At 42.5% G+C, this 72089-nt stretch overlaps 1 protein-coding gene and 1 pseudogene across 1 annotated transcript; one reads left to right on the top strand and one right to left on the bottom strand.

Moving 5' to 3' along the window:
- The first annotated feature begins 35895 nt into the window (after positions 1-35895).
- LOC139957882 (U2 spliceosomal RNA) lies at positions 35896-36136 on the top strand (annotated as a pseudogene).
- A 9170-nt stretch (positions 36137-45306) lies between these two features.
- LOC139985038 (uncharacterized) lies at positions 45307-47397 on the bottom strand. The gene has a single exon (XM_071999216.1). The coding sequence runs from the start codon at positions 46898-46900 to the stop codon at positions 45464-45466; it is 1437 nt and encodes a 478-aa protein (XP_071855317.1). The 5' UTR covers positions 46901-47397; the 3' UTR covers positions 45307-45463.
- Between the last annotated feature and the right edge of the window lie 24692 nt (positions 47398-72089).

Genomic DNA, 72089 nt, shown 5'->3' with positions numbered 1-72089 from the left:
GATTTGGGATATGTTTAGCTGTGCTTCTGTTGTTAACCCAACTGGTTCTCATATTTTGTAACATTTTCTCATTTCAAGCTACCGGATATTATCAGACGGCTGTTCCAGTTCTACCAGTATCTGATCATATATTTGAAGTTATATATCTTGCATGCTTTACTTGTGAGTAAGATATTTATGAGTCGTTTTATATTATATCTCAACAGTTCACCGTTGAAGTACAATAAAGTGGAAACCATTGCTCCGACCCTTAGCCGCTTCTTTTTTATTTTCATCGGTTTACACTAACTGGTCGATTACAATATTACCGGTTCTACACACTGGCCAGTACATATACCATTTAAAGAAGGTACAAATAATAAGAATAAGAATAATAATAAGTGTAGAAATGGTAAAGCAACGTCCCTTATGAAAATGTCATGTTGTGGGCGTTCATATGTTGTACGCCACAAAGAATTATTTACCATGAACAATCCCTAATTGTGGCTTCAGGCTCGCTAAAGTAAGTTAAATGATTAAACAATAATTATGAATGACATGGCGAAGCCATCTAAGCATCATGTTAATATAAACAGTTGAAAATACAGTTAATAAGTAGTATGAACGAAACGATTTTCCAACGCTCTCAAGTAACGTGCACGTGTAAACAACAGTACGATAAGAAGGCCTAACTTACGCCGAGTGATCGATAACACATGCATATAAAACAAAACTGACCAATTACTCAGAAAATAATGTGATGTACGTTGACAGTTGACACTTAATGTTTGTAACTTACCATTAATAGTATTTGCCAAGTCATGGTTATTTAGGGCGCGATTAAAGAATATCAAAATAACATAAAGAAAATGTGCTTTTTACGTGCAAAGAAACGGACACGGACCAAAGGTCAACAAAACCAAAAACAATCCCAGTCTGTTTAACAACCACCAAAAACCCAACTGAAAACCCACAAACAGAAATCTCTCACTAACCCACAAATGTATAAAATATAGCGTTTAACGTGACGTGAAAAGGACACGGACCAGAAGGCTAACAGAACCAAAACAATAAAGCTCCACAAACCAGCCCCAAAAAGCCAACACCAAACCACAAACAGAAATCCCCCAACACATTTTATTGTAAGGACCACACAAACCCCCCACCCCACACATAACAACTAACTCCAAAATTCATCCGGGGTACGCCGTCCCGATAGCAGACGGCAGGCTTGCGCATTACCTGCGAAATTTTCCCAATACGGGTCTTTAAGAAAATACTAGGTTAATACTACATTTACAGTGCCGTTTGGCCTTGACGTTTTGGATCCCGCATGGCGGGTGACGTAAAAAACACTGTAGAAATTCACCACGTGTGCTTTTTACGTGACCCGATATATATATCGCCATGCGGGATACAAAACGTCCCGGCCAAACGGCACTACCGAACCATCCCATTCTGACAAACGAAACTGAGGTCAAGCGAGCCCAAAAAGTACATGCGCCCACCGACCGACCTGCTGAAAGAAAACGCCCAACCACCAACTCAAACAATCCAAAAACCACTGACAGATTGGACGAGGAGCTATGTGAGGCTATTATGCCTATATTCGTAACTTGTTATGAGGGCATTCTTTGTATGGCCGTGTGAATGATATAGTAATATGAGTACAATATAGTATAGTCAAGCTGTAGTAATATCATAGGTAATGGGTTACTTTTATAGTGAAACCACAAAAATGTTTATGTTTATTATAAACTTGTTAGTTTTGCTATTCTATAAACCAGGGATAATTTTTATTTGGCGGGAAATGGCAGCCATCTTGGATTTATTCTGGCTCAAATGCATTTCAAAAATATGCAGGGATCATATGTATACTAAAAGAATGGATTTCAGTTAAAAAAAAATGGAGGTCTCATTCTCACATAAAAGGAAGAAGGTCATCAGTACTGCCTTACAAGAAGAAGCCATTCTTTTGGAGGTCAGGGAAGCCCCCCCCCCCCCATCTTATAAACCTTTGCCAATTATTAGATCTATTTAAGAGGGGGAAAATTGCCCCCATTTTATTAAAAATCCTTTCAAAATAATACAAAGCAAACTCTGATATTCAAAAGTCATAGCCTACATAATTGAAAATAAATACTGAGTTTTTACAAAGGATTGCAAGCAGCTGTTGGTATTTCTGAAAAATGTGAATTTAAAATGCATAGTATGACTTGAAATGCAAAATGCTACTATAATTTTTTTAACTTGTTCTTGTAGAAACAAAAACATTTAAAAAAGATTGTTCACTGATCACTGATCCAGCTGTTCCATGCCTTGCATAAATGATGCATTTAGTGGAAGCTAATTAGTAGAATTAAATCAAATCTAAATCAAAACTTGAGGTCTTGTAGGAGCCAAAAAGTTTAAGACATTGGCAAAATTGCATTTCAAGAATTTATGGTCCAGCATGATTTGAAAAGCTGAAGAAATATGTATATTATTGCATAAAATGAAATCTGCAGACCCTGTGACTTTTTTTTCGAAACATTGTCAATGACTTACAGATTTTGTAACGAAATTTATGTAAGTTATCCCAAGTATGACTACTGCAGTTATTTATGTCGGTTGTGGTTCATCTTTGTTTCCGTTCTTCTTTCTTCTCTTGGTTTCTCCTCCTCAAACAGCTACATTCACTTTTCCTCTTCCTCTTTTTGTGTTTTTTCTTCTTCTCTTGCTGCTCTCCAGAAATTGCTCTTTGCATACCCGTTTCCCCTCTTTTTGGTTCCTTGCTTTAGCAAAAGAAACCAATGCAGTCAGGTTGGCGTGTGTGTGTGAGAATGTGTGTGCGTCTGTGACACTTGCTTGGGTACACTGTAACTCAACAAGGGAAAGTTGGACTGAACTCAAACTTGGTATATAGATCCGCCATAGTGAGAAGGTGTGCCCTATTGTTTTTAGTGCCTGTGCAGGTCACCAAAGGTTAGTTGGGGGCCAAAAACCCTAAATATTAAGACTGCAATAACTCCCAGTGCCAATGTGTGACAAGGTTGATATTTTGGGACAAGTTGTGAACTGGTTAGGGGAACATTTTTAAACTTAACATTCATGTGATCCAAGGTCATCAAAGGTCAATTAATGTTAAAAAACAACATTTTTTTGTCCATACTTTGAAAACAAAATGTCCGTTAAGGTTGGGAGTTGCTCCAATGTTCAATGTAATCCAATTGCCGACCCGCATCTGGGTGACCTTAATTTGACCTCTGGTGACCTTTACGTGTTTTGGGAATGTTTACAGTTTTGACGCTTTTTTCAGATGTCAAAGGTACCTCTCGATCATAAATGTCAATAGGTTGACCCCGTGTGACCTTTGTGTGCGAAGTTATATGGGGTCAAAGTTTTTCGGTCGGAGTTAGGATGGCTTTAAAGATTTATCGTTTTGTTTTTAGGAATCAGGAGATCAAACTACATCTAAAACCAAGGTGAAAAGTCAGATAAGAAAAAATATGCTTATTTTAAGAGAAAACGGGCAAAAAAGAAAATGTTTGGTTTTGATGCTACATTTGGATAGCAAACGTACCTTCCGATCAAAAATGTCAATGGGTTGACCCCCGTATGACCTTCGTGTGCGAAGTTATACAAGGTCAAAGTCAATTTTCAGACATTAAATGCAATAACTCCCAGTTCCAAGGTGTGACACGGTTGATATTTTCGGACAAGTTGCAAATGGTATAGGGGAATATTTTCAAACTTAACGGTCATGTGATCCGAGGGCGACAAAGGTCAATTAATGTTAAAAAACTAGTATTTTGGCGGGACAAAATGGGCAAAGAAAAAATGTTTGAATTTTTATAGTTTCATGCTATATTGACTTCTCACCAATCAAAAATTTCAATGAGTTGACCCAAGGTGACCTTTGTGGGTTCAGTTATACAAGGTCAAGGTTAAAATTTGTGGACAACTTGCAAATGGTATAGGGAAATATTTTCAAACTGAACGGTCATGTGATCCAAGGTCACCAAAGGTCAATTTATGATGAAAAACAACTATTTTTGCGATAACTTGAGAACGAATTGTCCGTTAGGGTTGGGAGTTGCTTCAATGTAATCCTATTGTCGACCCGCATCTGGGTGACCTTTGACCTAAATTTGACCTCTGGTGACCCTTACGTGTTTTTGGGATATTTACAGTTTGGATGCTATTTTCAGATGTTAAAGGTATTGGGGTATATTTTCAAACTTAACGGTCATATGATCCGAGGTCACCAAAGGTCCATTAATGTTAAAAAAATAGTATTTTGGGGGGTAGAAAATGGGGAATTTTTTTTTTTTGGAATTTTTATAGTTTCATGCTATATTCACGTCTCACCGATCAAAAATTTCAATGAGCTGACCCAAGGTGACCTTTGTGGGTTCAGTTATATGAGTGCCAAGGTGTGACAGGGTGGATATTTTGGGATAAGTTGCGATTGGTATAGGGGAATATTTCTAAACTGAACGGTCATGTGATCCGAGGTCACTAAAGGTCAATGTTAAAAAAGTTTTTTTGGGGGAAAATGGGCAAAGAAAAAGTGTTTGAATTTTTATAGTTTTGATGCTCTATTTAGGTCTCAAACATAACGGTCATATGATCTGAGGTCACCAATGTTATCTATCATATTAGGCCATCAGCTGAAACTCAAAAAGAGGCTGTAAAATCAGTTTCGTTCCAGCAACACCGGGTCATTTTTCGGTAGTTCAATGCATCACAGACATTATATCAAAAGTTCTCCAAAAAATTTCCTGCAGTATTTTCGTAACGCACCCTCGAAATTGGGTATGTTATAAAGACATTACGTGCTACGATGCTATGTATTAGGAACACACTAACGATAGATTGGGTACAGTGTTGCATACATACCACTCTTTTCTTATATGTTTAATTACGACTGATATATTTTTTTTTGTATAATAGTTGGGTCAGGGTTATAAGAATGGTGGAAGAGGATTCTGGTCTAAGGGTCAGTGAGGCTTGTTTTCAGGCATTACAAGTAGTGCTAAATCCCTAGTTACAGTGAGATGTGCCAATGCCCCAAGACCAGTGAGCTATTTCTTTTGTATAAATCAATATATAAGTTGGCACACTAATACGTCATGGGAGATGTGAAATAAAGTTATAGTCGGTATATATCCGTTACCTTAGTACTCTTTCTACAGTCTTCTGCAAAAGTAGGTACTTTCTCCATGTTACGGAAACGACATGTTTATAATTCGTATTCCTGCAAAAACAGTTTCCAAGGGAGTTAACGTATAAAAGAAAAGATCGACAAGGTTTCGAATGGTATTTTGAATAATAATAGATCTATATTCTACAAATAATATGAATAATAAAGGTGAATGGTACAAATAAGTGAATAATTTAACTTAAGCCCCAGATAGAAAGAAATAATGTATCTATTAAGACTGGGTCGATACACTCAATGGTGTAGTAGAGCTGGGCCTTTGCGATGATTCAGATACAGGTTCTTCATCAAAAAGCGCAGCGCGGAATTAATATTAGTGATTAAAAGTTCATCCAAGGACAGTTGTACTAGTTATAACAGGATCCACTTCAATTCACTGCATGGAAGTCAGATATGGCATGGAAAAGGGAAAGTCCATTCCGTAGTAGAGGTGAAGATAATTAGATGAAATAAAAGTCACTAAAGACTTGAATATCCTTCAGTCAAAACTTTAACAGATGCACAATACGTATTAACAATATGAATAAACAGGTAACGAAATGTTACGGCAAAACAATAAAGAACCGTGATATTGGAACAGGGTCAGGGGCGATGGACCCCCATATTCCAAAAGTCCTAGATCCACCCCTGAACACTCAATGAACCACACATTGAAGACAGTACTTTACCTTTCAAGATCTGTATGTCTTCCTTGTCAAGAATTATATCTAGTTTCTTCAAGTGGTACCTCACTTCAATGACAACACAGTCTTTTCCTCTAATATTCATAAAGTCTGGGCTCATCTTTTTTTCCGCTCTGCTGCTTGTCGAAGCAATACTTTAATAAAATGAAATAAAAAAGCAACTTGTTTTGCATTTTCTGTTGATCAAAATGTAAGTTTGAACAAATAATAACTAAGACAATTTTATTTGTATACCATGTGATCTGCTCATCTTCTATGGACAAACAAAGACACATTCAAATTTTGCAAACCAGTGTCATGCAAAAAAGAATTAAAACAGGCTTTTTTGACAGTACAGTACATTATCTCTTAATGTTGTGGTTTAAATTATACAATGGTAGATTATATCTGTTACTAATAATAAAGGAGTCAGATACTTGTTCATTTTGGTAAAGCTAGACAGGCTGACCATAAGACATTGCAAACCTAACCTTATTGCACCTTTGTTACACTTATTTTTCTAACTAATATAATATCTCTATCATTCAAATAAAGGGCCACAGTAAGAAAACTATGAAGCCTGTATAAATTAAAACTTAGGCTAGTGCCCCAGATGGAGAATTTGAAACAAATTTCCATTCCTACCACCTTATAACAAAACAAATCAGATGACCATGCCACTAATTATATTATGTTCAGGTCCAACACTGTGCCCTTTGACTTGGATTCTATCCCTCAAGAGCTACTGATCTTGCATTATGCAACTTTTCTTAACACTTGAACTATGCCACAGAAGTACAAGTAGAGTCGTGTAGTATGCTTAGGCCTACCTCCATCGAAAGTCTTTGCCTGCTGCAGCTTGTCCTGCACCCGTTTGCAACGCCGAGTAATGTATTGTTTCTTTTCCCACATATAATAAATTGAACAGGCAATAAACCAGAGCTTCTGCTTGGTATCCTCGATCTTTTCCGTCAATTCTTCGTTTCAAATCATACGGGGTCTCCTCTGGTACTGTCCGTTTTCTTGCAGCAATGTGCTTGACAACAATACGAAAAAACGCAAAATACATTTCACTACACTATCAATGAACCGCCTGTAACACTTATCGTGGAACCCCATCACACTATGCTGTTGAACACACGCTTGATCGTAGTAGGCCATGGAGTAATCAGTAGTACGGCGATATAACCGCCGCTGAGATTAAGCCAATCTTTAGCGCAGGATGTAACTTTAGTCCATCGTTTATTCGTCAGTGCCTTGACTGCTTCAAATGTTACAGATTCAATGTGCACTGAGCACTGTAGATTCCCGTATGTCTAGCGCCCGTGGGAGCCGCCATGTTTGTTGTTTACTACAAAGATTGCACACAGAACTCATGGCTCATTGGACAATTCATATGACATGGTACAGATATCTCACAAGCGCACAACTTTTGAACGTAAAACGGCAGGTTTCTTAACATACGCAATAAAAAATATAGTTCGATCTTTCGAGCGGAATTGCCAAAAAACTGCAGGAAAGTACATGGAGAACTTTTGGATCATTAATCTTAGTTAATTTATGTATTCAATGCTGTAGAGAAATTTTAGACCCGCAGTTGCTGGAACGAAACAAGCGAATTTCGACCTTCAGCTGATGGCCTATATGTGTTGACCTGCTTGTAGGTGACCTTATATTCCTTACATTTTCGACGCCATATTCAGATCTCAAAAGTGACTTCCGATCAAAACTCCGATCACAATTTGTGATCACAAAAGTGTTGGCTATAGTGTTGGTTACTTTATGGGAACATGTAGGACCACAATTACTTGGACCATTTGAGCCCAAGTTTGCTAAGATAATATTATGTGTATTGTCATATACCCCTACGCAAGGAACCACAGTGCCCTTGGGCTCTTGTTGACCTAAGGCATTCTTTTTCCTCTTTTTTTTCGATTGAACTTGAGGGTTGTGCTGTCTCTGCAGAAGTTTCTGGTAGTGATACTGATGATGTATCTGCTTGTTCTAAAGTAGCTGTTGAGGTAGTAGTTTAGTCCCTGGTTGCAATATTGATGAGATATCTGCTTGTTCTGTTGTAGATGTTGAAATTTCAGTGTTTTGCTTAAATCTTGATTGAATTTTTGCGACTATGTCTGCTTTTACAGGTTTTGGCAAGGGGGCTACATGTTGTGGGAGCTGTGGTATCTGCATTCTTCTGGGTTTCAAGTCGCCATTCACTGACCTTATCGTGTCTGCCATCATACCAGGTACATGTGGTGTCCCTTTCTTTTCATACAGCCTCTTAACCACCCATCTTTTACTACCTTTGGAGAAAGCTACGTTGTATCGCAGATCTCCGACTTCACCTGAATTCTTCGTTGAACGTTTTACCTGGGCATGCTTCCGTCCTAAATTTAAATTATGATCTAAGACAGCGAGTTGCAACCTGGCTTGCAATATGGTTATACTTAAATTGTAGCCTCTTAGGGCAGAATTTCAGTAAACTGTTGTGATAAACCTCAAGAGCGCCGGTATGACAGGAATACACAAGTTGCTCCATATGCTTGAAAAGGGATTTATCCAGGACAACATCCTGAAGAGCGAGATGTGCTGGAGAGGCAGGCTGCAACCACTTTTTCAGATGCGGTTCTTCTTCGCTAATGGATGGATGAGAGCACTTATGAAATTTCTGGCCATCTAACCATACGTGCACATTAACAATGTGTTTCAGGATCGATGTCCACATCTCCGTTAGTAGCACTGGATCTGTGTTACAATTCTGGCAACAGAAGAGATGGTTGGATATGGATTGTATCCATGGCGCGAGCTCCTCTGCATCCTTCTTGATTTTCGCAAGAAGCTTTTTCTTACCAGATTTAGCAAAGTGCCACACATCAAAGTTGTGCTTTATGTCTGGATAAGTAGTCCTCATCAGGTTTTTTATGCCGGCGTGGCGGTCTGTAGCAATGAGGTCTATACCAATCTTTTCTTCTTGAAGGTGATGAATGGATCTTTCAAATCCAAGCTTCTCCATAGCATTTGAGCTTGTTGTCTCGGACACCTGAATTAATTCTCATGAAACTATTTCATTTGTAGATGGGTTCATCATTGTATACGAACTCAATGATGAGTGCTACAGTGTGATTTAGCACTGTAGCCAGGTGAATCACACCTGCCGTCACCACTGAGCCACAGTTTCTGGTTGATATATGGTTGTGATGAACATCTCAATATCAAATGTCGATTCAAACATACAAGATTATAAGTCACCATTGACCCTACAAAGACCTCATTAAAGTCTTGAACTGATGCACCGCATTCCCTGCACTGAATTTTGCGGAGGAGCTGATGGAGATTTTGCTCAAACGCAATACACTTTTTCTGTTTCAGAAATTTTTCTGCAAGTGTAACACCTTTATCATCGTCATCCAAGGGGTCGTCGTCTGAGCTTATCTCTTCTACTGTCTCTTCAGACAAGCGATACTCGTATACGTCAGAAAACCGGTAGAGCTGCCAATTGACCATATCTTTGGTACAGAGCGTAAAGTCAGAAAGGATAAAAACAATATAACATTTACAAAAATTGATGGCTGTAACAATTATTAAATGCTTTACTGGATGTTCTCACTAAGTTTTGTTTGACTTTATTTCATTAAAACACGTTTTGCCCAACGAATACCATACTAATGTAAAACCAAATCAACCATCAAAAATATGCTCAGTTTTCGATTTTCATGCAACAAAGTTGGGGATTACCTTTATTTAGCATAGGGGCATTTCCATGAAAAAGTGGACATGGGCTCAAAATATAAATTCTAAAATGACAGCTTGTCATTATTTAAATGTTGTTGTAAACATATCCAAGTTTGTGGAATCAATATCATAACTTACTAAATATTGATTTTCTTTATAGAAATTTGCATATGAAGTGAAAGGAAGCTGTAATGCCAATTTTTTACACAAATTATTAACAAAATTGTTTTTCTTCTCCTAAGATATTAAATGGTGATACTTAACTGATTTCTTAATTGATTGCTTACATAGGGCACTAACTTCAGATATCACTACCAACTTTTTGAATATATTTCTGAAAAATCATCTATTTTTGCTTTATTGAAACCTCTATTAGCTGATGTAACGTGAATAACCGAAATTATTATTTTTTCCCCATACATCAAATATGACAATATTCCAAATCTCATAATTGGATTTTGGTTTCTACTCACCATCTCCAAATGTGAAACAAGTAAAGAAATGTTGTGCACTCCACTATGTTAAGTAGGATAGGATAGGGTGATGCAAATTGTAACGTCAGTTACCATACAATATAATCATACTTATAATGTCAGTGTAGTAGACAATTATGCTACCAAGGTATATAACTCAAAGTCAAACTTCACACACCAAATGTGGTGAATAACCGTGGCCATTTCAAGTTTTCTACGGAGTTTTCAGAAATGGACAATAATTTCATGATTTCAGAACACAGAATTGAATTGTTGGTTTCACTGTTTTATAATCATTGTTAATATTAGTATTTTACAAGGGTCTAAAAATTAGGAACCGGGTACCCGAGAGCTGTAACCCTTCGGGTATCCGGGTGCCCGGAAAAAATTACCTTGAGGTACTAAATGAATTATATATTCTCCACTGACGATGTTTTCATGATCAAACAGGTGTAAGAATAGGTATAAAATCTGTCTCAATAAATTCTATTTGCTTTTGTTCCTTTCATTAACTTGTTAATAACTTCATATAATTAACATCACTACTAACATCGCACTGCCGTTGCTGCTTATGTTTGCTCTCACATATAAATATCCAATTTAGCTCTTACACAGTTTTTACTACTTATATCTATTATGCAGGCCCGGGGTTTGCATTAGCCACGCGGTTGCGTGATTCCCACAATTTGATCCCATTTGGGATAAACATTTACTTAAAAACCACTTGCGATTATTATTTTTTAGTTATCACGTCTATAATCGATGAGTAACATCTCGTAAATCTCAGTCTTTCCTTTATGAAATTAAGGAATGAAAAAGTCAATGGGGTAATGTAGCCTAACCATGTATTTATTTGCTGAAATTGTGACTCAGTTATAAGATATCTATGGAATACTTATATTATTGCTTTTATTTTCGACCACATGGAAGCCTAACACCACACTAAATCAATGGGAAAATCTTGCCTGACCATCGGTATGCAAAGAAAAAGTCACACTTTGCATAGGATTCGGGTAATTAATTAGGAACCAGGTAGTATTGCGTCGGGTGGGTACCCGGATACCACGTGCAAATACTAGTTAATATGCGTGTTAAAGAGGCCATGACACGAAAAATCCAACTCATCGAGAGTAACTTCCTCTGAATCTATGAGAAAATCTATGTTCAAAACTATCCTCAACACCTTGAAAACTTCAAGGACTAATTAGTAATTAACGTTTTAATATTCGCATCCGAAAATAGATATCTGAGAATGCGATTTCACAACATGACAATCATGACGTCATGTTAGGAACACACGTGCAAAGCTCAGGCATGTATCGGATGCGCGACGATCATACCGTTCCATATACAGTACACGCACATTTACACTGAGAGAACAACCACTGTATTACGCTATATCGTTAGAAATTTCAAGTTTGTTTTACAACTGTTGTAAACTATCCGAGAGAAATGCCGGTCCGTTGTGTTGTTGGGGCTGCATAAATATCATTACCCATGCAATTAGCCTTCATCCATGGCTGAAGGACGAAAAAAAACACGGCGATTATGACCGCCGATTTCACTGGGCCTAGCCAGTATGCAGCTCCGAATGAAGCGAACACTTCACGGAAGCATACTACGATCCCTCCTTTTTGTTATGAAATAAAACAAATGGACTTTAACGGTTCGACATAAAAGAGTCATTCTTCTGTCAAGTAATCCACAAAAAACTACTCTGAAGACCAGATCGGGGAACAGGAAACCTCCAATGGGGCAAGTGGCGATCCTTAGGAGGTAGCGCGCCGACCACTAGTAGTACTATAGTATTAGCGTTACTACACTGAAGTCGCAATAGACGAAGAGATTTTACTGTATCATCTAAATTAACACCCCCTTCATTGCTCTATTGTATACTAATAAGCTATGAGGTTAGCTTCAGAAGCGATGGGTTACATCTTCTTGTGAACAAATCTCAGTGCCCCAATTTATTTCTGGAATATGCTGGATCAGTTAATTATAGCAATAATTTCTTATTCCTATTCCAGGAAAACCATATATTATGTTGTGGAGGGAGTGGGGGTAATGGGGATGGGTCAAAATAGGTAGGTAAAAAGATTTTATTCCAAAGGTTGTTTAATTAAATCTCAAAGCGATTTATTTTAAAGTCACAGAGCCAAAAATTCACACAACATAGTTCAAGTGTTAAATCATTGAACAAAATTTATTCAATATCAGTTCTAGACAGTCATTCTGGACAATCTGAACTAACATTAACAACAATCATTGTATTATATGACATAAAAGTAAAACTGTACTTTCCATAAACAATATCATTCTTAAATTACACTAATGTAATTTGTGACATCAAAGGAGGTTAAAAGAAAACAACTTACATGAATTTTTTGGCTTTAAGCCTACAAAGCAGTTGCATGTCCATCGCTATCAATCGTTGTTGTGACAAATTAATTAGAATAATCCAGAAGCAAATAGAATACAGGGTTATTTAAACCAAGAAACACTGCACGACGCAACTCACATGCAAAAATGTTACCCACGCACGACGACACGTACAACACTGATGGGCAATGTGAAACACAGCATCACACGCATTAAAACAATCGAAGACCATTAACAGGGTGTACTGCTGAGTTTTTGAAGAAAGACTACAAAACAAACCAACTGCTGCTGAAGAAACAGTCTAAACATTCAAGAGTTCTGCTCCCTCCATTGGTCTTTATTATGACTTTTCTGTCAAATATCATTGGTGATATGGATATTTTGGCTTCCAGATTAAAGGTACGAATCAAACGAGGTAAATGCCCCTAAAAAGGTCAATGCCCGTTCCCTTATGCACATATTATATGACATCACGGTCACGCCAATACTTGTGTCCAAATACTTCAAAACATGCCTTTTCTTTTATTGTTGATGTTGGGTCTGGAAAATAACCTTTTCATCCTGAATTAAGTCTTGAATTTCAATATATCAACACTGAGGGAACCCTGACGGATTGATAATCCAACACAATCGTAGTTTAGAAAGGCTTCCTATACAATGAGTTTTCTCCTGGCAACTTGAATCCAGTGTAATGACCATTGGCTGGAAAATCACTTCTGATCCTTTGGACTGCACATGATGGTAGCACAACCCTGACGTGTCTTGCTAGGAACCCCAAGTATCATTGAACCTGTTGACCGTAGGCTATGTATCTGTACCGCCTGGGAAAAAATTTATGAAAGTTCAAAATGTATTAATGTTGACCATGATGTCCACAATAACAAGCAGGCACACAATGTACAGTTATGGTTACATTTGTTGTGATTTTACACCTTCCATGTATCATGAAACATTCTCTTGTTTCAGAAAATTGATTTGCAAAACTCCAGGCCAAAGTACTAGCCAAGTAATAATGAGTATGAAATAACACATATGCCTACCTAGCATGGCTGCATAATGCAACTTACATCCCCGAGCCAAACTTCCAGTATGCAACCAACCCTACTAGTACTACACACTCTACATATGGGTTGTAAGTTACCGTAACACAACGCACAATACGGTTTAGGGTGTTCCGCGAATTCCAACAACACATGCACAAAATGGACTGGATTTTGTTTTTAAATGCTTCGTTAATAAATTCTTACCACGTTGTATGTTCCTTGCAATGGTTTCGAACGGATTTCTTCTTCGATATGTTGTGGAGCTTCAATTTCGGCTCGTTTAACAGGCTCGAACTGATACGGTTCTAACACCTCCGCTCAACCCTCAGCGTTCGGATCAATATTGGAATGATCATCGCCTTCACTCTCTGCTTCGAATATGAGAAAGGGCACTCTAATTATAGCCCAATTTCACTGCCTAGTGAAGAACCATTATCACTTTGAACTTCGGTTGCCGCATTTGGCTCTGGATCCGCCATTTCACAGGAAATTTTGATTTGATATCGCACTTGTGATCGGTGTTTTGTTTAGAACTACTAGTGGTATGTGTACTTGTCTACTGTGTACGTGAATGGTACCGTAGCAGCGACAACAAATGAAAAATCAAGTTTTAAACTGGCAGATTGGTTGATACATGTTTTAGAGAACATTCTTTGATGGATCCCAAAAATATAGGACTTTGAAATTTTCGTGTCATGGCCACTTTAAAGTGTTACAATTTAACCCTTTCATACATTCAAGGGAATTTTGATTTTTGTACATTAAGCTAGGCCAGACATAAAAAACCGGGTGCTTCTATAAACGCTCTTAGTCCAGTGATAGACCCCATTCTCATAGTAATTACTGATCTTACAGTATTTCAAACTGGAAATAAGTTAATAACAGTTAATTTTATGAAGGCTTCAAGCTGTTACATAAGAATTAATAAGATTGAATTGTGTCAGAAAGTTATTTTTTGGAACTGTTATGCGTGGACAAATTGTAACGTGAGTAACCGTAACGTGAGTTACCGTGTCTTGCATCATTTTTATGCAACTGGACAATGATATAGGATTTTTTGGCCAACCTATATGTTAACTAGAAGGTAAGGTATAACTACCATATTTCACTTGTCTTACAGTTCATTGGTATGAGGACACTTTTTAAATAAAATTTGTTTTCCAATTTTGGCGCTTTTCAAAATGTAACGTGAGTTACCGACTCTTTGCCCTATAAAATCTACATGAAGCAAATTTTTGCTTCTTTGCTTTTTTGCTTGAGGTATGCCTCAGCATTGTGGTAACTACTGTAGATGAAGTAATTGATCAAACTCAAGTGTAAAATATATGGTACAAAAAGAAGACGAAAAACACCAAAAATGTAACGTCAGTTACCGTGGAAATGCCCATAGAATGATGAAATGTAATTTCCTAATCACAAACTACTTTGCCTCAAGCATGTTGTGAAGTGGTTAAGTGACATAAAAGTAATGGAAAAGGGGGTCAAACCCCTATACTTAACAACACTACTTTACCAGTTCCACTATTTATTTTAATATCATAAGTAGTTTAAATAAAATAAAAGATGATTAATTTAATTAACCAACTGAATAAGTGATTAGTTTTTGAAACTATTTCATCAGTTACCATAAGATTTCATTAAAGACTTATTTTCCTTGAGCTACCATAGAACATGCCAGTGTTTGTTTTCATTCTCTCTTGGGTAATAAAAAATAGTGGAACTGGTATGTCAATGATGATTCATTTCCCAAGTTAAGGTTTGGATGACAGTGTAGTCAACATTTGAACTAGAATCAGAAGACGTGGGCTGACATGGGCTGATGAAGATGAAGTAGGACTTTCTTCCAAACTTAATGTTGGTGGTAGTGATTGGTGAACAAATGTGCTTGGTGTTGAAAATATATCGGCCAAATTTAAGACTTCTCTTTGCACCTGGTTTGAAAAAAAAGGAAAAATTACATTGCAACATAAAAAGACACATTTATCACAATGGTATATTTGAAAAGCAGGTCACACTCACTTTTCGAAACAGCTTTATTTTCAGGTTAATCTGTTTGAAATTGGAATAATTTAAATACATGCTAAATTTGTGATGTATTACTTCATATTCATATTCTTTTTTTAAGGAATAAATTATCTTAATGTTTTCCTTCAAGTACGTCCGTGAATATAATGGCTACAGCAAAACCTATTTAATGATTCTTTTCGTCCAAATAAGCTGCACTTTCTGAAATATCAAATCTTCACAGATTTCTGAAAAACCATGGATAAACATATTAAAATATGGCAGTTGGGAACTTTGAAGAAGACAATGAATAAGACGATTGGTTAGTTGATTTGGGTATTTTAAATCCCTGTCTAACAGATTGGGTCGTATACAGATGTCATGGCAGTTTGTTAACCAATCATATGGCACTGGCTAGGAACCTAGCAAGAAATGGACCTGGAAAACCTGATCACAAAGCAAAAGCTTCGGTCATTACACCACAGAGGTCCCTAATAATAAGAAGACATAATTTTACAATTTACTTTACTTACAGGGGGAGGTAAAAAAATCTGCCATTTCCACAGCTGGTAGTGTTTCTATACTCCTCTCTGGATTCTGTTGAAAAACAGTAGAGTATTAACTTCAATAATTAATAACAGATTAATTATTTTCCATATCAGAAACTGTGCCAAATTTTGTGCAAGTTCTATTAATGTAATATTTTAAATAAAGTGAGCTTGCATGTTTTTTAGCTGCTTAAGTAAATAAGAAAACAACTGAACTTTGCAAAAAGGTTCTTACAAAGGGTTACCAATTTGTGAACCTTTCCCAGTCAAATTTTGTATTGTGAAAGTCACTACGTGACAAATAATGTCAACAAGTTGTTTATATATTCAAATGCATTTGAAAGATGATGACCTTTAAAACTTAAATACTATTGCATTATGAATGTAGAAAATTGTTTTCTGATTTACCTGTACATAATCATGATCCATGAAAGGTTGTCTGATGGGGGAAACATATCACTGACAAGCTACACTAGCCACTTCCAACAGGTTGGTCTGTGTGCTGCAATCCGTGACCCAGCATGTATTACTTCTCTCTTTTATCTGTCAAGTTAGTAAATATGTCGATACTGTTTATCAACATGGTACAGTGCTAACATACAGACAAGCATTTAAAACAAATCAAAATTCAATAGAGGGTTGGAAAAAAAACCTCAACAAATCACAGGTCCAGCCCAATTCCAGGAATGAACTGTCTGAACTTTATTTTTTTGTTATTGTTTCAACCCTGTTCAATCACTGATTTATTAATTGATATAATTCATGCGTTGAAAATTTTAATTCAATATCATTTTTTTTGTCAAATCAGGAATTAATTTACCTTTCTTAAATTCCTGTTTTCCGAGCTGTGTCCTTCATTAATTGGTGGTACATTGTAGGTGCCATGACAAATCTATTGGAAAAAAAGGAAAGAACAGAATTAAGAATGAACTAGTCTCATATTGTTTTTATTCTAAATTTACATAAGCCCGAAAGCCTGGGCCTAGCAGATTTTTGCATTCGGGCTAGCATAGCACAATTTCCATTAAGAAAAAGGAATGCTAATTTTGAACCCTGGATCAAGTTGACATAATTTAGACATCTTTCAGAAAGATGCCCTCACATGTTTTTACTTAAGTTCTCTCAGAAAAGGATACATTATGAGCATTACAAAAGTTACTCTTAGGGCACCAGTTCCTTGCAGTTATAAAAAAAGAACATTGAGAAAACTTCTGTCAAATTAAAGCAAGTTGTGTTGACTTTCAATCACTGAATACTCATTCCTGAAGTGATCAATGTTTATCACAACTGCTGAAAATCATCTATGGAAAATGCTTAAATATAAGATGGAAAAGTATGAAAAATTAAAAAAAAATTGCAGCTTGGCTTTTACATAATCAACAGAAAACATGTTGCAAACGTTAACAATTCCTGTACTTTACTACGAGGGTCCTAGTGATACCTCAGCTTCCCCTGGTCGAGTTATTGTGGCTGGTCCTTGAAAGGAAGATGTTCCAAGAAGATTTGAGATAAGCTGTAAGAATCATGATAAAAAATTGTTAAATAAATTTTCATTTATCACTTTATTGATGTAAAGTAAATTTGTGCAATAGGCTGGGGAGAATGTAATGTAACTGGTGAAAACAACTTATAGGCCGTCATATTCACACGTAAATTCGATCTTTTGTGTTATTTTTTTGGTTTTCTTTCTGTGACTTTAAATTTTAAAAAAGATCTGAAAAGTTACTCCATCAAAGTTACTCCATCTCCATCAAAATGATGTACATTTTATCAAAATGATGTACATTTTTTTTTTTTTTTCTAGTAATTACTCAAAGAGAAGAACTTATAAAACACCCACCTTTTTGTTTTCCATTGAATGCAATCTCTTTTAAGTGCTTAATCTGCGTTTGTTGGCCTCCTTATATGGTAAGATAGTTGGCACAGCTCCAGGTTGTAACTTGAGTCTGGAGTCCTCGAAATCAGTTGGCAAGAAATGCTTACTGTTTTTGTTATAAACGTAAGTCTTTGCATTGAATTTATCCGTAACCAGAGCATGTTTCGAATTTGCACACAGTTCTCGATCTTTGGCCGGGTCTGGAATGATGGCAAAACATGCAACTTTCTTTCCACCATCATCCAATCCACCCCTCTTGTTGCAACAGCCAAACACCTGGCACTGTGGCATTCTATAACAAATAAGACAAAGGAAATAAAAAGGTTAATGTTAACTTAAAGCTCAATTTGTCTGACGCCACAACCATGACTGCACATGTGGTTTCAAATTTGTGCACAGAATTTAATAACAATTGACGTATTTGCAAATAGGGCAGTATGGTTTCTACTTGAAGTAACTTCTTACTACAGTTAATATTATTGCAAGATTTTTCACATGTGTTCTTTTTATTTGGTGAATAATGAAAAAAACACTAACAATCATTTATTCTGTTTTTACAATGTTTTAGGTCAATGGCTAACAAAAAGAATTAGTGCCAAACTGATGAATAACGCAATGCCAATTTTCCATCCCCATTTGGAATAGGAGCTTTGGACCACAAATCGAGCACGATGAGAGCCCTTTTGAATAATATCTGGAAAAAAAGTGTCATAGCTGACTATAAATTTATTTTGGTTAAGAGCTAACTTAGTTAACAATATCATAAATATCACTAATTTTTTGGTAACAATAAATGTACTTGGCAGTGGCATTGCAATGTGACGGGAGGCAATTACCCCATGGTGCTTTTTAGTGGCGCACAGATGTCTCGGAGGCGCCAAAGAAATCCTCAAGAGCCAACAAAACCAAAGGTCTGATGGTGATGTTCAACAAGCAAAAAGAATTTTAAAAAATGTACTCAATAAGCATATTTTCCACTGCATAAATCATTTCAATAAGTTAAAACACACTACACAAAACGCTTCCTGATTGTAGCTGAATGCTTGGGCTTAGGCCCCTACTTGTAAAAATACTGAAGGACTTATGCGCCTGTCTGACGAAAATAAAATAAAAGGTCTTTATATGATGTTCATAATATAAATTTGTAGGTTAAATTAGTATAGTGCCACCCTTTTGCCGCGCATGTTATCTCGCCACCTGCCTGAATACCAGGACAGATTAATTTTGAACTCCAAGTACCCTCAGTCCACCTTAGTAGTAGTACTAGGGGCCTACTACATACCTGGATTTGCATGCTTTCAATATTTTGATATAGGCTAGGGGCCTAGTATTATTAGTAGTAATGTAACTGCATATCTAAAGCCTTTTAATTTTAGTTCTCAAGTATAAGAATCAGCACAAAGATAGGCCTTTTCAATACTACAGCTTCCCGCCAAATTTAATGCATTGCTAACTTCTAGGTAAGAACCAACGCACGATAACGTACCGACCGAAAACGAAAGACAGCTATCACTGTACGCAAGGTAATCATGTATGTTGGCAAAAACAACAATACGTAGGCCTAATCGAAACTAGCTGTACTAGTAGTAGTAACGCGAAATATTATTTATGCTTACTGTTATTATTTCTATTTACGCAATGTTTATCTTCCATTACGTAGAAAAGATGTTGCTCCATGTTTCGATATATATTAAAGCCTATTTGTTGTAGGCTTTGGACTAGGCAAAGTACAGTTATATACGAGTCTAGGTACACAGTTTGGCGTGTCCTAAGTCTCGAGCTACGGTCGAATTTTGTAGGCCATAAAATTCAGTTTCCGTGACCAACATGTTTCTGAAAAACAAGTTTTCACACTATGAAATACTTATTTACATATTGCGTATCTTACCTGGCTAACTGCAAGGTATTTATCCCGGAATTCAACTGCCACTCTGAATCGGTTTGTGCACTGACAATCGCGATGTTTGTATACAGTACAGGGAAAACACTAAAAAATCCTTTTTACAAAATACATATTTTATGACTCGAAGATTTTGTCAGACAATTCAAAAATTACAATTGCAATTATAAGATTTTTAAGAAAGGCATGGGAAAATTCCTTTAATAAAATAGAACGATGAATGGTATCGAAAGCCTTTCATAAATCTATAAAATAACAACAGTACACATCCTATTATCTAAACCACATGATATACTATCAATTAAGTCGATAGCTGCAAGATAAGTTCAATATGCTTTATAACATTATTGGTAAATTTATCATCACCTGACTATAACCACTTTCAAGCATCGTTAGCATTAGTAATATGTTCACCATTACAAATAAAATCTTTATTACTATTAATACTAACATTAATACTAACATTAATACTAACATTGTTAATAACCTTCCATAAGTTGGGAGTGTCATCTTTACTATTTTCAATAACATTTTAGAAATGCATTTTCTTAACAATTTTAACTACTGTTGTGAGTACATTTCTGTATTTACTATACACTTTTTTTTACGATTATTAGAATAATTGTCTTTATATTTAACATGTTATGTTTAATCGATTTCATAATTGCAGGTGTAATTAAATATCATTTCTCACAAAAATACTTACACTCCCACCACGACGATCATCTCTCTCCATGTCGACAAATGTATAACCATCTTAATTATAAATACTCTAAAAGCATCTTTAAGCCATGTCTCTGTTATAGCAATAAATGATAATTTGACATTTTCAATACAATGAAAAATACCTATAACAGAATCAACATTTTTGGAAAAACTTGTAGAATTTATATGCAATGATGTTTGTAATTTTTAAAAGTATTATTATATGTTTGGTCGGTATAATACTCGCAATTTATGGTATTGTTCTCCTGGAACTCGTTTTCATTATTGATTGTATAATTCTCTGTTCATGTAATACTTTGAGAAATATATGCCAACTTTTAATTGATGTATGTAATATGTAAATGAAAATAGTATAATTTGCGCAACTATAAATCATAACCAATTCACACGTGGTTTATCTGTACTATAAATCTGTACACATCTGTACTATAAATACATTATCATCTTCGATGCATGAATGTTGAAGTTTGAGAAGATCGTTTGTATTAGAAATGATTACTTTTGATGTTCCAGTTTCTGTCATCACATTGGCGATTTTACGCCCGTCCCATGTTCAGCAGTTTTCGACCTCGTCGTGCGCCTTGATATTTTTCAGAAGGAGCTGGTTTCGGTGGTTCAAATCCTCAGCTATAACAATCCCAGTTCTCTTTAACTTCTTTGTGGATTTCATCAGTGCCAGCTTTTCACGGTAGGACGAAGAACACTTAACAAGGAGAGCCCTGGGACGACCAGTGGTTGTTGGCTTGCCGACTCTATGGGTACGGTCAATGGCAATTGTCTTCAATCGTTATACCCAGTTTGCTCTTGGTCAGCTCCTTGGAAATATCGTCAGTGACCTCATTTTCCTTCTCTTTGATTCCAAAAATCCTGATACTATTCCGTCTAGTGTACTGTTCCAGATTGTTGACGTCATTCGTGGTTTTGTCTTGGGTTAGCATTCCTTTCTTTTGTCATCCACTTGAATTTCTAAGGCAAGAATTCTGGCCGCCTGGATTTCTAAAAAATGCTGAATTTGGTTTTGGGCAGCTTCACATTAATTTCTTACGCATAAAATTTGTGCTCCAAAACTCTAGCCTTGATTCTATACCATCAGTCCCATCATGTCGATATGCTGAATCTTCATCTTGGCAGCTGCCACATTGACTCAACAGCTTTATAATGTCCTCACCTGCTGCAGACTTGGCCTTCTTTTGGCGGTTGGCATTTTTGTGTGAAAGTAATTAATTGACAACACTAATACTAGCCATGCTACATTATTGCTGTGATACTGTTATTGAGTGCAGCATACCTTGACTCTGGTATGCAAGTCTTAAGTTGACTTTAAAAAGAAAGGGTCCAACGGACTGGAGCAAAATTGAAGCCAGGATTGTGTGATTGGGAAGTTTCAATACTTCTTAATTTCCTCCTATTTGTAATTACTATAATAAACTTCTCCTTTTTCAGATTTTTTTTTTGGGGGGGGGGGGGAGGATGGGGACGGATAAGTGGGTGACTACTCTTCCCCTAAACAATCACACCACTAATATGTAGTTAGTGACAGAAAGGGTTATAGTTCATACCTGAGAGACTGAAGCACAGTATATAATTATACAGGCTAGCATCAGGGATGAGACTGAGCCGGGGAAAAAAAATCTTAAATTTATCGATCGCCGTCCTGGGGGAGGAGGTTTAATGGAGGGGGTGTCCCTCTCCCCTTTAGAATTTTTTTGTCAGGTAAGGAGGGCTTGATACAAAATGGTGGACTCTAGATGTAATCTATCACACCACGCAACTTGCCAAAAAAGTGTGGAATTTCTGCTTGTAAAATTTATCCATTACCTTTTTTGAACCAGAAAAAGGCTTTTTAGCTTGCTTTGTGCTACTTGATTCCACCACTGGTCAAATTCGGTGTTCCTTCCCTTTACAGTCCAGCATGTTTGGGCCAAAAAAAAAAATTAAAAACGCGCATTACGAGAAAAAACGCGAAAATTAAACCCCAAAAAGTTCGGAAATCCGCGTTTCCGCGGAAGAGTCTCATGCCTGTAGCATACGGTACCTTAAAAACATGTTGACTCTGCCAAAACAACTACCTTCATGTCAACAAAAGCCTGCCCCACAGTAATATCTGTAAATATACTAATTATTGTGAAAAGTAGTTACTGCACAATAAGAAGGCTAAGCTAGCCTATAATTTGTAAATAATGATAAAAATACATCAGAGAAAGACCATTCTAAAATGATTGTCAAAGCTACAGTGTACAAATGTAGAGCCAAAAGATACACCACTGCTATAGCTTATCTTCTGTTCTGACAGGCGATGTAAAATAATGTACCGTTTTAGCTAAGGGACCTTACTTTTAGTATATATAAATGCCCCCCCCCCCCCCAGGCAAAAAATCGCAGAAATGTACAGGCAATACGGCATATGACCCCCAACATTCCCAACCCTCAACATATGTACTAAAAGTATGGTCCCTAAAACCAACATCTTACAGGGAGTATTCAATGTGACATTTAGGAAATAATCAGAATATATCTGTGAAGAACAACATGATTGTCAAAGCTATGTTAGGCAATAGACGACATACCAGTGTCGTCTTTTATTCTGACAAGTGAGCTACACAGAATTCTATTCTGTACACAGAATAGAAATGAATACATACATGTATGTTTTGAATGAAACACATTGATCTAACTAGTACTCTAACTGCTCTTCTATATATAATATAAGCCATTCATTCATATAAATTGTAATAATATTAATGATGATACATGTATGATGAAAAACCTAAAATAGTACATGTAGTATTAAAGCTAACCAGGATGTTAAGAGTACCATCAGGTCCAAAACCCAAGAGTCTATTAGGAAGCATGACTACTCATACATGTACTATCGGTACTGAGTATTTCAAGTAGACATGAACTCTGTCTAACACTTGGATGATGTATTCTCGCCAATACTCTCATTGTTGTTGACACACTGTGGCAAACAATGCGGCGCTTTCCTCGGTTTTTTCTTTGGAACCAACTGGCAGCTGTCTGTGCCAAGTTTGCGCATTTTGTTAGTGGATGTGTACACTCCCTTCACTTTGCGGCCAGTCTGCAGACACCTGCGCCCACCAAGGATGGTTGTTCGGCGACTAACAGCAGCTGGCTGAACCTTTATGGCTGTACCTCTCCGATGTTCGTCCGGTTTTCTATTTGATTTCCTGAGTGCTAAGCTGACGCCTGTGTACTTCTCAAATGTTTTTAAGGCCCCAGCCAAAGCCGAATTTGTTTTCAGAGACCCAAACTGCTTGATAAACGTTGCGATTGGCTCACGAAACTCTTCTGGACTTTGTCGCAACATTGAAACAAGGCTTTCTGCGGTTTCCATCACTGATGTCTCCAGTAAAGCCAGTTCATCACCGGCCACTGAAGACACAATCCCAGGTAGAGGGGATGTCGGACTTGAGTTCCATTCTAACTCGTCTAGTCCCGGTCTTGACACCTTTACATCGAAGGAATTCCGGCTTAGACATGTCCACAGGGAGATGGAGGACTGTCACCCACACCGAACTGTCATACAGTGTGACCTTCAGTCCCTCGACTCCCTCCAACACATGGACGCCTCGGACGCGGGCAGCCTCAGAGGTAAAACGAGCATCAAAACAATTCATACCCCGGAGAGGTTTACGCTGAAGCGCGTCAACCTCTCCAGGGACTTTTAAACCAACAGAACGCAAAACTGAAAAACTTGTCCGGGGACGACCTTAGCCTCCCCCGAAAAACTCAACAATACGATTTTGCTGTCACGGCGAGCCGCCATGACAGCTTGTAGGGACCGAGTGAGAGAGAGAGAGATGACATGTGTACACTCCAGGGTCTGGTGCAGTTCTGTTTATTGGCACACAATCACAATATAGTACTAAACCACAGTAGGCTACACTCACAGTTGACTAATACTCACAAGGCTATAACCACACCCAAGCAACCTAGTTGCCCAATCACAAACATACAGGAAGAATAAGTTTACCATAACATAATACAATGAGACCAGAGTCAGCAGATGATTACAAAATAACATCTGGGCATGGAGACACATGCAAGTAATTACTATAATAGCAGGTGCACAATAGGTAAAGGTAAGTAACAATAGGCAATAGATACATGCTATGTAGGCTGGAACCCTGCAATCTCCCCCCTTTAGAAAATCTTTTTCCAAAATATTAATTTACTACTGCACGAGTCGAAGTTGATCAACATGTGCGATTCTTTTCTCCTTTGTCTTGATGTCCTTTAGCACAAAAGTCACAGACGATGACTGATTAAGAACAAGATAAGGTCATCGCCACTTTGGGGCAAGTTTGGCGGAGAACTTGTTCCTCAAATTAGACATTGAAGTCACATGCACTGTCTAATTTGATAATTACAACCAACATGAACCTTTACCTCAGACCTTGTCTTATTATACTGAAGCTTATTTCTTCTTGCCTGACGTTGCATATTATCATTAGCAGATTTAAGCATGCCTCTGAATGAACTGTTTCCTATGGGTCCCATTCGGTCTCCATCTACCCACTCTCCTGGTCCCACAATCCTCCTATGTAAAAATAACTCTGCAGGGAAAAACCCAGTCGCATCATGTACGAAAGAGCTCAAAGCAAACATGAACTCGGGGACGTGCACATCCCAATCGGTGTGAACATCAGCTTTCACAAAACAACAGAACATTGAGACAATATTTCTGTTCACCCTTTCAACCCAATTTGCCTGAGGATGATAAGGGGTCGTAAAAATCCTCTTGACACCCCACAGTATGCAAAGCTCTGTGACATATTTTGACACCATTTGGGGTCCATTGTCAGAAACCAACTTATTACATGCACCCCATGTACAAAACAATTGTTGTAAAACTGCTCTCAGTACTTTACCCGTGGATCTCTTTAAGGTCATTAAGAAAGAAAATCTTGAGAAATGGTCAGTGATTACCAAAATATACAAATTCCCTGCATTACTTTCAGGAAAAGGGCCTAGCAGGTCCATGGCCATCACATCCCAGGGATATCGACTTGTAGTGGATTCCATGTAACCTGAAGGCTTACAATACATAGGCTTTGACAGATGACACTGTCTACACTTTTTCACAAAAGTTTCTACATCACTTTTCAAGTTTTTCCACCAAAACTTTTGACAGATTTTGGAAATGGTCTTTCTCATACCCAGATGGGGAGAGGTGGGGGTACAGTGATGATGTGCAATAACCTCCACAACTAACTCACCAGGCACCACTACCTTATTACTATGCGAATTATTATCAACATACTTAACCAAACCCTCTGCCATCACATACTTTGGGTGAGAAATCATTTTCTAATAACTGCTTTTTGATGCCAGAAATCACTGGATCACTCTGTTGTCTTATAATACACTGATTTACATCTGAAAGAATGTGGGCTAACTCTGCTTGTGCCTGATCGGTACTTACGACCTTACCCAATCCTGCACAACCCTCGCAATTATAATGATAAATTCCTTCAACATCGTTCTTACTAAGCCCTAGGCATAACCAGTGGTACCATTTTTCACCTTTTCCGATGGATCCCCTTTACATTCAGAGTGGAAACAAACAGTCTGGTCATACTGTACTGTAGAAATGGGAGATCTAGAAAGAGCATCTGGAACAAGATTCTGGGAACCTGGTCTATATAATGAACTGTGTAAACGAACTCTTCAAGTTTTAAAGCCCACCTAGCCAATTTCCCTTTCAGTGCAGAGTTTCGCAACAACCATACTAATGCCTGGTGATCTGTAAACACTGTAGTGTGCGAACATTCCAGGTAGGGTCGCCATTTTTCAAACGCCCATACAACTGCTAAGCACTCCAATTCTGTCACAGAGTAATTCGGCTCAGCAGAGCTGAAAGCACGAGATGCAGAGGATACAACCTTCTGCTCCCCTGAACTAGAGCGCTGGAGAAGGGCAGCACCCAAACCTACCCCACTGGCATCTGTGTGAAGTTCAAATGGCCTACCAAAGTATGGAATAGTCAGTGATATGGCCTTTGTTACCTCTTTCTTTACCCTGATAAAGGCCTTTTGACACTCCTCAGACCATTCCCACTTCACCCCTTTTCGCCTCAGTCTGTTAAGTGGTTCCACCACAGTAGCATAATTCTCCACAAAGTTTGCACACCATCCTGTTAAGCCTAAAAATTTGTCAAGAACCTTTCTACTTGTTGGAGGCAGATAGTCTCTAACTGCATCACACTTTGAGGGATCCACTTTGATACCATTACCATCAACAATAAACCCAAAAAACTGAATCTGTCGATAAAGTATATGACACTTATCAGGATTAACTGTCAAACCTGCCTCTCTTAGACACTACAGTACCCCTTGAAGATCCTGAAAATTATCACCAACTGTGGGAGAGTGCACAACAATATCGTCAATGTACGGGTAGAAACGACGCTCTGAAACATCATGAAGAGGTCGAAGAACTACATCTACTAGGTTTTGGAAATGCTGACTTGCATTACGCAACCCGAATGGTAATCTTTTAAATTGAAACACACCCTCCTTACACACAAAGGCAGTCTTTGCTTGATCATCAGGGTGTATTGCAGACTGCCAAAACCCAGCCTTCAAATCTTTGGTTGAGAATACCTTCGAGTTATGCATTGAATGCAATATACTATCAATCACTGGTATAGGATAATTACATGGTGTGGTGACTGCATTGAGAGCTTGATAATCGATGGCCAGTCTATATGTACCATCTTTTTTCTCAACCATTACTACAGGGCTAGACCATTGTGAATTTGATGAAACAATTACATCAATTTCTAACATTTCCCTTATCTGCTGTCTTAAGCTATCCCGTTTCTTTGGGGATAATTTATACGGGCGTTCTTTCACAGGTTTGGCATCCCCTGTTTCAATTCTGTGCTGTAGCCAACCACAATACCCTGGCCTATCCACAAAAACATCTCCATAGTCACCTAACAACTGCCTAACCTGGTCCTGGAAACCTTCTATCTTCCCAGAGACCACACCCCCTGGAGTGTGCACATGCTCTGTACTACTGGGCTCTCTCATCCCATGCTCCTTATTTCTCACCTTCAACTCTTTCACCAGGCCACCACCATAGCACTCTACCAATACGAAGGGAAATTTAATCTTCGGGTCCTGCTTTTCTGACCAATATGAGTTCCCACTTATATCAAAAACTAGGGCAAATACTTTAAGAAGATCCCTTCCCAAAAGCACTTGACATGGTATCTCTGTTACAAAAAGCTCTACCTGCTCAGTTTCACCTGCAACAGACATATTAAAGAACACTTTACCTGTGACAATTAGAGGTGTATTGTCCAAAAGCGAAAAACTAAGTGGTTGTTCTAAATATACAATTTCCTGTGGATCCACCAGTGAGGAATGAATAAATGATCTCGCTGCCCCACTGTCTGCATAGGCCAAAAAAAATTCTGCATTTAAGGTCGCTTCAAAATAAGCACCATCTAACTTACACAACTGTGAGGGGTATCGCTCACGTAGTTTGACCGGACATAGTTCTTCATGTTGAGTTTTACTGGACATCCTGACAAGGTTCACACTTGGAGGGTTTGGACATGCGTAGCTTAGGTGACCGAATCCATTACAAGCATAACATCGAACATTTGGATGGTCTACGTGCTCTCGAAAAATTCGTCAGTCTTGAAGATCCAGGTGGCAAGTAGGTATGAGGCTCACCTTGAGGGAGATATGAAGTTCCCTGTGAGAGGTTACTCGGTGCAGCCGATCTACTCTCCATTTGTTGTCTACTTAAGGTTGTCTGCGATACTAGTAAGGTCTTCTAGGCTTGACCATCTTTGCTCTAACAGCTTCATACGAAATGATTCGTCTCTCAGTGAATTAATTAACTGATCCAGGACTAATTTATCTGTAATGGTGATAAAGTCTGGCATTGATAATAAGCTATCTGTGGGACCTAAGCAACGCCTCAAGTACAGGTTAAGTCGACTGCCATATTGTTGAAATGTTTCAGCTGAGAGTTTACTAGCCAACCGGAACTTCTCCCTGTATGCATCTGGTCTTAGCTTATATGCAGCTAGAACTGCTTCCTTTACAACTATATAAGATTGCTTCTGGCTTTCAGTAAGTACATAAAAGGCTCTTTGGGCTTTACCGGTCAAGCAGGACTCTAAAAGAATTGGCCATCTTGTTGCAGGAATTTGTTGATTATCACATAGTCGAACGTAGAGAGGTAACACTCCACATTATCAGCTGCACCAAGAGGGTGAAAACCATCCAACTTATAAACTGATTTAGCTTTGTGTGCTATAACAGTGATATCCTGCAAATTTGGGACAGTCTGCAAGGCTTTAATTCTTTCTTCTTTGGTTCTTAGAAGGGCCAGGTCAAGCCCATTCTCCTCACAAAGTTCTTTAATATAATCTGACATCAGATACTTAAGATGTGGATACTGCTCCATGACTTGTAACAGGCTAAGGGCAAAACTTGCAATAAATGATTTAACAGTCAAAACACTGGCAATGGACCACCAGGTTATATACGGTAGGCACTCACTGTGTAAAATATGTGGCAATGGACTTCCACATGCCTAATACCCTGCCGATTACGCCATTGTAGGGACCGAGTGAGAGAGAGAGAGATGACATGTGTTCACTCCAGGGTCTGGTGCTGTTCTATTTATTGACACACAATCACAATATAAGTACTAAACCACAGTAGGCTACACTCACAGTTAACTAATACTCACAAGGCTATAACCACACCCAAGCAACCTAGTTGCCCAATCACAAACATACAGGAAGAATAACAGTTTACCATAACATAATACAATGAGACCAGAGTCAGCAGATGATTACATAATAACATCTGGGCATGGAGACACATGCAAGTAATTACTATAATAGCAGTGAAGGGTCATTGCATCCAGCAGAACTTGTGGTTGATGCGCGACTTGACCGACTTTGTTATTGAGCGTGATCTGCCATGTGCATTGGTGTCTCTGGACCAGCAGAAGGCCTTTGACATGGTGGATCGGTTTTTTAATGAATGTATTGGAGACGTTTCAGTTCTGTTATCGTAAATGGGTTTTGTTCGGAGGTTTTTAACGTAGAGAGGGGGGTGCGCCAGGGGTGCCCTCTGTCTCCATTACTTTATGTTTTGTTTAGCGAGTCCCTCTCTCGTCTTTTGGAAAGGGACTCCAGACTTGTTCCATTCGTTGTGCCAGGGGGTGCCAAAGTGAAATGCGCTCAATATGTAGATGACGTGACATGTGTTGTTTCGAGTCTGGGCTCCTTCCGCGCACTCTCGCAGGATTTATCTATTTTGGAGAGAGCTACCGGGGCGAAGTTGAATCCAGAAAAGACAAAGGGCCTTCGTCTTGGTAGCTGGAGATACAGAGACTTACCATTCTGTGCGTCGTGGTCGGATCAGAATATCAAAATTAATGGTATATGGTTCGGCTACGATGCACCTTGTGATGTCACCTGGAGCGAGAGGGCTGAGGTATTTGAGAGCAGACTCGAAACCTTTGGCACCCGCTGGCTTTCGATCTTGGGGAAAGTCACCGTTATTAATCGTTTCGTTTCGCCCATCTTGTGGTACCCGGGCGCGGTGTACCCAATTCCGCGTCGCGTCCTGGTGCGGTTGGAGAGGGCGATTTTTTCATTCATATGGTCTGGTGGTACAGAGCTGGTCAAGAGGGCGATATTGTACCAAAAACTGGAGAAGGGGGGACTAGGGGTGCTTCATCTGGGAAGTAAGTTAACTTGTTTGTTATTTAAGCAATTGTTTGTAGCGGTAACTGACCCAGGGTTGCCTTGTTCATATTTTGTACGTTTTTGGGGCGGGTTGCACTTGCGTCGATGGGTTCCGGCGCTGTTTAGCAACAGAGAACCGCATAGTAGCACACCAAGCAGAGTGGTGCGTGTCATTTGCTCCGCTCTTATTGAGTTACCCCCTGTTGACCTGTCACGGCCGGCCCTCGTTCTCAGTTCCTTGCGGGATAGGGCCTTGAATGCAATTTTTGTACAGGGACGTCATCCTGTCGAAGTATGGCGTTCGGTGCATTCAAGACTGAATGGTTGCAGGCTCCGTGATCTTGCATGGAGAATTGCACACGGTGCCTTGGTGACCAATCTGAAAAGGTATCACTGGCGATTGGGTGATGGACTGTGCCCGAGGACCGGCTGTGACAGCTTAGAGAGTACTGCCCATGTTTTTTGGCATTGCCCCTTTGTTTTGAACTTGTAGGAGTGGTTTCAGTCCTGGACCGACCGTTTAACGGGAGACCGTTCCTGGTCGGTAGGACAGGGTTTTGTTTTATATGGATTAGATCCTCCAGTTTGTTCCGTTGCTGTGTCGCAGCGTATTATTTATGTTTCTTCTGTTGTAAAAACAATTATTTGGAGGAATAGATGTGATGTTGTTTTTAGGGGGAAATTTGCCAGTCTGACATTCGCCTTCAGGTCGAAGGCGATTTTCGCCGTTTATCTAGGGCTGCCTTTTTTGGACGGTGGTGTGCTGGGGAAGGGTGTTTTGTTTCGCTGCGTGCTGGTCGTCCTTTTGTAGTTTTTTAATATTTCAGTGGGGGGTTGGGCGTTTTGTCTCTGCAGGTCGGTGAGCGTATGTACCTTTTTGGCTCGCTTGACCTGAGGTTCGTTTGTAAGAATGGTATGGTTTGGTAGTGCCGTTTGGCCGTGACGTTTTGTATCCCGTATGACGGGTCACGTAAAAAGCACTATAATAGCAGGTGCACAATAGGTAAAGGTAAGTAACAATAGGCAATAGATACATGCTATGTAGGATGGAACCCTATAAGCTAGGGGTGTGGCAAAGCCACGCACCTATACAAAAACCAAAACGAAACAAAACACACAAACTACACAAACTGCAAACTAATGAAAGCCCAACGTAAAAACACAAAAAGGTGTGGTGAACGAAAAGTGGAGAGCAGCAGAAAACACGTCCGCACTCCACGAGAATTGAACTGAACAGCCAGGGTAAGTAACTTTAACCTCCTCAGAGTCACCATCAAGTCTTGTCTGAAGTATTTCTACTTTGTACAGTTTTTTTGGTTGACAGGTGTAGGTAGCTCTCTGTTTCCTCAAATCTGGAATGTCAGTACCATTATGGAGCCGTTAATAATCACGTTGGGATCTTTTGCGGAGATTCATTTTCCACCTGGTGGTTAGAGAGTAAATAGAAAAAACTTGTTTACACTTTGTAAGGAGTTCTGGAGAAGTGGATGGTTATAGCCTGAATATACTATCATTGATACTATAAAAAATAGCTGCGTCAACATTGGAAACCTGAGAGGGCAACAAGTGGGGAGGAGGGGGGGTGAATATTTTTCTGAGTCATCAGCCTATAATTGAATTGCAAAACTGGAACCGCATAAACACAAGGATGATTGCCTTGTGAATTGCATGTCCCACGCCTTCAACCCCCCGGCAGGGTCTGTCATTGACTGATGCGCATCATAAAATTCATGCTAATTGATGCACACCTAAACCTCTTCATTGAATGACAACTTGTGTTAAATAACGCACCATAGAGTCACGAAGGTGACACAAATTGATACTCTATTACTATCTGTTATTGACATTTTATACCAAAAACTGCACAAAACTCAATGCAATGCAATTTGCAAAACCAATAAATACCAATATAGGGCCTAGTGCAATATTTTTCCACAGGTAACGGCTCCCACCCACCATGAATTCATGGTGACAATACTGCTGAGTATATAAGACAAGTAGGCCTATATACTAAAAATGGCCAAATAATGCACCATTTCGTAAATAAAGATTCCTAATTTGACATCATGGAAAAAGAATGTGCTCATTAAAGTCATATAGGGCCTAGTAATTAACATGCTGAACACTTATTTTATTTAGGCCTATCCAATGTAACAAGGTGGGGCCGGGTGATTGTACTGCAGTACTGGAGCAGCTGCCGGGTAAATACACCCTAACCACGTCTCCTACACCGAACCCTGTCCCCTAAACCTACCACATGCTAACACAGGTCAGTCTGTACGTGGTTATACACTTCCATCCAAAACAATAGGGTTCTTGTACTCAATGTTATGAATCCAAATCTGTAATAACTTCGCACATTAAGGTTGCAGAGGAGTCCACTTATGGACAATTTAGATTGGAATATGCCCACAAAACTTCAAAGAATGAACTTGAAAGAAGCCAATACAGGTCACTGGAGGTCAACCTGAGGTCAAAGGTCACCCAAATACAGGTCGACTATTGTATTACAATAAACTCCCAACCTTGATGGACATTTGATTCTCAAGTTATTGCAAAAATTATAGTTTTTGACCCCTGATTGACCTTTGTTGACATTGGATCACATGACTGTTATGTTTTGAAACAATCCCTTACCCCATTTACAACTAGTCCACAAATATCAACCTTATCGAACCCTGTCAATGGTAGTTTCACAAGTTATTTAGAAAAACTAGGGAAACATTGCAGCCAACTCCATGAAGTGAAAGCAAATCTCAAGTTGACAGGTGCTTGACCTAGTTTCTCCTTGGCAGCTGGCCAAGAAATGTTTTGACACCAACGTCAAGAACAATGGTATGTTCCAAAACAGTTTGGGCTTTCATATTCAACAAAACAATACGCAAGCTGTTTCAATCACAACCATTCGATTTGGGGGGTTACGGTACTTTACGTAAAGTTGTTATGAAAAGCTTCATCCAGAGTAGCTGCAACAACTTTGCGAACATCGTAGAAGTATTATCGGAAGATTTTGTTGAATATGCCTACTTGGTTGCTCTCTTCTAGACATATATGGCGCCTAATTGCGGGTATATTTCTGATAGATTCCCACGCCTGATATCACCAAAGAGATATTTTGAGAAGTTGCTTAACAACAATTGAAAGGAAATGTTAGAACCGTTACGGCTTTTGGAAGCTATTGTACAATTTCTTCAGTGTCTACTGTAATGAACTTTTATTGCTGGGAACTTCGGCTGTAAGACCGGGAGACCCCCCCCCCCCGTAGTATTTGGAGCTAATTAATTGTCGTACGGATTCCGCTCGTGTTTCGGCGGTGTCTGATCTGAAAATGTTTTCAAAAAGTTCCTAGTTGTTCATAACAATGTTCGCGGTAATCCTTTCTTTTGCACAAAACGGCTTCTGTTGGCCTATTTTTTTGGAGAGAGAGGGACCACTGATCTCACACGATGTCCAAGATTTTCCAACCCTCAAAATACTGTTTATTATTGTAAAAGAGGTCAAGAAGAACCTTACATTGTATTGATCTCCTTCTAAATGCAAATGTCAATGTAGTCTAAGCTTAATACTTTGTCGAAAGTTCAATGAATATCCAGCATGATGACGCATCCTGCATTGTTTTCTAGTTTACATGAAATATGTGGAAGGAAAATTTATTGTTATTATCGAATTATCGCGATATTTTTTTAAATATTTATCGTGACAGTAAAAAGTCAATATCGCCCAACACTACCACCCACCCACCAAGTATGGCATAGATCAATCAATCAATCAAGCAAGCTTTAGAGGACACTGTGCTTTTTACATGCTAAGAAAAACGGACACGAACCAAAGGTCAACAAAACCAAATCCAGTCTGTAAAACAACAACTGAAACCCATCAATCTCTCACTAACGCAGCGTTTAACGTGACGCGAAAAGGACACGGGCCCAAAGGCCAACAGAAGCAAAAGAAATAAAACAGGCCCCAAAAAGCCAACCCCAAACCACAAAGAGAAAATTAAAGCAACCTATATTATGTAACGACCACACAACCCCCACACCTACCAACTAACTCACTCCAAATTTCATCCGGGGAACGCCGTCCCGATAGTAGACGACAGGCTTGCGCCAGCGTCTACGACAGGCAGTGTCAGGAAGCCGTGCATGGTCCGCCTCCATGCGCAACCTGATGTCACTTTGCACGAGGGGGACGAGGAGGACACTGTTACACACACACATGTATGTAGCAATGTACATAGCAATTCAGGACTTCTAGCGACACACTTAAGTCAATGGGGATATCGTCGCCAGTTCAGATTCAAATCTACGGATGCCCGTAAGATCATTTTCAATTGTCAATCGGCTCTCCTATTCTTATCAGGCGAATCGCCCATGTCATCTACTTATAGGCTGGACGATGGGAGATACCGCATATTATGAAAAGGTTTTTACAAGTTGACCCCTGGTGACCCTAAATTACCTTCAACATCCACTAAAAACGATAGGCATTTTGTACTTAATGTGGTGGACCTACATACCAAATATGAAATCAATCCAATTTGCTTCTTGAGATACCATGTTTACAAGCATTTGGGTCACCCCTGGTGACCCAAAGTGACCAGTGACCTACACCTAAAACAGTAGGCTTCTTTTACTCAATAAGGTCCTCCTATGTAACAAATATGAGAACTGTCCGAGCTTCCCTTCTTGAGATATCGTGTTTACAAGCTGGGCGTCACAAACGCACATACACACACGCATGATTGCAAAGGTTACGATTATCATCGAAACCAATGACTTAGAATTATGACATACATTTGATAATATTGTTTCTGAAATTTCTGGGACGTTTTCTTTTTCTTCCAAAAGACAATAATAAGGCGAAAATGGTGTCAGAACTCAGCTCTGCTGTCGAAATATCGTGAATTATCGAGCATATCGCATGTACGTACGTACGCGGTGTATATGATTATACGTATAGTACACTGCACTCAACGACAATGATTTGGTTAACATCTGAACTAGATGCCTAGATTTACATTTTCCACGTGAAGAATTAACCAATGAAATTAATTTTCAGCTCTTACGACAAATATATTATTTTCTTTCGTATGCCGTTTGATATAAGTTGACTGGTTTACTTAAAGAGACCTTGTGACATGTGTAAAGAAGGACTAATTGCAGTGCGTCTTAGCATAAAATTTACTATGCTTTGGACAAAGTCTGCTTCTTTAATGTGTCTGTCCGTCCGAGATGAGCATACATACCACTTTAAAAATAGTTTGACTGAGTGAGAACAAGCAAACGAGTAGAATGCCACTTGATCAAAAATAAACGGATGTAGTTAAGTGGTTTTAATAGTTTTGAAAAAGAGAGTCTAATGAGAACTCAACGTAATCCAGGGACCGCTATTTCGCTGCGGCACTGGTATTGCACAGAAAAACACGTGAGGAATTGATATGCATAAGCAAATTAGCCCCATTTTTGGGGAAAACACAATACATAGCTATGGAAATGTCGACTGTAACCAATAGTGCGCAAAACCATCAAAACAAAATGCACTTGACCACCTTTAGAATCTTGCCTTTACAATCGTGCAACAACCTTTTGCATACAATGAACTGTAATTCAACAGAAGCTAATGTATTCTTCTCGGCTTTTTGGCTAAGATCATGTGTAGTATCTGTTCCCTTCGGGAATGGTGATACACACCTGACGATGATCACACAGTCACAGTCCCGATGCAAGGGGACTGGGGCTGAGAGCGGATCAGTCGTTTGGTAGTTTGGTTTTCGTGCCCAGGTTCTTTCCTGGGTGACTTTTTCTTAAAAAGTATTCTTCTTGGATGCCTGGAAATTTATTTTTCAAAGCTCTCTGAATCCCATCACAAAACTCTGCCTCTGTCTTACACAAATTCCGCCTGTTTTTTGGGGGGCCTATTGGCAATTTCTTGGAAATATGCATGTTTAGCCTCAAACCTCATTGTCCAGCAGTGAACAAGAGGTCCATATTTCAATATTGAACGAGGGTAATGCAATAAGTAATGACTTCTGGAAAGAGCTCTTTCAGAGCAACCAGAATCCCTATGATTAAAGGCAATCATCAGGCACCATGTTTGAGATGCTGTTTGTTTGTTTGGTTTTGAAACTTCCAAGGTTAGCAGTGGTATTGGAAGTTGGTTTGTTTTTCTGATCACATTTGCAAAGGGAAAAAGTTTCAAAGCACTGTTAAAAGATTCAAAAGTGAAAAAGCCTTCCTGAATAAGTCCCTCAAGCAAATCATGAGCTGGATAAGATGGTAGCCAACTGATAACATCAAAGTATTGCAAATGTGACAAAAGAGATTTAGAAGCTACTCCATAAACATGCCTAAGACCTTCATTTTCCAAACCAACTAACTGCACCTCATGTTTATGTCCAACACTTCTTCTTTCGATTAAACTGAATGAATGAAAATGATCTTGAATGTCATTACTACTTGCCATGCAAAATCTACATATTTCTACCAGCATGAAAATGTTGCTGAAAGCCTCCTGACTGATGTGCTGCCAAGTTATCAATAGAAAACAAACAAATGAAATCGAATGTAAATTCCTCCTGGTTTAAAGTTATTGTCACCCGTTTCATCGATCAAATTCAAGATATCAGGATTTTTTGCCACTGTGGAACCAGAAGCTCAAAGTTTTTCTTTCATCTCTGTGCTATCATCCCTTGAACTGTTATAGATGAATTCAGAAAACTTTTTACGGATCCAAAACATCACGGCCAAACGGCACTGTAGAGTCCGAGGGCTTGAACACCTGGTATACATATCTAAACTGACACACATACTGCTTATACATAACAGGGCCAGTGCAAGCCGCATAAGTAATAAGCTATCTCTACAACCCCCGCCCCAAAGCACCCCTTTCCCCAAAAAATAACCACAACAACTTCAATTGGTCCACATGGGCCAGCGTAGTTTCCCCCGACTTCTCATCTCTTATCCGAAATGTCACTGGAGAAACCTGCCCAGAAACCATGTAAGGTCCCCTCCATTTTGGTGCTAGTTTTGCAGAAAAGTGTTTTCTTAAATTAGATAAAGCATGTGATCGGAGTGCCACCACATCACCCACTCTGACCATAGACTCTTCCCTCTTTCTATCATACTGCCCTTTATTGACCTTTGTCTGGCGTTCCATGTTCTCTTTTGCAACTGCTCACATTGCTTACTTATCCCTACTACCTTGCTATCACCCCCCCCCCCCCAAACGTCACGGACAAACGGCACTACCTAAACATCCCATTCTAACAAAGAAAAGTCAAGTCAAGCGAGCCAAAAAGTTAAATACGCCCACCCACCTGCAGAGACAAACCCCCAACAACCCACTGAAACAATCAAAAAACCACAAGGACGACCAGCACGCAGTGAAACTAAACACCCCTCCCCTGCACACCAGCGTCCAAAAAAGGCAGCCCCAGATAAACGACGAAAATCGCCTTCAACTTGAAGGCGAATTTCACACTTCACCGCCTCCAGGACTGCCCGCCAACTGGCGGCCAATTTTCCCCTAGAAACTATATTACATCTATTCCTCCAAATAAGTTTTTCCAAAATTGCACAAACACAAATAACACGATACAACACAGCAACAGAACGAACTGGAGGGTCTACCCCATATAAAACAAAGCCCTGTCCTACCGACCTTCAACGGTCTCCCGTTACACGGTCGGTCCAGAACCACTCCCATAAGTTTGGAAGAAAGCAACAATACCAAAAAACATGAGCGGTACTCTCTAAGCTGGCACAGCCGGTCTTTGGGCACAGTCCATTTCCCAATCGCCAATGATACCTTTTTAGATTGGTCACCAAGGCACCGTGTGCAATCCTGCAGGCCAGATCACGGAGCCGGCAGCCATTTAGCCTTGAATGCACCGAACGCCATACTTCGGCAGAATGACGTCCCTTACAAAAATTGCATTCAAGGAACTGTGAACGAGGGCCGGCCATGACAGGTCAACAGGGGGCGACTCAATGAGAGCGGAGCACATGACACGCACCACCCTACTTGGAGTACTACTATGCAGTTCTCTGTTGCTAAACAGCGCCGGGACCCATCGACGCAGGTGCAATCCGCCCCAAAAGCGTACAAAATATCAACAAGGCAACCCTGTTACCGCTACAAACAATTGCTTAAATAACAAAAAGGTCAATATACTTCCCAGATGAACCATCCGTAACCCACTCTACTCCAGTTTTTAGCTCATACCAGCATGCTGGTGTGAGCTATTGTTACAGTGCGGCGTCTATCACCCTATCATTCTATCACTCTATCCGTCAACAATTGGTAAAACCGCTCCCACTCGCACAATGTTTGATGGAATTTCATGAAACTTGGACACAAGGACCTTTGGGTATAGGGCCATCAGAGATTGTCGGAAATTTGGGGTGAAAGGTCACCTGTGGGCCGTAATGGGCCTTTTTGTGGAAATACGCAAAATGCTTCTTCTCCTACAGATTCCATGGTACAATGTTGAGGGTTTGTCACGATAGTACTATGGAAGTTTTACCTTGAGGGTTTTTGTGGCCCGGGCCGCGGCCCTATATTTTCAAATTGCTCCTGTTCGTACAGTGTATGGCCAGTTATAATGAAACTTGATCACAACGTTCCTCGGGATGAGAGTTACGAGGGGTGTTCGGAAAGTTTAGGTCAAATGTCATTTGGGGGGTCATCGGGGGTCATTCTTTGTAATATTTTCAAAGATCTCAATCTCCTCAAGATTTTGATGGATCATATTCAAAGTTGAACTGATGATTGTTGGATTGTGTATGAATAAGGTGATGCCTAAATTTTTTTGGTCAAAAGTTACAATTACAATTAATCCCCATTGTTTAAAAAGATCTGAGCCTTCACCCTTTTGCCGAAGCTCCTTTAATTTGTCTCCCAGTCTCTGCAGTGTTTGTTTACATTTGTGGGTAAGCTCTGCAGAGGCTGTTAGTGGAATTAAAGCAGGACTGGGAGTTGTTATTAACTGTTGAACTGAAAGCATGAGAGCCCTGTAGCCAATCAGCACTTGCTGATTCTTAGAAATCTTTGGGCCGAGGTATGTACTGTAGGCAGCCAGCCTAAATTTTGGCAAGGAGTGCTTCAGGTCTGCTCAGGTAGAGGGGAGAAAGTTTAATAGGGTAGGTCAGTGGTATTGTTTGAGAGAGTGGGGAAAATAGGATTTAAAGGGGGAAAATAGGAATTATAGCCAGTGGTGTGGCCAGGATTCTGCTAATGGAGGGGGGGGGGGTTATCCCTCATGGGCGGAATCTTAAAAATGGCCTGAAATTTGGTGGGCCATAGAGTTTTGTGGGCCCTACATTTTTAAGCTCTAAAAGGTATGAGCTGCTGCACCATTGGTGCTCTAGTTGGTACATTACCGCCCTTTTCACAAGCTCTGTAGCATCCGACCAAATGAAAATATCGCTCTCTCCAACCGCACCAGGACGCGACGCGGAATTGGATACACCGCGCCCGGGTACCGCAAGATGGGCAAAACAAAACGATTAATTACGGTGACTTTCCCCAAGATCGAAAGCCAGCGGGTGCCAAAGGTTTGAGCCTGCTCTCAAATACCTCAGCACTCTCGTCCCAGGTTACATCACAAGGTGCATCGCAGCCGAACCATATACCTTTAATTTCGATATTCTGATCCGACCACGATGCACCGAAAGGTAAGTCTCTGTATCTCCAGCTATCAAGGCGAAGGCCCTTTGTCTTTTCCGGATTCAACTTCGCCCCGGTAGCTCTCAAAGATAGATAAATCCTGCGAGAGAGCACGAAAGAAGCCCAGACTCGAAACAACACACGTGATGTCTTCTGCATATTGAAAGCATTTCACTTTGGCACCCCCTGGCACAACGAATGGAACAAGTCTCGAGTCCCTTTCCAAAAGACGGAAGAGGGACTCGCTAAACAAGGTAATGGAGACAGAAGGCACCCTGGCGCACCCTCTCTCTACGTTAAACACCTCTCAACAAAACCAATTTACGATAACAATTTATGATACAAACAGAAATCCATTTACGAAAATAAAAACACTCATTAAAAACCGCGATCCACCTTCTGCTGGTCAGGTCAATTGACACGAATGCACATGGCAGATCACGCTCAATCACGCTCAATAAGAAAGTCGCGCATCAACCACAAGTTCTGCTGGATGCAATGACCCTTCACTGCACAAGTCTGGAGATCACCCACAAGGTGCGGCGTAGCCTTAGCCTTAGCCAGCAACTTGTAGTCCACATTTAACATGGTGATCGGGCGCTTGTTGTGAGGATCCAATGGGTCCCCAGGCTTGGGCAGCAAAGTAATCATGCCCAGACGTTGACTTAGGTTTAGCAGTCCGTTTTGGAAGGCGTCTTCGAAGACGGCTCTGATGTCGGGTCCGATTATAGCCCAGAAGGTTCGGTACAACTCCCTTGGAAGCCCGTCCCGTTCGAAAGCGCCTTCCAAAGCTCATGAAAATATGATTGATCTCGTTGGGAACCGTTTTTGAGATTCCCCTCAATAATTCGGCCTGTGCCGACAAGTCCACATTGCCACGCGTAAACAAACTCAATAAAAACTCTTCGTACACGCGGACATTGCCATGAGGGTCGCTAACCACGGTCCCATCAGTAGCGCGCACTGATGACACGCGTCTGTCACCCGCCGATGAGCTAACAGACTGGTAAAACCTCAGTGAAGGACGCTCCTCGGCCTCCACCGCTTCGACACGGGCCCTGACGAGGGCATCAACGTACTTTTCATCTAGATAAGTCTTCAAAGCGATGACAACCAAGGGGTCGCCAAACTTCACCTCCGCGCACGGCTTCGATAATTTTTCTCCCCGCCGCCGTGCGGGGGTCACGCAATACTGAATTGCGTAGCGTTTGATGCGCAACTTCATCCTCCCACCATTGGGATGTAGAGGCAAAGGCCGGCTTCAATGTTTGCCATACTTTGTACCTGGTTTCGAAACCTTGGCGGAACTCTGCTTCGCCAACAATCTGACAGTTAAGCTTCCACAGGGTCCGTCCGATCGGGAAAATAGAAGGCAAAACAAAACGTGCTACAAGTGTCATGGTCAGAGAGCGGACAGCTCAGCATCACGCAACCCGAAAATTTAAAACTTACGGGCGCATACACTCGATCTATGCTGGAGGCATCTTCTCCGTTGGGCCTCACCCACGTATACACCGTACTACACGGGTGCATATGCCTCCAAACATCTGCTAAAAGGTGTGTCGAAGTGAATCTGTCCAGTTCTGAGAACCCAGCATCAGGACCAGCAGACACAGAAGCCCCGAGTCTATCAAGACCCGAGTCTGGGACACATGGTGCACTACCAGGAACAAAGGAAGGCAGCGTGTCAAAGAAATCTCTGGCGAATACTGGTGACGGAACTGGACGAGTTGATGGGGGAAGCCGTTGGAGACCCCGTGTCCGCTTCGCGGTGTTGTGGAGGCAGTGCGGGCAAGGGGCTGGTTTCTGCCACGACGGGGGAGGGCGAATCAGGTACAGGGAAGGTAAAATACCACCAGATTCCCCTCCTGTCGTGAAGCTCCCTTCGAGGCAGTAAGTGCATCGGATCTCGACGCCATAGACTAAAAGGAGGGACAAGCGCGAAAGACATGTCCCTCCTTCCCACAGAGTGAGCACACAACCTCGTGTGAGCAAGCAGAGGTATCATGCCCAAGACGAAGGCAGCGCCCACACTTTTGGTTTGGGCAGCCCTTGGCTTCGTGCCCAGTCTCCCCACACCTGAAGCAGGTACGGGGCTGACCGGGATAACGCACGTGAGCTTTGTGCCCGGCAATAAACAGGAAGGAGGGTATGTCCTGCTTTAGGTCGATCCGAACCTGTGGGTGTCCGTTCAATACCCCAGGGGCCTGTGCGTAGGAGCACGTTTTGGCAGCCCTGACAGCCCGAAACCGACCTAAAACAGTTGCGACGAATTCCTGACGCACCTCTTATGCTACGTGGATGAGAGTTACCCATAATGAACGCTCGTACAGAGTAACTGTCAACCGATCGACATTACTCAGTAACGTGACACCCTTCTACCGGGTCACGTCAATGGTAAACCGTAAGTGTCACCGTGTTACGACCTTGGAGAGCCTGCAAAGCATCAACCTCTCCAGGAACTGCAACACCCTTACTTTTCAATATACCAAAAACTTGCACCGGTGGAACCGCTTCTTCACCGGTAAAACTTAACAATGCGGCTATCACGGCGCGACGCCATGATACCGCAAGGCAACGGAGGAGCAACAAACAAAACAAAACAAAAATACTTACAGTTTAGTTTAACGCCTGTAGCACGCACGCACGTACTAACAGAAATGAACACGCCCGCCTGGCGGGAAGTACAATACAGTACAATATAATAATAATAGCTATAGCAAATATAGAGCGACAGCGAACACGTCCGCACTCCACGAAAGCCAACGAGCGGGGTCCGCTAGACCGAAGTTCCGCTAGACCGAAGCGTCCGCTAGACCGAAACGTCCGCTAGACCGAAACGTCCGCTAGATCGAAACGTCCGCTAGACCGAAACGTCCGCTAGACCGAAACGTCCGCTAGATCGAAACGTCCGCTAGATCGAAACGTCCGCTAGATCGAAACGTCCGCTAGATCGAAACGTCCGCTAGATCGAAACGTCCGCTAGATCGAAACGTCCGCTAGATCGAAACGTCCGCTAGATCGAAACGTCCGCTAGATCGAAACGTCCGCTAGATCGAAACGTCCGCTAGATCGAAACGTCCGCTAGATCGAAACGTCCGCTAGATCGAAACGTCCGCTAGATCGAAACGTCCGCTAGATCGAAACGTCCGCTAGATCGAAACGTCCGCTAGATCGAAACGTCCGCTAGATCGAAACGTCCGCTAGATCGAAACGTCCGCTAGATCGAAACGTCCGCTAGATCGAAACGTCCGCTAGATCGAAACGTCCGCTAGATCGAAACGTCCGCTAGAAAGGCTATGTGGGGTGCCTTTACCGCTGCATAAAAAACAAGAGTGCGCCCCCATTTCGCCAAAATCCATTTTTCGCCCATAACTCGAAAATGCGACATGCTAGTAAGATGGTGTTTTTTGCATGTTACTCAGCATTAAATTCTGAGTCGGACTGTGCCAAGCGTACGGGCGCACGACATGGCGCACATTCTCCACCATGGGGATGCGCCCTTATTACCACTGGCGCCCAAGCCCTAATAGTAATGAAATATTTTTCCCATAGGTTTTCGGCTACGGGGAGTCGAATGGTGGGATCTTTAGGCCGATCAAAAGCAATCCCTGAAAATATAGGGGCGATTTAATCACTGGGGACGCTATAGGGCGCCACACAGACGAGATTTCGTACTTGGGAGTAAATCCCGCCTCGGATGGTGACTCTGGCCTGTAGGGAGTGGCCCGCAATAAGGGCCCGCAACATGTGCCCCCCCATTTAAATACGCATAGGGGCGCCAATTAATTCACAATGGGCGCCATTTTTAGACATGCGCCATTTTGTTCCGGGTTGGGTCAGGTGATAGCCCCACCCCGGGTCACGCCACCCACCCGATTGGGACCGCCCCGACCCACCCCGGCCTCTTAGGGGTGGATTATGGTGGGGTAAGACACATGAACATGATGTACCCGAATAATGCACATGCTGAACCCAAAAGTGAACATGATGTACCCACCTAAGTGTCCTAAATAATATTATGAACATGATGTACCAAATAGTGAACATGATGTACACAATAATGGACATGATGTAAACATTAATGTACATGTATGTAGTACATTATGTAAATGTACATGATGTACGATACAAAAATTCCCCCCCCCCTCTCCAGGGGGTGTAATGGGGTGGGCGGTATCGTTCGACCGACCTCGGTCCCCTCTATCATGTGTATGAGTTTGGTCAGTTTGACATGCACAATAACCCAAAAGTTACCTATTTTTTCATCACGTGACCCGGGAAAGTAGGTCAAAGGTCACCAATATTTTTTGGACTATAGAGGGACCTACAACGTGCCACCCCCCAAATCTGAGGTAAATCGGCCATTCCTGTGATTTTTTTACAAATCGACAAAATATATGTAATTTTTTAAAACATAAATCTTAAGATAGCAAAAAAATGGACCCGCGCAAAACGCCACTGCGCCTAAACGACGCACACTACGCCCACCTCAAAAAATGTGTTCGATTGCTCTTTCCAACGCCATAAAGATATCTGGCATAGCCCATTCCTACCCGGAGTTATATAGAATGGCGTTTGGACCCCGAAAAAATAGGTGTTTTTTATTTAACGATGTCTCAGTTTTTATGGTGGGTCCCAATCATGGGGCTATAATCACTTTTGTCGGCCATTTTTAGCAACTTTGAGGGCACGCCCCGTAAGAAAAGAAGATTTCCTTTCGAACTAGCTATTATTCGACGATGTGGGAGGTCCGGCAGGCCAAAAAGTCTACACGATTTCGATTGGCGCATATCAAAATGTCGCGCATTTTGTGTAAGCGTATATAGGCTATCATATATTTTCTATGGGCCAACTTTCGTACCCCTAATTCTAGGAATAGCAAATGGCTATCCGATAAATCTCTCCAGCGTTGAATAGACCAATTTGAGGTCTTTCACGAATGATGCGCCCGTGGACGACGGACGCCCCATGTGGCGTAGTGTGGCGCACAAGGGTCGTGTTTTTCAATTTAAACCCAAATATCTCAAGAACGGAAGGTCCGATATAATAAGAATATATAATATCTCCAGTTACCCTCACCTGGTTCAGCCCGCCAGCCGAGGCGGTTTACCGGGGTGTGTCCGCTGTGCATGGCACAGCTTCCTGGAGCCACAGGTGAGAGCTGAGTGTCAGGTGGAGACCAATGACCGGTGAGCTATCCCCGAGGGAAACGGCATGCTCACCTGCCAGAGGAACCACTCCTCCCTGAACACTCCATACACCCCTTTTTTTTTAAAGATATTTTATATCTTTTTTCCCCTTTTTTCTATTTTTTTTTTAATCTATTTTTGTTTATATCTTCTTCTTTTTTTCTTTTTTTAAAGATATAAAAAAAAAGATATGTCACTCTTAAAGATATATCTTTTTTTGTTTTTGTTTTGAATTAAAGATAGCACTGAGTTCCTCATAGAAAAACAAGAACCAAAAAAAAAATGGTCAGCTGGGATCTCGACACAGGAGTCTGCCATCTACCACTACTTTAGAAGTGGTGAACGACATGAGCAACCGCGCGCCAGTATTCTTCCAGGGATCGGTCTCCTCGCGTGTACTCTCCCTTGAGGTTCACTAGGCGATCCTCGAGTGAGCGCCAACGACGGGCCCGTCTAGTCGGCTGACCGGTACCTCGCTGCATCGCCCGTATTCCACTCTCCGTTGCCGCTTGGAGATCCTTCAGGTGCCGTATCGCCATCCACAGGTTCGGGTGGCGAACACCGACCCTCCTGTTCCACGCCTGGTGGAACGATTCGGCGTTGTTGTTAGTCCTACAGCTCATGTTTCTCTCGAACACATTCCACATGGGAATACGGAAGTTACCGTCTACGTATGTGTTCTGGACATAGGTTAGAAAGTCCATAACTGAGGGATACCGACGAATCAATGTTCGCGTATGACGAGAAGTCCGGAGTAGGCGGAAGTTGTTCCTCACAAGTGCTGTTGGCAGGAAGCCCAGGGCCATTACTTGTCGCAGCAGGGTTCGCAGTTCGTCGTCGTCCCTATAACCACGGACCAAACCCAACTCCTGGATGTGACGCCATAGTGCCTGATTAAAATGAAAATAGCATCCTTCCAGCCTTGCCAGAGGAAGCTCCGTTTCTACAGCCGTGATGAGGGCCTGCTCGAAGTCCATCACTACTGCATCTGGCTGCCAGTCTCTCTCACAGTACCTGAGCACCGCTCGCTTAATCCTGCGAATCACTTGACGATAGTGGCCGACGGTTCGATGAGCCATGAACGCGGTGACGAAAGGGAGGACTCTTCCATGGAAATCACCGAGCACGTTGAAAATTTGTGCGTAGGGGGCTGGTGATGTTCTGAACGTAGAGTCGACATAGAGTTGTCTGCATCGCACCATCGCCTCTATGTTCCTCCGTGTAGCGAAAATGATGAACCCCCATTCATTGTCCTGGTGGAGCACTAATCTCTGTCCCCGCCACGTTTCCTTCCATACGTCATCGATGATGACATCTTCTACGCTATGGGGGACGGGTGGTATGTAGGCAGCCCTTGAGCGAGCCAGCTGTGTCCGGACAGATCCGAAGTCTGGAACCACTGGTGGCCGGTCACCTCCTCCCTGCCTGGCGACGACTCTGTGTGCGTTTGCGACATGATTATCGTAGACTCTTTTTATGGGCCTTGTTGGGTCCTCCGATATACGCTGTTTGACACCATTGACGAAGGCAGCCCGCTGTATTACTTCGTCATCTGCTTCGTGGTTGTGCATCCCCTTCTCAATAATCACGATTCCGGGTTGAGGGGCATCCAGTTCAAAAACATTCGATTTTAGTTTGGCGGAACACGATTTACGCCAGCATTTCCACAGAAAGGATGTGTTAGTTGCCTTGTTTTTTTGATACTTGAAACCCTCATCAATGAGAACTTTGCCTCGTCCTCGGGAGCCCTGTGCTAAGTAAGCCATTTTGACAATAATGAGTTGGTAATGTAATGGTTGTTTCAGCGCGTCAATATATCGAATGATAAACACAGTTGTGTTTTAGCTCTCTGGTATCGCCGAGACGCCGAAGCCGAAATGAACACTGAAGAAAGGACCGGAAGTTTGGTAGACATGTTCCAAGATATGATATCTAAAAATAGGTCGGACTGAATCAGGTGTGGCGGACTATGGGCGGCCATCACCGCAAAAATTAAATTTATCCAAAACAAATAAAAATACTTTCAAAAGAAATGTTTCGTCAAAGAAATAGTTTCATCAACGAAATATTATGTCCTATTTCAATAGATTGCTCAAAACAATAATCACTACAGACCGGCCCACAAAGTTAACACCATTTTTTTCCGTTTCGTGAACGTTTGGACACGTAGTACGCAGACAACGAAGTAACGTTGTAAGGTGCAACTCACATACAGCAAGGGCGGATCCAGAGGGGGGAGGGGTGGTCCAGGGAGTCCGGAACCCCCTTTTGAGATATAAGTGTGTGGGGGACACTATTTGGGGGCCTAAGTGACTATGTTATTATAAAGCAAAGCTGCAGCAAATGCTCGTTCGAGTGACAACCGACGAACTTCGTGAATCTCTTCACAAAACATTGGAAGTTTCCCAACAAAACATTTGCAAAAGGTATGTTTAGCTCCCCCCCCCCCAATAGTTGCCCTTATAGAAAATATTTTTACGCACAAACATAGGTATAGTCTATGATAATGTCGATCATCAGTTCATAATCCAAAGATTGGACATATAATTCACAGTTATTCCCGCCCTTCGCGCCCCTTACCATATACTGCTTCTCGTTGTTGTCCTGCTATGTGCAGGCGCGGTTCTAAGTTTTTCTCAGCCCTCCAAAAATATGAAACATATAAGGTTATTGTTAAAAGATTATTTGTTTACATTCTGTTTTGTGTGACTGTTTCAATTCGATTCACTCTGAAACTGGTTCCGAAAGTGCTTGAAAATTACTCTCTACAAATACATTAGATTGCGTCATTTGGCGTCTAAAATACCAAAATTTCCCTGGGGAACATGCCCCCGGACTATAGTTAACTCGCGCCTCCGGCGCTCGTTGCACGTCGGCAAGTGCTGACAGGGGTGTAAATACGGGGTTGTGGGGGCGGGGTGGGGGAGACCCCATTCAAATCAGAAGTCGGTCACCAAGCGATTAAAGTCGGTCTCCAACCAGTGGCGCCGACTTCATCAACCTTCAGTTACAAGCTCACTAAAACTCCACTAGTTTCCAATAAGAAAAAGCAAAATTTTCGCGCGCACATTATATTCTCCCTAGCTTCCATCTGCTGAGGCCACGTCAGTAAAAGTCGGTCTCAAAGAAGCTAGTCGGTCTCAAAATGAATTGACCCCCCCCCCAACCCAAAAAAAAATTGAAAATTGTCGCGTGTACGCCCCTCCACATGCACTCCGGGATTGTCACTTGTAAGATCAGAGATCAACTTTTAGTCCCCCCCCCTTCCCCAAACTGCGGCCCCTAGAACCGCGCCTGGTTATGCGGTGTCAATATATTGTGCCATCTAACCGTCAAAAATCATGTATGATATTATCATAAATCCTCCTTACACATGGGAAGGGGCTCCGGGGAGGGAGCTTCCTTCCGAAGGGTTGTCAGGCAAAGTTTTTAAATTTCTAAAAAAACGTGTACAAGCTATGATAGTTTCTTATAAGGGTTGAGTGAGGTCTGTTTCCTAGATCGTAACGATCAGGTTAAATGAATATAATTTGTAGAAATGACATAGTTCGGATGGTTGTATTGAAGGAATTTGAGTGCCATTTCTGCCATCTGGGGGTGTCCTAAAGCTCAAAAATTTCTTGTACGCTTCGCCCCAACCATGGTGGGGCTATATACGCTTAGATAGACGGTCCAACCAAATATGGACCCCCCCTCTTCAAATTCCTGGATCCGCCTTTGCATACAGTATACACAAGTCGTAACGAAACAACACAGTTAACTCAACGGCAAATTCGTCGAAGGACGCTGATAAACACCAATGATCTATATACAAATGGATGGTGCTACAATAACTGAGCGATGCATTGTTTACATTTGAGTATGCATTTTACGTTGACTTGTATGTACAAAGGTATGTATGTATGTCAGAGAAACACTGTCTGTCGGTTCAACTAAAGCTTCTCGACCTCGAATGGAGGTATGAGCGAACGAAATATCACACGGCCATTTGCAGCGGTAAAGGCACCCCACATAGCCTTTCTAGCGGACCTTTCGGTCTAGCGGACCCTTCGGTCTAGCGGACCCTTCGGTCTAGCGGACCCTTCGGTCTAGCGGACCCTTCGGTCTAGCGGACCCTTCGGTCTAGCGGACCCTTCGGTCTAGCGGACCCTTCGGTCTAGCGGACCCTTCGGTCTAGCGGACCCTTCGGTCTAGCGGACCCTTCGGTCTAGCGGACCCTTCGGTCTAGCGGACCCTTCGGTCTAGCGGACCCTTCGGTCTAGCGGACCCTTCGGTCTAGCGGACCCTTCGGTCTAGCGGACCCTTCGGTCTAGCGGACCCTTCGGTCTAGCGGACCCTTCGGTCTAGCGGACCCTTCGGTCTAGCGGACCCTTCGGTCTAGCGGACCCTTCGGTCTAGCGGACCCTTCGGTCTAGCGGACCCTTCGGTCTAGCGGACCCTTCGGTCTAGCGGACCCTTCGGTCTAGCGGACCCTTCGGTCTAGCGGACCCTTCGGTCTAGCGGACCCTTCGGTCTAGCGGACCCTTCGGTCTAGCGGACCCTTCGGTCTAGCGGACCCTTCGGTCTAGCGGACCCTTCGGTCTAGCGGACCCTTCGGTCTAGCGGACCCTTCGGTCTAGCGGACCCTTCGGTCTAGCGGACCCTTCGGTCTAGCGGACCCTTCGGTCTAGCGGACCCTTCGGTCTAGCGGACCCTTCGGTCTAGCGGACCCTTCGGTCTAGCGGACCCTTCGGTCTAGCGGACCCTTCGGTCTAGCGGACCCTTCGGTCTAGCGGACCCTTCGGTCTAGCGGACCCTTCGGTCTAGCGGACCCTTCGGTCTAGCGGACCCTTCGGTCTAGCGGACCCTTCGGTCTAGCGGACCCTTCGGTCTAGCGGACCCTTCGGTCTAGCGGACCCTTCGGTCTAGCGGACCCTTCGGTCTAGCGGACCCTTCGGTCTAGCGGACCCTATTTATTCGATCTAGCGGACCTTCGATCTAGCGAGCATCCCCCAAAGCCAACTACCAACTATCCAACTATTAAATGTTAGCTGGTATTACAATTCAATTAATGATTGAAAGAACTGGTTCGACTGGTTCGATTCGTATTGAGACGTTACTACTGTTGCGCGGAAAAGTAGCTACCCCTACAAAAATGATCAAATTGGCGTTCCATATAAATAACCAGCACTTAAACGCACACTACATGTGTTAATGCGTACCTGTGTAGGAACGTACGTTCACAGGCGCTTGCTATCTGCCAATTGAGCTGTCTCCTTTCTGCAGCCCTAAAGCGAACCAGCCCGGAAGTACTCCTAACCTATGGTACCCGGGGTAACAAATTTGGAGGCACCAGCCGGATAGGGTTGTAGAATGAAGTTGACAACTCTCGAAGTAACCTACCAAACCAAGATCACAGAATTAGAAGGAAGACTTGCAAACCAAGACAGTCAAGCTCATTCTTCTGTCCAGAGTAAACCACTGGGTTCTGTAAAGGTATTGAAGGTTTATGGACAAATCACAGAAAAAGGTGAGAAAGAGTCACTGTCATACAGTATCCTTATCCGCCAGATTGAGCGTGCCAAGGAGAGGGGATATGGAGACCTACACGTTATTATTGCGGTTAATAAATGCAGTTACCCCAGGGCTCCTCTTACGAAGCTATCTGGAAGGCAAAAGAGATGTCAGAAAAATCCTTCGTGCTCATTACCAGGAACGAGATGCCACAGAAATGTATGTCCAACTCACGAAGCTTAAGGTCCAAAGGAATCTCCATAGGATTGTCTGTTGAGGGCTCTCGATCTCAAACAAAAAACCCTCTTTGCATCGCAAGAAGTTGGAGCAACAGAGACCTATGAGGCTAAACAAGTTCATGCTCTTTTATTCATGCTGTCACCACTGTAATAAACAACGATCACCTTAAATGGCAGGTTCAACAAATCACACAGAGTAATCATGTGACAGATGAGGAAATCTTGGAAAAGGTGAGAAAGGTAGCCAAACAACAGCAGGAAAGACAGGGCAAACTGAAGACGAGTACATAGTGTACAGTCAACAGGGAATGCTGACACAACACTCGAGGCACCAAAGACCGAGCTGAAAGACAAGGTACAGCCTCACAAGGGAAAGCTGTATGATGAAGTTGTAGAGCTTAAGTCTGAAGTCAAAGCATTAAAAGCAGTCCTAGCTGAGAGAGACATCAGGGACAGAAAGCCTAGATTTGGTGAATTTGTACGACGACCCAGAGGATGTGAAGCCTGCCGATCTGAGGGCATTAGGGACAGATGCAGACACTGTTTCAAATGTGGTTGGCATCAACCACTTTGCCAGAGGGTGTCGATCATTGGGTCAGGGAAACTGGCCAGGGTCCCTCTAGTGGGACAGAGGGGGACCGATTCTGGTCAGTCCCACAGGGTAATAGCTTGCAGTGTTATTGGGGGTACATTGAACCCCAAGATGAGAAGCAGAGTGAATAAGTTAGTTGGTGAAAAGTGCATACCGACGTGCACCCTCAACGATGTAAAGACAACCGTATTGTGGGACACAGGCTCTCAAGTGTCCCTTGTACCAGGCGGTTGGCTTAGGGAGAACCTACCTCACCTAAGGATCAGACCTCTAGAGGAGCTTCTTCGGGATGGAGAGAAACTGTATTTAACCTTTCCAGGAGATGATGATGGAGTACAAGTGCCCGCACTTGTACTCGAGGACACTGTTTCAGAGCCATTGTTTGGGTTCAATGTTATTTCATATTACCTGCAAGATGGTCATTCCAGAAATGATAACCAAGTAACTGCCACCCCTTTGCATGGCATCGAATGGGGTCCTAACTAACCAAAAGGCCAAGGCCCTGGTGAACCTGATCAAGAATGCGGATCTAAACGATGGGGCTTTCGGAGCTGTGAAGTCTGGAAAGAAAGGAAGCAAAATTTCAAAGAAATCCACTGTGAATGTTATGTGTGTGGTTCATGCAGGATGGCTTGAACAAGGAATAAGTGCATTGTTTGTCCCAGATCCATTACAGCAGTGGCAGCCGCAATTGCAGATCGAGGAGGGTGTTGTCAATCTCACAAACGGATCCTTCTCGAGATGTATAGTTCCAGTGTCAAACCCCTCCGAATCTGATATATTCCTTGGAGGTAAAGTCTGCCTAGGAAGGGTTGAACTGCTTAAGTCAGTTGTACCATTGGAAACCTAAATGAGGAGGGCTACTGTCAACAATGTCCAAGTCCAAACCAAACAGGGTATAAGCAGTAACAACAGTATGACATGGGACCCTCCAGTGGACTTGAGTCACCTGAATGAGGAACAATGCCAAAAGGCTTGCTGGTGTTGAGGGGAGGAATCAGCAGTGTTCTCACAAAGTGAGAATGCCATGGGTTGCTTGGATTTACAGATGGAGATCAGACTGAAAGACCAACAGCCTATTGAGAAGTAGAATTATATTCCCAGACCCTTATACAGACCCTTCGCATAGATTATAGGGCTCTCAATGCAAAGACGATACCTGACAGGCAACCCATTCCCAAGATCAATGATGTCCTGAGTGGCCTTGGAGGTAATCACTGGTTCTCGACCCTTGACCAAGGTAAGGCCCTTCATTATTCCATGGGGGATTTATGAATGAGTGAGTATACCCTTTGGTCTGGTGAATGCCCCAGCAGCAGAGATATGGAATTGTGTTTGGAAGACATGAATGGTGAAATTTGTTACACCTACCTAGATGATATACTGGTCATCAGTGATACACATGAGGAACACCTGAACACGGCTCCAAGCAGTGTTACAGAGATTGAAGGCTGAAACTGAGAGCATCAAAATGCCCATGGTTATCGAGCAGACCCAGAGGATACTAAGGCAGTCCTTCATCCCAAAGAAACGAGGCTAAAGTCTGTCGGGGAGGTAAGGCATGTGCTTGGCCTGGTAGGGTACTACCGTCAGTTCATCAGAGATTTCTCTATGATCTATTGACAGTACCACCGCCTACAAAGATGCTGAATGGTAAACAAATCAAGGGTGGACGTCAAGGCTCAAGAAAAGGCAAGGGCAACTTAACAGGGCAGTTGCCATCTAGATATCCAGTGGTGCTTTTTACGTGACCCGCCATGCGGGATACCAGGGACGGATGCAGGATTTTTGACAGGGGGGGGTCTGACTGATCCAGCCACGCCTGAACATGAGACTATCTAAGCGGAGCGCCACCATCGGTTGGCGCGGAGCGTAGCATAAAATTTTTGGCTTTACAAATCCCCCAGATGGCCGGAAACGGCACTTCCCGAGTATTCCAAGCTGCATGTACCTAGCCTGAAAATATGGATCTCATGTCTGCAATTTCTCAATTGATGAGAAATATGGTAATGAAATATGGTAATACAGATGATACAAAAATCATAATCCCCCCCCCCGTTCCGTCACCACTGTTTGATGCAGGGCCGGATCCAGGATTCTGGAAGGGTGAGGGGTTTGGCCTCCAGTGATCCTAGGGTCTAAGGGGAGTGGGTTTCCCTCTATCCATTGTGAAATTCTTGGATATTTAAGTACAACAGGGAACCCCCTTCAATTTAGCCATGCAAAGCACCTACAAAAACACGTCAGAACGAGTTAGCTATAGTTTTATTGATGATCATGGTAGATTGGAGAGAACAAACGCCGTGGATGTTTCTCAATGAACTTTCGGACCACTTCGTCAGTGTCGATATGAGTGTTATAATATGTGTTCATGAGAACAAGAGCTGTGAGACGTTCCTCGCCCATTGTTCATCGGAGAACAGTTTTATGCCTTCTCACCGCAGAAAACGATCTCTCTGCTTCACATCTTGTGCTTTTTACGTGCAAAGAAACGGACACGGACCGGAATGACACATGCGACCTGTAGAAGTACCACCAAATTAGGGAAAAGATCTTTGTTACATGTGTGCATTGCTAGCAATAGTGAATCTGGCGGATTCTGCATGTTCTTACATTTGGAGTGCCATACTTCCAATTCTGTGCGGAGGCTCTTGAACCGGGGCAAATCATCTCTGTACATGACTAGACCCTCTACAACTTTTGGGAGTTCCGATACCTCCATATTTATCATCACTCAAGGAATGAGGGTAAATAGTGCTAATATTGCACCGTTGAAGTCGGTGGCGAAACGTTCCTTCATTTGGGAACAGACATCATCTACAAATGGTATGGCGATTGCTCGTTTGAAATAATCCCTTGGGGTCTCAGCTGGATGCGTTGCCCTGTATGCATTCCTTCCCTTCGCCCGAGGTCTAGCTTCTTCGACATCCAGCTCCTTGGCGAGGTCTAGGGCATCCTGGTACCAAAGGGCAAACCTGGCATCAATATCCCTTCGGATTGCTACTATATCGTTGCTGACCTCTGTCAGTGATGTGTAGGCGGATCTAATATCCATGTCCCTCTTCTGCAGCTTGGTGGTTATTGCGCGCAGCGGGTGCAGAACGTTCTTCAGGATCACTAGGCACACAATCATCTCAAAGTTGCCGAAGTTATTGCGCGCAGCGGGTGCAGAACGTTCTTCAGGATCACTAGGCACACAATCATCTCAAAGTTGCCGAAGTTATTGCGCGCAGCGGGTGCAGAACGTTCTTCAGGATCACTAGGCACACAATCATCTCAAAGTTGCCGAAGTTCGCTAAGATGCCTTGAGCCCGCTTTTTGGTTTCACCATCCCACTTCCAATTCTCCTGTATTAACTCTGATATTTCCTCATCTTCGTTGTAAAGGTGAGGATTGATAATTATGTCACATGCGGCTTGAACCGACGACGCTAGATCCATGAAGTTATCAATAGCTTCGAACCGTTCCACCCATGTGGTTTTGCAAAGTCCTTTCAGCTTATGTTGTTCAGTATGTTTGCGCGCCTCCGGCGGCTGTCTATCTCTTGCTACGACGATGTCAATTACCCGATGTAGGAAACCTTGTCTCTTGTGAGACAAATCGAAGAGGAGAAATGTCTCATTTATTTCTGTGATACACTTGTGGATTTGGGGGACTTTCGATGCCGACGCAATGACAAGATTTAGCTTGTGGCTATTACATGGTGTGTAAATTGCATTTGGCACATCCTTTCGGAACAGTCCTTGAAGACCACGATTTCCAGATGACATTACGGAAGTTGTATCGTAGGCCTGACCCCTCACATTTTCTACCTTCAATCCGCACTTCCTAAGTTGTTCCTGGATGGTTCTGACAAGATGATCGGCCGTCCCCCGACTGATATATGTGAAATCTAGCAGCCCTTCTTTAATCTGTACTTCCTCACCATCGTAATTAAGGTACCTGAGACACAAGGTTAGTATGTGTTGATTGGCAACATCGTCTGTCAGTTCGTGAGCTATGATGCTATAGTAAGGACACTGCTCATCATTAATTCTGTTGGTAATAGTCTTCTGCATAAGCACCTTGATTTCGTCTAGTATTTCATTGTGGATGGTTTTTGACGTATATGTGGCATTTTTTGGACAGGTTGGCAAAAACTCCCTCAAATTGGTATCGGTTTTGGCACGAAACTGTATCAGTGCTTGTAGATTCCCCTTGTTCTTGGTAGCATCTGCTGTGGAGTCGTCCCGATCACCGCGCAAGGCTGAACACTGGCGACCGAGATAGACAATGCATTCAACAATGCTGGCCAGAAGAGATTTTTGCATGGCGTACTGCTGTTGACGTTGCTGTTGTAACTGAAAGTCAATTCTTTCATCTGGGTTTCCATGGGTTACACTGGACTTATGGAAGGCAGTTGTCTCGTGACCGGGGAGGATGCCTTCCTTACCAAGTGCCTTCCGGAAGTCGACGAAAGCACGTTCAACCAAAGTTCCAAATTTACACCCTCTACCTCCAGGATTATGCGCGAAAAGTACACATGGCAAGCAATATCCACCATTCTCCGATTTTGAATAGACATTTGAATTGTTCCAGCCAAGAATAGTTAAATTTAAGGTTTTTGTTCTTATGCACTCTTATTGGGAAGTTGAATTTTCTGTTTGGGCCGAAATGGGACTCAAGTAGGCCTAGCTGTATCTTCTCGTTCCCCTGTATGTTCGATCTTTGGAATACAGCAACATCACACTGTAATTCGTTTCAGCTGTTTCCAATCCACTGCAAGTAGTCGCTTCGACGACGGGCTCAACGACCATGTCGACTGCTGGCGTGCTATCTGCTGTCACAACCATAGCGTCTGCAATCGTATTCAGTCTCTCAGTCTCACCCTGTGGTGCACTACTAGTATCTGAGGCTGCGTTGTCAGCTCTGCTGGTAGGCCTTTTCTTCGCCACCTTCGTTAGAAATGCATCCATTGATGTTTGCTTCCTCTTCTTCTCCATGGCGTTAAATCAGTGGCGGTCTGCCACACTCGTACCCTAAATGAATGCATGAAAAACAGTACCATGATAAACAATCTTTCCCAGGGGAAATGGAAATCGGGTGTAAGTTGTCTATATTCACTGCAAATAAACCAGAAGCCTGAAGCGTTAGTCAGGTGTTGTTTGCCATTCTTGAACACGCTAGGGGTTTCGAAATAATGTATCAGATATCTGACCAAATAGCGGATACCCCACCCCTTCAGAGCCCGCGATGTAGGTGCCGGGGGCTATGCCCCCATACTTTGGAAAATCAGATATATGAAGAAGTTGTAGTTGTATCAATTTTTACTTAACTGTGTGGGGGTATTCAGGGGTTGAAGCCAACTTAGCCAGGGGGGGGGGGTCATTCGACCCCTCAAACGTGGAATGGTCACGGTGCTTGTGATAAGAGATAAGAGGTGACCAAAGAATGAGTTTTACCCCGTCCTCGTTTTAACCGAGGACAAGCTCCGCGCTCACGGTGTGTTATAAGAGGTAACCAAAGAGCCTGGGGAGGACTTGTAGTTAAAATGCGAGTATTGGGCCTATTGCCTCATTCTCGTTTAACCGAGGACATGGGTCGCGGTGCATCACGTGTCATAGGAGGAGACCAAAGCAGGTGAGGACTTAGTGTCTTAGAAGTCCTGACCATTTTGAGAACGACATGTTTATGTTCCAGGCTGCCAGGGTGTAAGCTAAGTCTTGATTTCCCTTCACGTGACATTCGACCGCGGACCACATACTGTTCCGTGGCATTCAGCACTGTGTAAGTTAAATCTCCATGAATAGGCCAAGGCTCCACTACGAAATTTCTATTCGAACCTATCCTAACGTATGGGAGTTTATGTACAGATGAGATGTAGGCCTAACGTTAGGCTGACGTTACGTTCGCTGCAAGGTTTTGTCATTAAAAATTAACCTGCCAGAAATATCAATCTTTGATCTACATTGACACTACATCATGTCCAAGCTATTTCTAAAATGTATATTACCTTTGGTCCAGGAGGTCTGGTTGCCAACCCTTCAAAAGTGGAATTTTCGACACCTTACCGTGACTGCTTGGCTATTGTAGCGCCCCCAACGGGGTTTCAACTTGCCGAGCGGCTGTGGGTTCGATAGGGCCGCTGTCGGCCACCCTATGTCAGGATGAATGTGGGGCAACTACAAGTTAAGACACACTGAACCAATAAAACACGAACAAATGAATTGCTTTTTAAGCTTCTAATACATTTAATACAAAAACCTTTGCCTTCTCCACTTGGGCAGGTGTCTATAAAAACCAAATTAAATAATACAGGAGGTCAACGCAGTGACCTCCAAAAATAACGTTGCAAGGTGATAAATTAGGACCAATATTTAATTAATTTAATAACATACAAATCCACATAAATTCCAGCTTATAATTTACATAAAGGATAACTATACGTACCTGCGAAGTCCGTGGCCAAACGTATAATTACGAGTCCTAAATCTACAATACGTAGGCGTTGCCTCTGTGAAAATTCAACCCGAATTAAAGTCACCCCCGCGCAACAAATATAAGAATTACCCCGCAGGGTGCGGCGATAATATCGACCGTGTTCCCAACCTTTTAGTAAATTTAGATGTTATAATTTAAAGGGATTCTGACAAACGGGGAAATACGCCCACAATATTATAAGAAATAGGACTCGGACTTGCCTAAACTATCAAAGAACATTTAACTTACTTAACGAACTGACCAACGGACCTCACTAGGCAGCAGCAAACACCAAACTAGAGCACCAATGGTGCAGAAGCTCATACCTTTTCGAGGATAATATCAAGTTGCGCATCAAACGCTACGCAATTCAGTATTGCGTGACCCGCGCACGGCGTCGAAGAGAAAAATTCTCGAAGCTGTGCGCGGAGGTGAAGTTTGGCGACCCTTCGGCAGTCATCGCTTTGCAGACGTATCTCGATGAAAAGTACCACGGTGCCCGCGTCAGGGCCCGTGTCGAAGCGGTGGAAGCCGAGGAGCGCCCTTCACTGAGGTTTTACCAGTCCGTTAGCTCATCGGCGGGTGACAGACGCGTCCCGTCTGTGCGCGCTACCGATGGGACCGTGGTCAGTGACCCTGACGGCATTGTCCGCGTATATAAAGAGTATTATTCGAGTTTGTTTACGCGTGGCAATGTCGACTTGTCGGCACAGTCTGATTTATTGAGGGGAATCTCAAAAACCGTTCCCCACGATGTCAATGATATTTTGGGGGGCGGAATAATCACTGTTGAGCTTTGGAAGGCGCTTTCGAAGATGAAGAATGGCAAGTCCCCGGGTTCGGACGGGCTTCCGAGGGAGTTCTACCGAACCTTCTGGGCAACAATAGGACCCGACATCAGAGCCGTCTTCGAGGACGCCTTCCAAAACGGACTGTTAAACCAAAGTCAACGTCTGGGCATGATTACTTTGCTGCCAAAGTCTGGGGACCCCTTGGATCCCCATAACAAGCGTCCGATCACCTTGCTAAATGTGGACTACAAGTTGCTGGCTAAGGCTTTGTGCAACCGCCTTGCACTGGCTATGCCGCATCTTGTTGGTGATCTCCAGACTTGTGCAGTGAAGGGTCATTGCATCCAGCAGAACTTGTGGTTGATGCGCGACTTGACCGACTTTGTTATTGAGCGTGATCTGCCATGTGCATTGGTGTCTCTGGACCAGCAGAAGGCCTTTGACATGGTGGATCGCGGTTTTTTAATGAATGTATTGGAGACGTTTCAGTTGCACCCAAATTTTCGTAAATGGATTTCTGTTTTGTATGAACAAAGTTTCAGTTCTGTTATCGTAAATTCGTTTTGTTCGGAGGTTTTTAACGTAGAGAGGGGGGTGCGCCAGGGGTGCCCTCTGTCTCCATTACTTTATGTTTTGTTTAGCGAGTCCCTCTCTCGTCTTTTGGAAAGGGACTCCAAACTTGTTCCATTCGTTGTGCCAGGGGGTGCCAAAGTGAAATGCGCTCAATATGCAGATGACGTGACATGTATTGTTTCGAGTCTCGGCTCCTTTCGCGCACTCTCGCAGGATCTATCTATTTTTGAGAGAGCTACCGGGGCGAAGTTGAATCCAGAAAAGACAAAGGGCCTTCGTCTTGGTAGCTGGAGATACAGAGACTTACCATTCGGTGCGTCGTGGTCGGATCAGAATATCAAAATTAATGGTATATGGTTCGGCTACGATGCACCTTGTGATGTCACCTGGAACGAGAGGGCTGAGGTATTTCAGAGCAGACTCGAAACCTTTGGCACCCGCTGGCTTTCGATCTTGGGGAAAGTCACTGTTATTAATCGTTTCGTTTCGCCCATCTTGTGGTACCCGGGCGCGGTGTACCCTATTCCGCGTCGCGTCCTGGTACGGTTGGAGAGGGCGATTTTTTCATTCATATGGTCTGGGGGTACAGAGCTTGTCAAGAGGGCGGTATTGTACCAAAAACTGGAGAAGGGGGGACTAGGGGTGGTTCATCTGGGAAGTAAATTGACCTTTTTGTTATTTAAGCAGTTGTTTGTAGCGGTAACTGACCCAGGGTTGCCTTGTTCATATTTTCTACGTTTTTGGGGCGGTTTGCACCTGCGTCGATGGGTCCCGGCGCTGTTTAGCAACAGAGAACCGCATAGTAGTACTCCAAACAGGGTGGTGCGTGTCATCTGCTCCGCTCTGATTGAGTTGCACCCTGTTGACCTGTCACAGCCGGCCCTCGTTCACAGTTCGTTGAGGGATAAGGCCTTGAATGCAACTTTTGTCCAGGGACGTCATTCTGCCGAAGTATGGCGTTCGGTGCATTCAAAGCTGAATGGTTACAGGCTCCGTGATCTCGCATGGAGAGTTGCACACGGTGCCTTGGTGACCAACCTAAAAAGATATCATTGGCGATTGGGTAATGGACTGTGCCCTAGGACCGGCTGTGACAGCTTAGAGAGTACTGCTCATGTTTTTTGGCATTGTTACTTTGTAGTAAACTTATGGGAGTGGTTCCAGACCTGGACCGACCGTGTTACGGGAGACCGTTCATGGTCGGTAGGGCAGGGCTTTATTTTATATGGGGTAGACCCTCCAGTTTGTTCGGTAGCTGTGTTGCACCGCATCATTTTTGTTTGCTCTATTGTAAAAAAACATGTTTGGCGGAATAGGTGTAATTTGGTTTTTAGGGGGAAATTTGCCAGTTGGCAGGCAGTCCTGGAGTCGGTGAAGTCCGACATTCGCCTTCAGATTGAAGGCGATTTTCGCCGTTTATCTGGGGCTGCCTTTTTTGGACGCTGGTGTGCTGGGGAGGGGTTTTTCGTTTCGCTGCGTGCGGGTCGTCCTTCTGTACGTTTTTGAATGTTTCAGTGGGGGGGGGGGGTTGGGCGTTTTGTCTCTGCAGGTCGGCGGGCGCATGTTTTTTTGGCTCGCTAGACCTTAGTTTCGTTTGTCAGAATGGGATGGTTCGGTAGTGCCGTTTGGCCGTGACGTTTTGTATCCCGCATGGCGGGTCACGTAAAAAGCACCTTTTCGAGCTGAAAAATGTAGGGCTCACAAAACCAATTTTGGGCCCGTGAGGGATACCCCCCCCCCCTCCGTTAGCAGAATCCAGGCCACACCACTGGCTATAATTCCTATTTTCCACTTTAAATCCTATTTTACCCACTCTCTCAAACAATACCACTGACCTACCCTATTAAACTACAAGTCATAACTTCACAAGCTGCCTACATACCTCAGGCTCAAAGACTTCTAAGAATCGGCAAGTGCTGATTGGCTATAGGGCTCTCACGCTTACAGTTCAACAGTTAATAACAACTCCCAGTCCTGCTTTAATTCCACTAACAGCCTCTGCAGAGCTTAACCACAAATGTAAACAAACACTGCAGACACTGGGAGACAAATTAAAGGAGCTTTGGCAAAGAGTGAAGGCTCAGATTTTTTTAAACAATGGGGATTAATTGTAATTATTTAACTTTTGACCAAAAATTTTTAGGCATCACCTTATTCATACACAATCCAACAATCATCAGTTCAACTTTGAATATGATCCATCAAAATCTTGAGGAGATTGAGATATTTGAAAATATTACAAAGAATGACCCCCGATGACCCCCTAAATGACCTTTGACCTCAATTTTCCGAACACCCCTCGTAACTCTCATCCCGAGGAACATTGTGACCAAGTTTCATTATAATTGGCCATACACTGTACGAACAGGAGCAATTTGAAAATATAGTGCCGCGGCCCGGGCCACAAAAGACTCCTAGTTGATCTTTGATCTGAAATTCATGAACACCCTGAAGGTAAAACTACCATAGTACTATCGTGACAAACCCTCAACATTGTACCATGGAATCTGTAGGAGAAGAAGCATTTTGCGTATTTCCACAAAATGGCCCATTACGGCCCACAGGTGACCTTTGACCCCAAATTTCGGACCATCTCTGATGGCCCTATACCCAATGGTCCTTGTGTCCAAGTTTCATGAAATTCCATCAAACACTGTGCGAGTGGGAGCGGTTTTACCAATTGTTGACGGATAGAGTGATAGAGTGATAGAATGATAGAGTGATAGACGCCGCACTGTAACAATAGCTCACACCAGCATGCTGGTATGAGCTAAAAAATGGAACACACTCTTAGAACCCAAAATAGCAAGTGCCCTAACTTAACACAAAAACTGAATGCAAACATTGGAACTTCGCGTGGCTCGACATTCCACAAAGCTACGGAGGGACCAGACTATTGTCACGAGAGCTGGACAGCTGAAAGGGACACGGAAACAAAAGGTATAAATTAGCATATGAAACTACAACAATTCACTTTACATATAAAAAGATATTAGATAAAACAGACCCCCAGAGAACAATACACACTAACAGGACAACTAGACCAGCAGTAATGCCACCTATGTACGGAGGCGTTTACGTGACGCTCCCCTGGGCGTCACACCATAGACCTTATCGCAAATACCCAATACAAGGAAAGTTTTTATCCCAAGTGATTTACGCAACTGACATCATTATTTACCCTGGTTTTTGTTAGGTACGCGAAATAACGAGGTGAAGGTGGGCATACATCGAGCAATTACATGTAAATTCATAATGAAAAATGACGGACAGTTGAAGTTGGCAATCAGAAATCAATATAATATATTTGTCATATTCAAGTCGAATCAGTCATGACTGTTAAATATGCACACTAAAAAATGCATGTACTGTATAACAAGCGACGATTAATTGATTGCGCTATGCAGCTTTTGAAACTACTCAGTCTCATGAAGAATTCGTTGGCGCATCCTTTGCAGCCTTCCGCTCCGCCACTTCACCGCCCAAAAAAATTGGAACACTACCTCAATTTTGAAACTTTTCGGTGTGAAAATTGAGATTTTTAGGCATTTTTGGCACGTGTAGCACGCGTGCACACTATAGTTCATTTGACGGAAAAGACACACCTGGCTGACTTGTAAGGATAACCACCATTCTGACGTCCTACATGTTTAAAATTGGCGTTTAATTTAATTATTTTTTTCTCTCTCTCTTTTTTTTCTCTTTTTTTTTGGGCCAAGAGCAGGGGGGTCCGGATCCCCCCTCTGGATCCGCGCCTGGATACAAAACGTCACGGCCGAACGGCACTACCGAACCATCCCATTCTTACAAACGAAACTCAGGTCAAGCGAGCCAAAAAGTACATACGCCCACTGACCTGCACAGACAAACCGCCCAACCACCCACTAAAACATTCCAAAAACTACAAAAGGACGACCAGCACGCAGCGAAACAAAACACCCCTCCCAGCACACCACCGTCCAAAAAAGGCAGCCCCAGATAACTCGCCTTCAGCCTCAAGGCGAATGTCAGACTTCAAGATATCCAGTGGTTTGGAGAGAACATCGCCAGGCATTAGAGGAACTGTTGGAGCCTCTGACCAACCCTCCAGTGATGAGTAACCCAAACTTTGATAAATAATTTGTTGTCCACACATGCATTCAATGAAGGTCTCGGTGCTATCATGTACCAAAAGCAAGACGGAAAGCTCCGAGTTATTTCATACGCATCACAGAGTCTTTCTCCAGCTGAAAAGAATTACTACATGCATTCAGGGAAACTAGAATTCCTTGCCCTAACAGAAAGATTCAGGGACTATCTGTTTTATGCAAAGCATTTCAGTGTTTATACAGGTAACAACCCTCTCACCTATGTACTGGCAAATATCAAAATGAACAGTACAGGACAACGTTGGGTTTCGGAGCTGACAGATTTTAGTTTCATCATTCGATATAGACCTGGGAGGATAAATATCGATGCCATTACCATATGATCCAAAAACGATGATGGATTTTTGCACTGAAGAACTGTCAACAACTGTCATGACCTGCAGTGTTAAATATACTGTGGAAGCTGTGAGCCAAGGGGAGACGACTTTGATAGAAACAGTCTGCTCCAGTGTTGAAGTGTCGGAACTACTAAAGTTTCCCGAAGATAAGAGCAGAAGTATATGAAAAAGTGAGCCGAGAGAAGCACAGGCAGATAATGAAATCATATCGAGAGTGATTTTCTACAAACAACGTGGCCACTGGCCTTCAACAAAGATCAGGCGTGCTGAGACAAAGAATGTGTCCAAACTCCTACTGCAGTGGGATAAACTGAAAAATTATCCACATGGGATCCTAAAAAGGGTGATCAAGGGAAAAGACCAGCTGGTGCTACCTCTGAGATACAGCCATTTGGTTTACAAGGAGTTGCATGGAGAACTGGGGCATTTGGGTGAGTAGGTGTATGACCTTGCCAATGACAGGTTCTACTGGGTCGGAATGTTCAAGGACATCGAAGGCTATGTCAACAACCAGCCCCACTCAAGAGCATCCAGACTACTCAACCGTTTGAGCTGATCGGCGGGTATGAGTACATTCTGGTTATTGTGGATCATTTTAACAGATTCACTGAAGCATATCCAACCACTAATAAATCTGGAAGGACTGCAGCAGATAAGTTGTTCAATTAATACATCTTGAAGTTTGGAATACCTCGTAGAATCCACCATGACCAAGGGAGACGGTTTGAGATTGAGCTCTTTACCCAATTGCAGATCTATTGCGGTATAAACCACTCTCGGACAACGCCATACCATCCACAAGGCAATGGTCAAGTGGAGAGATTTAACCGCACAATTTAAGGAATGCTGAAACACAAAAGTCAAATGGAAGGACCACCTAAACAAATGTGTTTATGTCTACAACTGTACCCGTAACAGCAGCACAAATTACTCACCATTTTACTTGATGTTTGGGAGATCACCCCTCTCCCCATTGATCTGATTTTTGAAACTGCCAATGAGGAACAAAGAGAGTCAAAGAACCAGAAGAGGTACGTAGATGAGTGGAAAGGGAGAATGAAAAAAGCATTTGAAATTGCTAACAAACATGCAATTAAAGCTGCTGCTAAGGGGAAGAATGATAGATAGAAAGATGATAGGAACGCAAATGCCAGTCTTGTTTCCTGGAGACAGAGTTTTGGTCAGAAACTTGAAGCCCAGAGAGGGCCCAGGCAAACTACATTCATCCTGGGCGGACCAAATCTATGTAGTAAGAAAACTTACCAGTTTATGTGGTGAAAGAAGAAACGGCCGAGGTGGAGAAAAGACCCTACATAGAAATTTATTGAAGTCGTGTGACTTTCTTCCCATTGAAAAATAGGGTCCTTGTAACAAAACGAAAAACCAACAAGAAATGACTACCAAGCAAGAATGTTGTTGATCAGAACAGTGACGAAAGTGATGACGACGATGAATTGTTACAATTCAGGGTAAGACCACCTGATGTAAGTACCGACAATGACCAAAGGCCAACTGGAGAGACCCTAAATGAAGGAGGGGCTAGGCTAGAAATACCTGATGAGTGCCTTCAAATGCTGGGAGATGACCATTCTACCGACCAGACTGAACCTGATAAAGGAGATCCAGAGGCAGGTGACCAGATGTACGATCAGATGTCAAAGGGTGCGGTCGTGGATAATCCAGACCAAGAGAGTCAGCCGAACCAACCTGATGTCCTGGGTCCAAAGGAGGAAGGGAGGAAGTAACTCATAGGGTTCGACAACCACCCATCCATTTCACATTTAACAGACTAGGTTCACCGGCATACACCAGGTTGAACTGTAATTATGTAGGGTGGCCAAGTGAGGTCGCATTGAATCCAGGTTTTAACATGGGAGCTAGCTCAATATTTAGGCCCCAGTATTCTACATACCCTGTTTAAAGATATCCAATTATACAGGGCTACCCAATGTATAGTCAGCGTGAGGAACAGCTATAAACCTTTAAGTAGTCAGGGTTCCTCAGTCTAGTAGGAGACGATATGATTGGTTACATTTTGGGGTTTTCAGATGTATATGTATGTTTTATTTACCTTATTGTGAACACAATTATTGAATAGTTTGTCTAGCAAATCGATATGCTGAGCCTCATTAAGGCAACAATTGGATTTAGCAAATCCATTGTATGTGCAACACCCAAGGTGGGAAAAGCTATGCACATGGGGAGGTAGATAGAGTAAAAGGATATAGTTCCCTTAGTTGTAATAGCTGTTAGTATTTGTCTGACTATTAGAGATCGAGGTAGATATGTTTATCATTATTTTGATACTGAGCTTAGAACCAATATTGGGAAACTGAAAGAACAAGAGGCCATGTGAGCGACTGCTGAATTGGCAGAATAACATCATAGGCTTCATAGGTTGGGGATAACTTCTTTCAAGGAGGGGAGTGTGTTGCGCGGAAAATTAGGTACCCCTACAAATATTACCAAATTGACGTTCCATATAAATCACAAGCACTTAAACGCACATTAAATGTGCACATGCGTGCCTATGTAGTAACACTGCAATATATTAGGGTATGAGAGTTTGTGACAACCAAAGATTTGTAGGCACAACCAGATTTTTCAAACCACTTGGGACAAATATTTTCTGGCCCAGATTCTGACTCGCCAATGGAGCACTGCACTACAGCCTTAGTAGTTGTGGCTAAGGAGTCCTCCGATTGGTTTGACGAGACGAAACAGGCCACTGATGTCATTGACTCGAGCGGCCCTTCCACCCTGTCCGCAGTCGCTTCAGCTATACCGGACACGATGGTCGCTAGTGGACCTCCTGTTCCTGACAGGGAGGTCCACTCGATCAAAGTTGGCGAGGAGCTAAGAACTCTGCTCCCTCGCAGGAAAAGGGAGAACACGGCTAGGTGCCTGAAAGACCCGTATTGGGAACAGAACATCGTAGATAATGACATTTTATCCCGGCGTTCCCCGGGTGGGGTTTTGGAGTTGGTTGTTGGGTGTGGGGGTTGTGTGGTCGTTACATTAATATGGGTGTCTTTTTTTTTGGTGCTTTGGAGTTGGCATTTGGGGCCGGTTTGTAGTGTTTCTTTTTATTTTGCTTCTGTTGGCCTTTGGGTCCGTGTCCTTTTCACGTCACGTTTAACGCTATGTTAGTGTGAGATTTGTGTTTGTGGGTTTTCAGTTGGGTTTTTGGTGGTTGTTTGTGGTGGTTGTTTTACAGACTGAGATTGCTGTTGGTTCTGTTGACCTTTGGTCCGTTTTCTTAGCACGTAAAAAGCACATGAAAAAACACACAAGGACGACCAGCACGCAGCGAAACGAAACACCCTTATAATTACAGTATCTCTATGAGTATCAGTGTCAGAAGCCACGCTGGAACTGTCTAGCCTGTAAAATAATCTACATATTGGTGGGTTTATTTTTCAATGAAAAGCATATATTGCCCATGAACTTTGTATGCTGACAAAGGACAATAATCTACAAGGTCTGAGTATGCAACACACGGAACAGGGTTTCAATCTGCTGCCCCGTTTTTCACTTGGTATAAGCCATATTCATGCACATAGGTAGTCTGGTATTTCTGCACAATAAAAACAACTTTTTGTCTTACCACCAATATAAGCATAATTGCAAGCAAATGTCCAGTCCTCATCTTCCTTTATTATCACAAACGAGTCTTTCTTGTAAATTGTACAGAACACACTTCGTCAGAAACAAGACGTTGTTGTGTAGGCAGGCAACTCAAAATCACGAACAGCTTTTTGGATGTTTTCAGCATATAACTCTGGGTGGAATGGGATCCCTTTTTCTAATTGAACATCATCAGCAAACAACCGTCCATGAAAGGAATATGCCTGCAGTAATTGGCGCCTTTCTGCCAAAGTTCAAGTAATGTTGACAGTATCTGACACATCTTTTAAAGAAAGAATGTTAACTTTCAAACATGAAAATAAGGTAATAATGTGCTTTTTACGTGCAAAAAAACGGACACGGACCAAAGGTCAACAAAACCAAAAACTGTTTAACAACCACCAAAAACCCAACTGAAAACCCACAAACAGAAATCTCTCACTAACCCACAAATGTATAAAATATAGCGTTTAACGTGACCGTGAAAAGGACACGGACCCAAAGGCCAACAGAACCAAAACAATAAAGCTCCACAAACCAGCCCCAAAAAGCCAACACCAAACCACAAACAGAAAACCCCCAACCCATATTATGTAAGGACCACACAAACCCCCCACCCCACACATAACAACTAACTCCAAAACTCATCCGGGGTACGCCGTCCCGATAGCAGACGACAGGCTTGCGCATTACCTGCGAAATTTTCCCAATACGGGTCTTTTCAAGCCCCTAAAAGTATTCCCCCTTTTCTTACGAGGGAGCAGAGTTCTTAACTCCTCGTCAACCTTGGTCGAGTGGACCTCCCTGTCAGGAACAGGAGGTCCACTAGCGACCATCGTGTCCGGTATAGCGGAAGCGGCTGCGGGTAGGGTGGAAGGGCCACTCGAGTCAATGAGATCAGTGGCCTGTTTTGTCTCATCAAACCAATCGGAGGACTCCTTAGCCACAACTAATAAGGCTGTAGTGCAGTCCTCCATTGGCGAGTCAGAATCTGGGCCACTTAATGTCTCTTGGGCCGGTTGACTCGGGGCCCGACTAGTATCACCGATAGCGGGCGTAGCTACCGGTGAACCAGTACAAGCGGCATCCTGCGCCGCGTGCCACTCCGCTAGTACCATCTCCGCCGTTTTGTCCTGCTCTGCCTCAGTGGGCAGGCTGGCAGTCTCGGCAAGTTCGATCAGGGGAGAGGTCGGACACGAAAGGGGGAACAAAGCCTCCATCGGGGCGCTAGTGTCGGACACTGGGGCGATGACAGGAGCATCATGTGGTACGGTGTCAGAGGCCGGGACAGGGACCGCTTCAACCACGCCCGTAGCCACTCTCGCGGCGTATGAGCGGTCTGGGCATAAACGGGCGAGATGGCCCGTTTTCCCACACGAGTTGCAAACGATATCCCCTTTACACTCGGCCAGGGTATGCCCAACCTGTAAACAGCGGCTACACCGCTTGTTCGGGCACAACCTGGCCTCATGCCCTTCCAACCCACACCTCCAACAAGTGCGAGGCTGGCCCGGGTATGCAACGTGGGCCCTGTGCCCATTAGCCCACAAGGTAGAGGGGATATCGGACTTGAGTTCAACTCTAACTCGTCTAGTCCCGGTCTTGACACCCATACATTCAAGGAATTCCGGCTCCTCGTAGCCGGTCACTTTGCCGAAACGCCCCAGTGTCCGCACAACAACCTGTTCAGACATGTCCAGAGGGAGATGGAGGACTGTCACCCACACCGAACTGTCATACGGTGTGACCTTCAGTCCCTCAACTCCCTCCAACACATGGACGCCTCGGACGCGGGCAGCCTCGGAGGTAAACCGTACATCAAAACAATTCATACCCCGGAGAGGTTTACGCTGAAGCGCGTCAACCTCTCCAGGGACCTTTAAACCAACAGAACGCAAAACTGAAAAAACTGAAAAATAAGGTAATAATTAATGAAGTAGAAAATATGATGCTTGGGCTGTAACTTCCTTTCAGGAAAGAGGTCCTCTACCAAGATATTCCTCTACCAATACTTTCAGAAAAGCTACCTCAGATGATTGCAAAGTTGTAGACAATAATTTCATAAATTTCCTTCAGTTGCAGAAGTAACCTGCCATACTGGGTCCTTTATGTTACGGGCTAGCCCGTATACAACAAAGGGGAAAAACGGAAGAAATACCAGTTTTGCACTGCTTGTCCACCGATCCTTTCTCCTTGAGGCTTGACTGCACTAGTTAGCATATCTGCAGAGTCTCGACCTTTGAATGGAAACAGTTGCAGACTTCTCTTTAAATCCTCATAGCTGAACCACTTTTTAGCTACAAAATACTGGATAAAAGGGCCATGGCATTGTCCACAACACCAAATAAATCCTGGCCAAGGCATGGAGGAAGACCAGGACTGGCTACATGGAAATATGTCAGAGAATTATGAGAGAATCAAATTTAATTCCGTCATGATGCACAGATTCACCATCGTCATCCAGCGACTGAAGAGCTCTCCTGTGTATGATTCACGTGTGCGATACACGCCTTGAACGTAAGGAAGCCCTTGGGCAATTTCTGTCTTTGAAAGCAAGCAGTAACGGCAATAATTGTGAGAACTGAAACCCCCTATATAATGGGATCTTAGATTGTCTCCAATTATTGCAACTACAGTCCCTTAACAACATAACCACTTAAGTACAATACCATTTTCTTGCAAATGCTTTAAATCTGTAATGAGCATTGAAAAAAGCCTCTGAGAATAAAAATTTTTCAATGTCTTTTCCTTACATAACAGAACTAACTGTATAGGATCAATTTATGATCGACATCTAGCATCAATATTACCCAGTGTGCAATAAACTTCAAGCATGTTGCGTTTGTTTGTAGAAGATCCCAATGTTGGTTGAGGAAACACATCTGTTCAACAATTACTTGAATGGTTGAATAAGGAATCAAGTACTTGAACTGCAGTTTCAACAGGAATAGTGTAACGCTTTGTGTAAATTCTTTTACATTTTCAGGGTTGTCACCACAAAAGACGGTATCCCCTTCATGGCTACTACTACTTGTACGACTTTTCAGATCCTGTTCCTGCTCAGTTTCAACAGAGTCCTGTTCATCTAATTCACTTCTGTCGGAATTGTCTTCATTATGTAGGCCTATGGGGGAGTATAGCTTGACCTAGCACATCTGTGGGGCCTTGGCTGACAGTCACAACATACCTTGAGGCTACATCACCTACTTTATAATTTCTATGATGACGAGACAAGTCAGATGAAAATGATTTCATATTGCCAAATTGTATTTTACAATTTTCCAAGGCAATCTACCTTTAAACCACTTTCAATATGTCCTCTTTAGGTGAGAGATCAATTCCTTCATATCAGAGCTTTGGTGTTGGCAAAATTGTACCATACACTTGACACCAACACCTACATTTCGATATGAGCCTAGGCCTTCATCATGGCCATCCCCTTGATCATAGCCTGCTGCTGTGTGATTCCTTGCAATATGTGACACTAACGCTTTCTTTGTATAAAACGTTCGAATACAACCAGTTATGCAGCAAGTAAAACGTGCGTTTCGAATGTGCCTATGGGTCCTACGGTGATATTTTTGCATTGCAAATAGCATACGGGTTTCATGCTCGTAATCTTTCAAATTCAATAAATCACTTGCCTGTTTGACACTGCATTCTTGTCCAAGTGAATCTGAAACTTGGATATTCATGTAAGACGAACTACGAAGTGATACAACATGAACAGCACTCACATTTATTTACGTATGTTCGTACGTGTACATTTACTCGTTCTCGCTGAGAGCTCGACATAATTTGGTAGACGCTCTACATACATTCGTACGTATGTACCGTTCCGATTCTGCATGTTGTAACATGCCTCGGCGACGCGCAGGCTAGGCACGCATGCATTAGTAGTACCAACGAAGAATAGTAAAGAAAAGGCCGCGAAAAGGAAGTTAAATTCCTGGTTGGCGCAATAACACCATGTGATCAAAGTAGCCAATAGGTGGGACTAAAGCCAATGTAATATCAAGTTGAAACTTGCTCTGATGATAACTGATACACAAATTCAAGCAGTATTTCAATTCAAGGATGACAAGAATTAACGTTAGTGTACTATATTTATGTGATTGTAGTCTGAGCACTATACGTTTAGGTTAAATACCTCAAAGAATGCTAACTAACAGTTGTTATTTCACGCCGCAATATTATGAAACAGCCAGTGAAGGATTCTTTCAGTGATACCGTCAGGCAAAAGTCATATGACCTACCCGATGAGGGCTACGTATCCGTCACACTATGCTGAGGAGCTTTAGAATGAACGAGACGCGGAGAAGTGCAACGGGCAAGGGCGGCGGAAGCACTTTTATTCTGGGGGGGCACCAACGTCGAAGGGCACTTTGCAGAAATTCGATTGGACTGATGCAGCCTGATATTTTGTACCCTTTATAACTCTTATTGTATTATCTTATTTGCGTATACATATCACTCCATGAACGCCCCCCCCCCTCCCCCTCAAGGAAACAATGCATACTAGCACTGCAATATCCAATGTGCAATTTGGGAAACAAGGAACAAGTTTTCTTTCAAGACAAAATGAGGTGAAATCATTATAAAGTCCAAGTCCCTGCACACGTACGCGATCGATACATGCATGAAAGCAAATGAAATATGTCAAAATACGAAAGGATGGGGTAGGTTATGGGATAT

Source organism: Apostichopus japonicus, chromosome 17 (assembly GCF_037975245.1).
Source record: "Apostichopus japonicus isolate 1M-3 chromosome 17, ASM3797524v1, whole genome shotgun sequence".
In the NCBI taxonomy this organism is placed as follows: Eukaryota; Metazoa; Echinodermata; class Holothuroidea; order Aspidochirotida; family Stichopodidae; genus Apostichopus; species Apostichopus japonicus.
This window is presented reverse-complemented; position numbering and strand designations above follow the sequence as displayed.

Coding starts and splice junctions, on each gene's coding strand:
- LOC139985038 (XM_071999216.1), bottom strand. CDS start 46,900: ATGGCTTACTTAGCACAGGGCTCCCGAGGACGAGGCAAAGTTCTCATT.